This window comes from Natator depressus, chromosome 3, assembly GCF_965152275.1.
Source record: "Natator depressus isolate rNatDep1 chromosome 3, rNatDep2.hap1, whole genome shotgun sequence".
In the NCBI taxonomy this organism is placed as follows: domain Eukaryota; kingdom Metazoa; phylum Chordata; order Testudines; family Cheloniidae; genus Natator; species Natator depressus.
The window spans coordinates 88122924-88195012 of NC_134236.1; the positions used below are offsets into that span (position 1 = coordinate 88122924).

Below are 72089 nucleotides of genomic sequence, written 5' to 3' on the forward strand. Positions count from 1 at the left end.
CTTGGTTCGCTCTACTTCCCTGTAAGCTAACCACTCTCCCCTCCTCCCTTCCATCACCGCTTGCAGAGGCAATAAAGTCATTGTTGCTTCACATTCATGCATTCTTTATTAATTCCTCACACAAATAGGGGGATGACTACCAAGGTAGCCCAGGAGGGGTGGTGGAGGAGAGAAGCACCGGGAGGGGTGGTGGAGGAGGGAAGGACAAGGCCACACAGCACTTTAAAAGTTTAAAACTTTAAAACTTATTGAATGCCAACCTTCTGTTTCTTGGGCAATCCTCCGGGGTGGAGTGGCTGTGTGGCCGGAGGTCCCCCCACCGCATTCTTGGGCGTCTGGGTGAGGAGGCTATGGAACTTGTGGAGGAGGGCGGTTGGTTACACAGGGGCTGTAGTGGCAGTCTGTGCTCCTGCTGCCTTTCTTGCAGCTCAACCATATGCTGGAGCATATTAGTTTGATCCTCCAGCAGCCTCAGCATTGAATCCTGCCTCCTTTCATCACCCTGCCACCACCTTTCAGCTTCAGCCCTCTCTTCAGCCCACTACTTACTCTCCTCAGCCCGCCACCTCTCCTCCCAGTCATTTTGTGCTTTCCTGCACTCTGACATTGTCTGCCTCCATGCATTCGTCTGTGCTCTGTCAGTGTGGGAGGACAGCATGAGCTCAGAGAACATTTCATCACGAGTGCGTTTTTTTTGCCTTCTGATCTTTGCTAGCCTCTGGGAAGGAGAAGATCCTGTGATCCTTGAAACACATGCAGCTGGTGGAGAAAAAAAAAAGGACAGTGGTATTTTAAAAGACACATTTTATAGAACAATGGGTGCACTCCTTCACGGTAACCTTGCTGTTAACATTCCAGACATAGCACATGTGCTTTCGTTCGAAGGTCGCATTTTGCCTCCCCCAAACACGTAGCTAGCACCTCCACCCTCCCCGCTCCCCGTGGCTAACAGCGGGGAACATTTCTTTTCAGCCACAGGCAAACAGCCCATCTCTGAATGTCCCCTTAAGAAAAGCACCCTATTTCAACCAGGTGACCATGAATGATATCACTCCCCTGAGGATAACACAGAGAGATAAAGAATGGATGTTGTTTGAATGCCAGCAAACATACACTGCAATGCTTTGTTCTACAATGATTCCCGAGTACGTGCTACTGGCCTAGTGTGGTAAAGTGTCCTACCATGGTGGGTGGAATAAGGCTGCCCTCCCCAGAAACCTTTTGCAAAGGCTTTGGGAGTTCATCCAGGAGAACCACGAATGCCAGGGCAAATTAATCATTAAAACATGCTTGCTTTTAAACCATGTATAGTATTTTAAAAGGTACACTCACCAGAGGTCCCTTCTCTGCCTGGCGGGTCCGGGAGGCAGCCTTAGGTGGGCTCGGGGGATACTGGCTCCAGGTCCAGGGTGAGAAACAGTTCCTGGCTGTCGGGAAAACCGGTTTCTCCGCTTGCTTGCTGTGAGCTATCTACAACCTCCTCCTCATCATCATCATCTTCCTCGTCCCCAAAACCTGCTTCCGTGTTGCCTCCATCTCCATTGAAGGAGTCAAACAACATGGCTGGGGTAGTGGTGGCTGAACCCCCTAAAATGGCATGCAGCTCATCATAGAAGCGGCATGTTTGGGGCTCTGACCCGGAGCGGCTGTTCGCCTCTCTGGTTTTCTGGTAGGCTTGCCTCAGCTTCTTAAGTTTCACGCAGCACTGCTTTGGGTCCCTGTTATGGCCTCTGTCCTTCATGTCCTGGGAGATTTTGACAAATGTTTTGGCATTTCGAAAACTGGAACGGAGTTCTGATAGCACGGATTCCTCTCCCCATACAGTGATTAGATCCCGTACCTCCTGTTCGGTCCATGCTGGAGCTCTTTTGAGATTCTGGGACTCCATCATGGTCACCTCTGCTGATGAGCTCTGTATGGTCACCTGCAGCTCGCCACGCTGGCCAAACAGGAAATTGAAATTCAGAAGTTCGCAGGCCTTTTCCTGTCTACCTGGCCAGTGCATCTGAGTTGAGAGTGCTGTCCAGAGTGGTCACAATGGAGCACTCTGGGATAGCTCCCGGAGGCCAATACCGTCTAACTGTGTCCACAGTACCCCAAATTCGACCCAGCAAGGCTGATTTCAGCGCTAAACCACTTGTCGGGGGTGGAGTAAGGAAATCGATTTTAAGAGCCCTTTAAGTCAAAAAAAAGGGTTTAGTCGTGTGGACGGGTGCAGGGTTAAATCGATTTAACGCTGCTAAATTCGACCTCAACTCCTAGTGTAGACCAGGGCTAAGACTTTCAAGGGAAAACCATCAGATGCAACTGCAAAGAACTAAAACCAGTAAGAGGAAAAAAGCATGGGTGGCTGGGTCAGAGGCTAACCCCCGGCTCCTCCTCTTACGCCCAAGGCTCCGCTCCTCCCATTCTGCCTCCCTCCGACCCTTCTGACCCCGCTCCCCCGCAGGAGCCCAAAGCACCCCCACCATGGTCCCCGGCCCCAGCACCGGCCAGCCAGCGTGCGAGGCCCCAGCCCTGGTGCACCACAGCCTCAGCGCCCACAGCTCCAGGGAGTCGGGCAGTGAGGCTGCTGCGCCCCCAGCCCCGGGGCTCCGGGTGTCTGGGCAGAGCGGTTGCCGGGTCCCCAGCTCCCAGTGGCCTCCAGTCTCAGAGCACCAGGCAGGCAGCGCGGCCCAGCACCAGCTACCCCAATGTCCCCGAGTCCCTGTGGGAGGCATGCTGGCCTGGGGCGGGGCCACAGTAGGCTGTTTGGGGAGGCACACCCTCCCCCTGCCTACGATACCCACCGCCCACGGAAAAAAGGAACATTAGAAAAAGGCAGGGGTTTGCCCTGTCTACGAATAGGAGCAAAAGACTGTTTCAACTATAACACAGAAGACAGAGAGACCCCCCCTGGATTCATTCACTGATGAACCCCCTTATGAAGTTTTCTGATTAAATCCTTATGGTTCTTGTGAAAGCAGCCAGCTCTGCAACAGACTGAGGGGGACCCACTTTATTAGATAGGAAAGGAAACTATTAGTAAGTATAAACCCAGGTTTGTGCATTATGGTTTTGTTTTGTATTGTAATCATTTGCTTCCATCACTTTCTCTCGTTTCTAGTTACATCTTTATTTTTTCCTTAAATAACCCTACTTTTGTTTCATTAGAAGTGCTCACAAGTGCTGTGTGGTTTACAGAAGCGGTGGTTGAAGGTAACATTGGTAAACTGGGGTACACTGCCCCTTTGGGGGCAGAGGCTCTGGGATTTCTCTGAGTAGCCAGTGTCAAGTGCTGGGTACCACACAGGGGCACTTCAAAGAGACTCGGGGACTGAGTGCAAGGCAAAGACAGGCCTGGCATAGCTGAGGAGAGTGCTTGAGTGGCTCAAAGGTTGCTGGTGTTAGGGAGCTGACTCCCCATCAGGCACAGCCAAGACTCCTTCATGTAATAGGAAGGGGATGTAACAAGGTGACTCACGGTCCTGGGTGCCCCAAGAGCTATCACAAGCTCTGACATATATTATATAAAAAGCTGAATTTGATAGAATGTCAAAACTGTATGTTATTGAGCAAATACTGCCACAGACTAAGTGGCTTAACAATATGGTCACCATAATAAAACCAAGGATATGTATAGATCCAAGATTTTTGAATAAGGACATCAAATATGAGTGCTTCTCTATGAGAACAGATGGTGAGGCCATGTCTAGACTTCAAAACACAAGGGCATTTTCAGTTTTGGATGGAAGCCACAGTTCTTGGCAGGTCTGATTAAATGCAGAAAGTTTGAAACTCTGCACTTTCAGCTGCCCGTTGAGTAGATGTATGTTTAAGTACCTTCCCTTTGGGATTGTCTCAGCTTCTTAGTTTTGCCAAATTATTGCCTCCCAGATATTTGGGCAGTTGAATGAGTTGGAAGTCATTATTGCTGATCTCCTGATTGGGCCTGAGAGTGATCAACCACACAGGAAGAGCTTGTATAATATTCTGCAGAGGACCAAAGAAAAGAATTCTAAACTGAATATGAACAAATGAATGAGATTCAGTAGGTAGGACACTATACTAGTGCATGCTGTCCTTGAAATGGATCAGGCCTTAAGTGGATAATGTTGTATGTCTTAGACCAGTTCCAGCCCAGAGTTTACTGGGGACCAAGAAATTACATGGGTAGTCAATGTGCTGTGTGGTCAATATATGCCTTTCTTATAGGCTGCAGGTTTAGTGACTGCATCCACAAACCTCAATAAAAATTCTTTGGCTAGACATCACTGGAGTTGTCTAAGAGTGGTGTTTTTAAGATGGTCTTGTTTGTGTTACCTAAAAGGAGACTAGTGTCACAGTATTGCTCTAGAGGGTGAGGGTCCCAGGGTCATTTGCTTGTGGCATTCCCTCTTTGATTTCTAATTGGTTAGATTGTCAGATTGTCCTTTCTCAGACGGTCCTATTTTCCCTCCATCCACTTGGAACCTAATTTAACTACAGAGTACAGTAAAACACTTAGAAATTATAATATCCATAACTTTGCTAAACTTTGCTTCTCTTAAATCAATTATTTCTGCCATTTTCCTCAGCCACATTCTTTTTAATGCCACAGGAATGCTGACTTTAAATATATTTTTATATTGGTGCTGTTTCCGTAGTATGTTCATTCTCAGCATGACTCACAATGATACTTTTGATAATACTGAGCTGCAGAAATGGTTGGTGGTGGTTTTGTTAAATTAAGCTACATGCAAAATATAAGAATGTGTCTCTTATAGACAATTCACTGCACCAAATTGGGCCAAATTGATTCCTAATGTAATTTCATTAATGTGAATGAAGTTACACCATGATCGACTTTGGCTAACTGTGTTAAATTATTAAAGAAAGAAAAACTTTGGCAAGCCTTGTTTTCTACCACGTGGAGCTAAGTAATAACAAATTTTAACCAAAAACATACTGTTTTGCTTGAATCAAGATTATTACAATACTTTTTTTCCCATTCCCAAATGGAAACAGAAGTAACTGTACAGAAGAATGAATAAATACAAAACTAATAAAATGTTAGGTTCCTAAGCACTCCTTTACTTCTGAAAGGTGACTGATCAAAATAAGTGTAACAGATTTTAAAACGTCTCACACTCCTTGGAATCTAGGGATGCATAAATCAACTCCAATAAAATAAAAATTGAACCAAACCTTAATTAAAAAATCAATTCAAAGTGGGATTTCACTAGATCATTTTCAAAGAAACTGTGTAACTTTTCTTGTGCTTTGGTTTTTCAATGACTTTCATTGACATTTTGATTTTGGTGAGGACCAGAAACAGAAATACCATCATAACAAGTAAAAGAACATTTCTGAAATGCCTGAAAGTCAGAAATATTTAATATATTGGAAAACTATGACCTTATGAATTGTCCAGCACAATTTCCAAATCAGAGAAGTTCTAATAAATGAGGATAAGCATAAACTTTTGAATGTTTATGCTTATCCTAAAATCACTCCTTGAACAAAAACCATGCCATCAAAAATACCCATTAGTAATCTAATAACATGACAAACCATTTTTGACTTTGCAGAGATCATTGGACATTTGACTGTTCAGTGCAACACTGGATCAATTATCATTCCTCGCCATTCAGCAACCACTGTTCTAGAAGGAAGGAATATATCAAAAGAAAGCATGAGGGGCTAAGGAGATAAATGATTTGTAGCTCTTTGAGAATACCCATCCTGCCAGTGAAATGCATCTGTTTCAGGTGTAAAAGTGTAGCTACCCTAATGCAGGTTCATTAGTTTCATTATCATGCGGGTAGGTCACAGATGAGGAAGTATGAATGGAATGCAAAGCATAGTATCTGTATGTATAGCTAATGACATCAGCCTAAACCAAAAACTACAGATCAAAATACACCTAAACTTTGGGGCATTCACCTACTGATACAAGCTGGGCCATTCAGTTCCATCTCTAGGGCTAACTACAGATGATGGACTTGATTTTGTCTTGTGCCAAAGCTCCTCTCAGCACAGTAAAAAAGATTGGGGGTGTCAGGGAGCTGACTGCAATAACTTTCTGATTCTCAGGGCCAGCCCCAGCCCTGACTTAGAGCTGCTCCCCAGCCTAGAGCTTCACAGATGTCCACAAATTTCATCACATATGAGGAGCCAGGTGTGAATTTTCAGTTTGTAATCCAAACCAGGTGGATGTCTTGTCATTTGGGGTTTTAATATGCATGTTTTGGACAGCTCTAGCCATGATGTTTGCACTTCAACTTCTTGATTCTGTCATTGTATTGTGACATTACATCACGTCACAACAGAACTTTTCAAGCTGAGTATACTGCATCAGTCCTGAAGATGTCTCAGATCAGACTTGATCTAAAATCAAGATCCTGACCACTTGAGATACAAAAAGTATCATGAGATATTTTAACTAATAGCAAAGGTATTAACATTATCATAGAATATCAGGGTGGGAAGGGACCTCAGGAGGTCATCAAGTCCAACCCCCTGCTCAAAGCAGGGCCAATCCCCAACTAAATCATTCTAGCCAGGGCTTTGTCAAGCCTGATCTTAAAAACCTCAAAGGAAGGAGATTCCACCACCTGCCTACGTAACCTATTCCAGTGCTTCACCACCCTCCTAGTGAAAAAGTTTTTCCTAATATCCAACCTAAACCTGCCCCACTGCAACTTGAGAACATTACTCCTCGTTCTGTCATCTGCTACCACTGAGAACAGTCTAGATCTGTCCTCTTTGGAACCCCCTTTCAGGTAGTTGAAAGCAGCTATCAAATCCCCCCTCATTCTTCTCTTCTGCAGACTAAACAATCCCAGTTCCCTCAGCCTCTCCTCATAAGTCATGTGTTCCAGTCCCCTAATCATTTTTTTGCCCTCTGCTGGATGCTTTCCAATTTTATCACATCCTTCTTGTAGTATGGGGCCCAAAACTGGACACAGTACTCCAGATGAGGCCTCACCAATATTGAATAGAGGGGAACGATCATGTCCCTCAATCTGCTGGCAATGCCCCTACTTATACAACCCAAAATGCCACTGGCCTTCTTGGCAACAAGGGCACACTTTGGAATATGAACAAAAGGCTGCCAGTCAGCTCTCCAACACCACATTCTACAAGCCATGACCCTGTGATCCCACTGAGGGTTACCAAAAGAAACTACATCATCTGCTCAAGAAACTCCCTGAAAAAGCACAAGAACAAATCTGCACAGACACACCTCTAGAACCCCGACCAGAGGTATTCTATCTGCTACCCAAGGTCCATAAACCTGGAAATCCTGGAAGCCTCATCATCTCAGGCATTGGCACTCTGAAAGCAGGATTGTCTGGCTATGTAGACTCCCTCCTCAGGCCCTACGCTATCAGCACTCCCAGCTATCTTTGAGACACCAATGACTTCCTGAGGAAACTACAATCCATCGGTGATCTTCCTGAAAACACCATCCTAGCAACTATGGATGTAGAAGCCCTCTACACCAACATTCCACACAAAGATGGACTACAAGCCATCAGGAACAGTATCCCCGATAATGTCACGGTAAACCTGGTGGCTGAACTTTGTGACTTTGTCCTCACCCATAACTACTTCACATTTGGGGACAATGTATACCTTCAAATCAGCGGCACTGCTATGGGTACCCGCATGGCCCCACAGTATGCCAACATTTTTATGGCTGACTTTGAACAACACTTCCTCAGCTCTCATCCCCGAATGCTCCTACTCTACTTGCACTACATTGATGACATCTTCATCATCTGGACCCATGGAAAAGAAGCCCTTGAGGAATTCCACCATGATTTCAACAATTTCCATCCCACTATCAACCTCAGCCTGGACCAGTCCATACAAGAGATCCACTTCCTGGACACTACGGTGCTAATAAGCGATGGTCACATAAACACCACCCTATTCTGGAAACCTATTGACCGCTACACTTACTTACATGCCTCCAGCTTTCATCCAGACCACACCACATGATCCATTGTCTACAGCCAAGGTCTACGATACCACCGCATTTGCTCCAACCCCTCAGACAGAGACAAACACCTACAAGATCTCTATCAAGCATTCTTACAACTACAATACCCACCTGCTGAAGTGAAGAAACAGATTGACAGAGCCAGAAGAGTACCCAGAAGTTACCTACTATAGGACAGGCCCAACAAAGAAAATAACAGAACGCCACTAGCCATCACCTTCAGCCCCAACTAAAACCTCTCCAATGCATCATCAAGGAACTACAACCTATCCTGAATGACGACCCATCACTCTCACAGATCTTGGGAGACAGGCCAGTCCTTGCTTACAGACAGCCCCCCAACCTGAAGCAAATACTCACCAGCAACCACACACCACACAACAGAACCACTAACCAAGGAACCTATCCTTGCAACAAAGCCCGTTGCCAACTGTGCCCACATATCTATTCGGGGGACACCATCACAGGGCCTAATAACATCAGCCACACTATCAGAGGCTCGTTCACCTGCACATCCACCAATGTGATATATGCCATCATGTGCCAGCAATGCCCCTCTGCCATGTACATTGGTCAAACCGGACAGTCTCTACATAAAAGAATAAATGGACACAAATCAGATGTCAAGAATTATAACATTCAAAAACCAGTCGGAGAACACTTCAATCTCTCTGGTCACTTGATTACAGACCTAAAAGTTGCAGTTCTTCAACAAAAAAACTTCAAAAACAGACTCCAATGAGAGACTGCTGAATTAGAATTAATTTGCAAACTGGACACCATTAACTTAGGCTTAAATAAAGACTGGGAGTTGATGTGTCATTACACAAAGTAAAACTATTTCCCCATATTTATTTCCGCCCCCACCCACTGTTCCTCAGACGTTCTTGTCAACTGCTGGAAATGGCCCACCTTGATTATCACTACAAAAGGTTTTTGTCTCTCCTGCTGGTAATAGCTCACCTTACCTGATCACTCTCGTTACAGTGTGTATGGTGACATCCATTGTTTCATGTTCTCTGTGTATATTAAATCTCCCCCCTGTATTTTCCACTACATGCATTTGATGAAGTGAGCTGTAGCTCACGAAAGCTTATGCTCAAATAAATGTGTTAGTCTCTAAGGTGCCACAAGTACTCCTTTTCTTTTTAAGGGCACACTGTTGACTCATATCCAGGTTCTCGTCACTGTAACCCCTAGGTCCTTTTCTGTAGAACTGCTGCCTAGCCATTCGGTCCCTAATCTATAACGGTGCATGGGATTCTTCCACCCTAAATACAGGACTCTGCATTTGTCCTCATCAGATTTCTTTTGGCCCAATCCTCTAATTTGTCTAGGGCCCTCTGTGTCCTATCCCTACCCTCCAGCGTCTCTATCTCTCCTCCCAGTTTAGTGTCATCTGCAAACTTGGTGAGGGTGCAATCCACGCCATAATCCAGATCATTAATGAAGATATTGAACAAAACCGGCCCCAGGACCGACCCTTGGGGAACTCCGCTTGATACTGGCTGCCAACTAGACATGGAGCCATTGATCACTACCCATTGAACCTGACAATCTAGCCAGCTTTCTATCCACCTTATAGTCCATTCATCCAGCCCATACTTCTTTAACTTGCTGGCAAGAATACTGTGGGAGACGTGTCAAAAGCTTTGCTAAAGTCAAGGAATAACACGTCCACTGCTTTCCCTTCATCCACAGAGCCAGTTATCTACTCATAGAAAGCAATTAGATTAGTCAGGCATGACTTGCCCTTGGTGAATCCATACTGACTGTTCCTGATCACTTTGCTCTCCTCTAAGTGCTTCAGAATTGATTCCTTGAGGACCTGCTCCATGATTTTTCCAGGGACTGAGGTGAGGCTGACTGGCCTGTAGTTCCCAGGATCCTCCTTCTTCCCTTTTTTAAAGTTGGGCATTACATTAGCCTTTTTTCCAGTCGTCCAGGACTTCCCCCAATCTCCATGGGTTTTCAAAGATAATGGCCAATGGCTCTGCAATCACATCCGCCAACTCCTTTAGCACTCTCGGATGCAGCGCATGGACTTGTGCTCATCCAGCTTTTCTAAATAGTCCCGAACCACTTCTTTCTCTGCAGAGGGCTGGTCACCTCCTCCCCATGCTGTCCTGCCCAGTGCAGTAGTCTGGGAGCTGACCTTGTTTGTGAAGACAGAGGCAAAAAAAGCATTGAGTACATTAGCTTTTTCCACATCCTCTGTCACTAGGTTGCCTCCCTCATTTAGTAAGGGGCCCACACTTTCCTTGACTTTCTTCTTGTTGCTAACATACCTGAAGAAACCCTTCTTGTTACTCTTAACATCTGTTGCTAGCTGTAACTCCAAGTGTGATTTGGCCTTCCTGATTTCACTCCTGCATGCTGGAAAAATATTTTTATACTCCTCCCTGGTCATTCGTCCAATCTTCCACTTCTTGTAAGCTTCTTTTTTGTGTTTAAGATCAGCAAGGATTTCACTGTTAAGCCAAGCTGGTCGCCTACCATATTTACTATTCTTTCTACACATTGGGATAGTTTGTCCCTGTAACCTCAATAAGGATCCTTTAAAATTCAGCCAGCTCTCCTGGACGCCTTTCCCCCTCATGTTATTCTCCCAGGGGATCCTGCCCATCAGTTCCCTGAGGGAGTCAAAGTCTGCTTTTCTGAAGTCCAGAGTCTGTATTCTGCTGCTCTCCTTTCTTCCTTGTGTCAGGATCCTGAACTCGACCATCTCATGGTCACTGCTGCCCAGGTTGCCATCCACTTCTACTTCCCCTACCAGTTCTTCTCTGTTTGTGAGCAGCCGGTCAAGAGGAGCACGGTCCTTAGTTGGTTCCTCCAGCGCTTGCACCAGGAAGTTATCACCAAGACTCCAAAAACTTCCTGGATTGTCTGTGCACTGCTGTATTGCTCTCCCAGCAGATATCAGGGTGACTGAATTCTCCCATGAGAACCAGGGCCTGTGATCTAGTAACTTCCGTTAGTTGCCAGAAGAAAGCCTCATCCATCTCATCCCCCTGGTCCAGTGGTCTATAGCAGACTCCCACCATGACATCACCCTTGTTACTCACACTTCTAAACTTAATCCAGAGATTCTCAGGTTTTTCTGCAGTTTCATACCAGAGCTCTGAGCAGTCATATTGCTCTCGTACATTCAATGCAACCACCCTCCCCACACACCTTTTCTGCCCTGCCTGTCCTACCTGAACAGTTTATATCCATCCATGACAGTACTCCAGTCATGTGAGTTATCCCACCAAGTCTCTGTTATTCTAATCACATCATAATTCCTTGACTGTGCCAGGACTTCCAGTTCTCCCTGCTTGTTTCCCAGGCTTCTTGCACTTGTTTCCCAGGCTTGGCACTTGAGATAACTCGCTGATCGTCCCTCTTTCTCAGTATGAGGCAGGAGCCCTCGCCTCTCATGCTCTCCTGCTCGTGCTTCCTCCCGGTATCCCACATCCCCACTTACCTCAGGGCTTTGGTCTCCTTCCCCCAGTGAACCTAGTTTAAAGCCCTCCTCACTAGGTTAGCCAACCTGCTTGCGAAGATGCTCTTCCCTCTCTTCATTAGGTGGAGCCTGTCTCTGCCTAGCACACCTCCTTCTTGGAACGCCATCCCATGGTCAAAGAATCCAAAGCCTTCTCTCCGACACCACCTGCGTAGCCATTCGTTGACTTCCATGATTTGACGGTCTCTACCCGGGCCTTTTCCTTCCACGGGGAGGATGGACGAGAACACCACTCGTGCCTCAAACTCCTTTATCCTTCTTCCCGGAGCCACGTAGTCTGCAGTGATCTGCTCAAGGTCATTCTTAGCAGTATCACTGGTGCCCACGTGGAGAAGCAGGAAGGGGTAGCGATCTGAGGGCTTGATGAGTCTCGGCAGTCTCTCCGTCACATCGTGAATCCTAGCTCCTGGCAAGCAGCAGTCTTCTCGGTTTTCCCAGTCGGGAGGCAGATAGATGACTCAGTCCCCCTGAGGATAGAGTCCCCAACCACCACCACCACCCGCCTCCTTTTCTTGGGAGCGGTGGTCATGGAACCCCCATCTCTAGGACAGTGCATCTCATGCCTTCCAATCGGCAGAGTCTCCTTCTGTTCCCTTCCCTCAGATGTATCATCTAGTCCACTCTCCGCATTAGTACCTGTGGAGAGAACATGAAAACGGTTGCTTACCTGTATCTGTGTTGCTGATACATGGATGATCCCCTTTCTTCTTCTGGAGGTGACATGCTTCCAAATTTCTTCACCGTCCTTCTGTACCCACTACGCAGCTTGCTCTGAAATTTCAGAACGTTGTGTCCGTAGAATCATATCCTGATGTCTGTCCAGGAAATCTTCAGTTTCTCTTATGCAATGCAGGGTTGATACTTGTTTCTCCAGACCTTGGATCTTCTCTTCCAATATGGAGACCAGCTTGCACTTTGTACAGACAAAGTCACTTCTGTCCTGTGGAAGAAGGACAAACATGGCACATCCTGTGCAGGTCACAACAGCTGAACGCTCACCATCCAAACTACCTTCCTTCTACGAGCTTCCTCAGGAGTTTTAGTAACTACTCAGAGGAGTCTGCAAGATGTAAGCCTCAGTGAGCTCTCCCCAGGCAAACTCCCTCTGTTAGCCTTCCTTGTTAAGGGACTGATAACTCTTAGACATGGGAGTAACCCTTCCAATATTCCAATCTGAATAATTACATTCTGCCTGCACAAAAGCCCCTTGTTGTTTCAATTGAATATGGTGTTATTCACTTCCTGTGTTGAACAGTCCTATAGTGTTGCTGTGAACTGTAAACAGATGCAATGATTCCACACCAGAAATAGCTGCACTTCAGTGAGGATGAAGTGTATAGCATGTTTGGTAAGTAAAACACTTTGGGATCCTTTGGGAGAAAAGAACTATTTCTGTTATTACTTCAGGCTGGCTTTAAAATCCTGCAAATCCTTCTTACAGGAAACACTAAAACCAAATCAGGGCTGTCTCCTGAAATTGAGGCAGGTAGCAACCTCAATTAAAATGGATATTTTCCTGTTGTTTTTATTATTCTGTCAATGCAGATACATAATTTCCCTTAACCCAATCGACTACAGCTCCTTTTTTCTTTCCTTTTATATCTTAGTGCTCTGTATCCCAGAGAATGCTCATCTCCCACACCGCTGTCACAGGCCACTAATCTGTGACAGAGCTCAGTCTCCATCTCCAACAAAGTTCAGAAAGGGAAAGCCACAAAAAAGCCTTTTTTCCTCTTTGGCTTTGCCCTTTTCCTCACCCAGTATGCAGCAGGTATGTTCCACAGCTTGGTGACTAACTTGCAGCAAATGAGAGATGATGGAATGTTACAGGAAAGAGCCTGGAGCAAAGCCCAATCCCCTAATGTGTGGTTTCAGTGTGTGGACTGAAGAGATGCTACTGCTGCCATCTGTCTCTGCCTCTGCTATTTCTGCCTCATCTGCCTTTACCTGTATGGATGCTAATTCTGCACCTGTCTCTGCTATCATTTCTTTATCCCACATGCTCCTTTGATAATAAAAACCTTGCAGGGTTGGTTATTAGTAAATTAAATTTTATTGTTTTCTCTGTGTTTTCATTGGTACTTTCCAGTTATGTGAGGTTTTTAGTCTTTCATTCTCCCCTTTTCCCATCCATCACTGTCTGCACTTTTTGTTTCTCCCTCCCACACACAATTGTAATAAATACAATTATTAGTAGTAGTAGTTATTTTGTTTTGTATTAATTTGTATTATTGTAGCACCTAGGAGCCCCAGTCGTGGACCAATTATATACATACAAGTTTTCTGGAAAGAGAAAACAACAACAACAACATCTTTGAGCAGGTCCTTTGCTGCCTCTTTGGAATGCTTCTGACACCGCAGAAAATAATTCTTCTCCTGGGTGACCCCGAGAGCTCAGCCCACACATCCAACCCCTTTTTGTGACTATTCACTTGAATAACACTTTAAATGTGCATTGACTGTGTTTTCATCGTTCTTGGACTCAGTTTCCATGCATATTCTAGTGAATGTGTTTACAAGCAGGGATGTTGTTCCAGGAAGGAGGATTGCTAGGAAGAGATGGGAACCACCTAATGAAGAGAGGGAAGAGCATCTTCGCAGGCAGGCTTGCTAACGTAGTGAGGAGGGCTTTACACTAGGTTGGCCAGGGCATGGAGACTTAAGCCCTGAGGTAAGTGGGGAAGTGGGATACTGGGAAGAAACACAAGTAGGAGGGTGCAACAGGGGAGGCCTCCTGATTCATACTGAGAAAGCAGGGCAATTGGCTAGTTATCTTCGGTGCCTATACATGAATGCAAGAAGGCTGGGAAACAAAAAGGAAGAATTCGATGTCCTGGCACAGTCAAGGATTGGAACAACAGAGACTTGGTGGGGTAACTCACATGACTGGAGCACTGTCATGGATGGGTACAAACTCTTCAGGAAGGACAGGCCTGGGAGAAAAGGTGGAGAAGTTGCACTGTATGTAAGAGAGCAGTATGACTGCTCAGAGCTCCAGTATGTCGTGGTGGTTATCTGCTATAGACCACAAGACCAGGAGGATAAGGTAGACAAGGATTTCTTCGGACAACTAACAGAAGTTTCCAGATCACAGGCCCTGATTCTCATGGGGGACTTCAATCACCCTGACATCTGCTGGGAGAGCAATCCAGTAGTGCACAGACAATCCAGGAAGTTTTTGGAGTCTTGGGGATAACTTCCTGGTGCAAGTGCTGGAGGAACCAACTAGGGACCGTGCTCCTCTTGACCGGCTGCTCACAAACAGAGAAGAACTGGTAGGGGAAGTAGAAGTGGATGGCAACCTGGGCAGCAGTGATCATGAGATGGTCAAGTTCAGGATCCTGACAAAATGAAGAAAGAAGAGCAGCAGAATACGGACCCTGTACTTCAGAAAAGCAGACTTTGACTCCCTCAGGGAACTGATGGGCAGGATCCCCTGGGAGACTAATATGAGGGGGAAAGGAGTCCACAAGAACTAGCTGTATTTTAAAGAAGCCTTTTTGAGGGAGCAGGAACAAACCATCCCGATGTGCTGAAAGATTAGCAAATATGGCAGGCGACCAGCTTGGCTTAACAGAGAAATCTTTGGTGAGCTTAAACACAAAAAGGAAGCTTACAAGAAGTGGAAACTTTGATAGATGTCTAGGGACGAGTATAAAAATATTGCTCTAGCATGCAGGGGTGTAATCAGGAAGGCCAAAGCACAGTTGGAGTTGCAGCTAGCAAGGTATGCGAAGGGTAACAAGAAGGGTTTCTACAGGTATGTTAGCAACAAAAAGAAGGTCAGGGAAAGTGTAGGACCTTTACTGAATGAGGGAGGCAACCTAGTGACAGATCATGTGGAAAAAGCTGAAGTACTCAATGCTTTTTTTGCCTCAGTCTTCACAGACAAGGTCAGCTCCTAGACTGCTGCACTGGGCAGCCCAGTATGGGGAGGAGGTGAGCAGCCCTCAGTGGTGAAAGAATAGGTTAAGGACTATTTAGAAAAGCTGAACATGCACAAGTCCATGGGGCTGGATCGAATGCATCCAAGGGTGCTGAGGGAGTTGGCTGATGTGATTGCAGAGCCATTGGCCATTATCTTTGAAAATTCATGGAGATCGGTGGAGGTCCCAGATGATTGGAAAAAGGCAAATATAGTGCCCATCTTAAAAAGGGGGAAGAAGGAGAATCTGGGGGACTACAGACCGGTCAGCCACACCTCCGTTCCCAGAAAAATCATGGAGCAGGTCCTCAAGGAATCCATTTTGAAGCACTTGGAGGAGAGGAAGGTGATCAGGAACAGTCAACATGGATTCACCAAGGGCAAGTCATGCCTGACGAACCTGATTGCCTTCTATGATGAGATAACTGGCTCTGTGGATATGGGGAAAGCAGTGAACATGATATATATCTGGACTTCAGCAAAGCTTTTGATACGGTCTCCCATAGTATTCTTGCCAGCATATTAAAAAAGTATGGATTGGATGAATGGACTATAAGGTGGATAGAAAGCTGGCTAGATCGTTGGGCTCAACGGGTAGTGATCAACGGCTCGATGGCTTGTCAGCAGCCCGTATCAAGCAGAGTGTCCCAGGGGTCGGTCTTGGGGCTGGTTTTGTTCAACATCTTCATTAATGATCTGGATGATGGGATGGATTGCACCCTCAGAAAGTTCACAGAGAAGAATAAGCTGGGGGACCGGGGGTGGGGAAGGTAGATACGTTGGAGGGTAGGGATTGGGTCCAGAGTGACCTAGACAAATTGGAGGATTGGGCCAAAAGAAATCTGATGAGGTTCAACAAGGACAAGTGCAGAATCCTGCACTTAGGACAGAAGAATCCCATACACTGCTACAGGCTGGGAGTCGATTGGCTAAGCTGCAGTTCTGCAGAAAAGGACCTGGGGATGACAGTGGACGAGAAGCTGGATATGAGTCAACAGTGTGCCCTTGTTGCCAAGAAGAATAACTGCATATTGGGCTCCATTAGTAGGAGCATTGCTAGCAGATCTTTGGAAGTGATTATTCCCCTCTATTCGGCACTGGTGAGGCCACATCTGGAGTATTGCATCCAGTTTTGGGCCCCCACTACAGAAAGGATGTGGAGAAATTGGAGAGATTCCAGCGGAGGGCAATGAAAATGATTAGGGGGCTGGGGCACATGACTTATGAGGAGAGGCTGAGGGAATAGGGCTTATTTAGTCAGGAGAAAAGAAGAATGAGGGGGGATTTGATAGCAGCCTTCAACTACCTGAAGGGAGGTTCCAAAGACATTGGAGCTAGGCTGTTCTCAGTGGTGGCAGATGACAGAACAAGGAGCAAAGGTCTCAAGTTGCATTGGGGGAGGTCTAGGTTGGATATTAGTGTCAAAGTTTGACTCAGACTCACAATTTATCAGACCACTCTGTTTTATTAGCAAAGCTGCTCTGCTAATACATTTAGAAGTGAGCCCCCCGAGTGGGGCTTGTGTCTCTTAATTTATACAGTTTTTTGGAGAACAAGTTACAGAGAAGTTACAGACAAAAGAAGAAAAAGATTTTAGTCACCACCCTTCGAGATCCCTGAGACCAGCCACGTATCTTCAGTTACCTGCCACCCTTAACAATCTCCTTTAACAGCTTCCAGTTAACTTAACTAATTGCCCTTCACACCTTCCATTCTGATGCCTGCTTCTTAGACGTGCTGGCTCTATCTTAATTGCTTCTCCATTCAAAAGCTAACTGTCCCTACGTGTGCTCCCTCAGATACTTTGTAACATGTTTTGGCATGCCCTCTCATATACAATGTATCCAGCATGTCCCCTTATACAACGTTATACTTATACAATGTTATACTTCCACAATCCCCCCTTTTGCTCAAGGCTACGCCCATGACCAATGACTTACTGGATTCCATACATCAATCGTTCTTTTTCATTACTTTCACTGGTGACATTTAACAACATTAGATTAGCACTCTGGATAGGGGTAACCTGATGGATGGTGTGTCTTGTGCAGTTTTGGATACAAGAAGAAATCAATTGAAAACACACAAAGATTATTAGAATTCCAAATAGGATAGTCAGGATTCCTTGAAACAACCAGTTTCCCAGACTAGAGAAATTGAATAAGTTACTTATCCATTTCCACAAGGAACTTGGTTCTTCGTGGAGAAGGTATGCAATTTGCTCCAGATGGCTAGCACGATTTATTACCTCATTAGTATTATCAGGTATGTATACACAGCATTCTGTTCCAATTAGAGCACAGGTCCCTCCTTTGGCTGCCAGTATTATATCTAATGCCCGACGGTTTTGGAGGGCCACTTGTCAGACCACTCCTGCTTCTTTGGCTAGAGCTTTTAAGCTCTCTCCTGTTTCATTGGCCATGATCTCAACCACTGCTTGTAACCTTAAAAGCCTTTTTGCATGGTGGATTACCCCCCCTACTGGGACTAAAGAAATGCCAACAGCTTCTTCCCAAGTTAGGGGGCTTATGTTATCCACATACCATTTAGCATCTGGCAAGTCCCTCCTTTTTCGCCTGAAATTACGGAGGTGATTTCGTGGGAGGGATTGAAGCACCCGGAATTGTGGGAAAAGCTGAGCAGGATAACAGATACCTGACCAATTTGCTGGTAACACAGTGTAAGCATTTTCCCCACAAACCCAATGATGTCCCATTAAAGCTGGGAAGGGTTGACTGCAACCCTTTGACATGTAAGAATTTACGAAGGAGGAATAGTATCCCCCAAAGGGCACAGGATGATTTTCACTGGGAGAAGAGGTAGCATTCATATGACATTTGTAGATGGTGCTGTTTTTCTCAGGGAGGCTGTAGGGGGAGCAAGAGATTGAATCTTTGGTTTGATCCCAGGTTGAGAGGAAGTTTATCTTTCCATACCCGGTTCGCCATTCTCCAACCTTGTTTGAATAGTCCCATACACCATGGGACACGATGTATTGGAGACAGCTGCTCTTCCCTAGATTCAGCCCTGTCCCATTACACACCCAGCACCAGTGGCCCTTTCCTTTCACCACACTTATAAGTTTAGGAACATATGTTTTTCCCAGCCCCCAAGTGTCATTTTCCTTCCATGTCCTTTTAAGTGGATAGGGTTCTCCAGCAAGCTCTGAGGAATTCAAAGGGATTGCCATGGTGGGGATACTAGCTTGTGAGTGAGCTGGGATGTGGCTGCAGACCCAGCAATTAGAAATATTCAGGATCTGGGCTATCTGCACCTGTTGTTGGATGAAAGAATTGTCACTGTCACTCTGGATTCCCCAGACCCTCAGGACACAGTAGCTGAGGATTAAGCTTCTCAAAGGACACATGTTGGAAGCAGGACCCTTTCTGGTTCCGACAACCCCTTTCGAGGGAACCGCAGTCACGGTTTTACGTCCACCAGGCAGCAGGCGCTAGGCTCACTACTGCTTCTTGTTTGTTGGGTCCTGCTGTCTGCTTACCCTCTGCTTCTGGCAACCCTTACGAGAGCGCAGATTGTAAGGTATTGCAGGCTGTTCCTCTTTGTCTTCTGGGGTTGAAGCTGGTTCTGCGTGGTCTTGCAGAGATGCTTGGTCCCCTTGAGGTGGCGCTGGCTTACACTGTGAGGCGTGGATCCATGCAGCGATGCCGGATAATTTCACTGCTGTCTGGGTGGTGAGCAGTACCTGGTATGGACCCTTCCACCGGGGTTCCAAGGCGTGCTTCCGAAGGTGGTGCCGCAGGTAGACCCAATCACCAGGCTCAAGAGTGTGACAGGCAGCAGAGGTGGGTTCCGTCGGCCAAGCTGCTCGCACCTGCGAATGGAAGGAGCTCACAGCTTGCATTAACCCTTTGCAGTACTGGAGGAGCGTGCTGTGAGTTAGGTTTAGGTCTGGGGCTGGGGTAATAGTAGCCATTGTTCGCATAGGGCATCCCATGATGATTTCAAATGGACTCAATTTGTGTCTCTGGGATGGGGATGACCGAATTTCCATAAGGGCCAGTGGTAAAGCAGCTGGCCAGTTTAACCCTGTGGAACTACAGATTTTTGCCAGCTTATTTTTAAGCACACCATTTCGCCTTTCAACTGCCCCTGCACTCTGTGGATGGTAAGGGCAGTGCAACAGGTGGGTGACATGTAATACCTGGTTTAGATGTTGAACAATTTTTTCAGTAAAATGTGTTCCCCGGTCACTAGGCAAAGTGGCAGGAATTCCCTTGGTAGGGATAATGTGGTTTAACAGACATTTTGCAACGGACAATGAATCAGCTTTGCGACAGGGAAAGGCTTCAATCCAACCCGAAAACAGACATATTATAACTAAAATGAATTCATATTTCTGACACTTTGGCATTTGCACAAAATCAAGTTGCCAGTGTAGGAAAGGTGCTTGAGGCAAACCCCGGAACCCTTGTGTTACTTTTACAGATTTGCCTACATTGTGGCTTTGACAAGTAACACAAGCAGCACAGTGGCGGGTTGCAAAGGAGCTGAAATGGGGAGCCCACCACCCCGCCTTACTCATAGCAGAGACCATCCCCTCCTTGCTGACATGCGAAACACCATGTAGCAGGGCGGCTAGAGACGGGTAGAGTGAGAGGGGGGCTACAAAGGTACCGGTGGGCGATCACCAAAGGGAATCAGAATGCAAAGAGCAACCCAAAGTACTCCAGGAGTCTTTCTCTGTTTCTGGGGCAGAATCCTGGAGCTGAGCGAGATGAGACAGGGATGGTGGCATTACAGAGACAGAGAGGGGACCAAGAAACGCTTCTGGTGAAGGTTTTATAGTGGCGGCATGTTTTGCAGCAGCATCAGCAAGTGCATTACCTTTTGCCACCTCGGTGTCTGCCGCTGAGTGGCCAAGTACACTTAACAATTGCCAAGGCAGACGGTAGTAAAACTGCATACAGGAGGGCAGCAATGTAGGGGCCATTCTTGATAGGGGTACCAGTAGAGGTAAGAAAATAGACACCATCTGGGGAGCAGTAAATAGAACAATGTAGGGGCCATTCTTGATAGGGGTACCAGCAGAGGTAAGAAGATAGACACCATCTGGGGAGCAGTAAATAGAACAGCCAAGTTTGCATAGCAAGTCCTGTCCCAGAAGCTTTGCAGGGGTGGAATCAGAGAGGAGGAATGCATGCTCCTCAGAGAGGGGACCGACCTGAACAGACAAAGGTTTTGAGAAGGGAAAAGAGGTAGGGATCCCTGTAATGCCAACAGCAGACACAGATTTTCCAGATCGGGGAACCTCAGGCAAGTCAGTGGTGCGGATTGTAGAAAGAGAAGCTCCAGTATCAACAAGGAAAGGGAGAGAGAGATCATTTACAGTCAGGACACATTCTCCAGTAGGGGACAGAGGTAATAAGGGAGCTAAAACTTTGCGAGGTTCCCCAGCATCCCATCATTGTTGGGGTGAAAAATAGGGTTGGGGATCAGCTGGAGGAACCAGCGGGGGGTTCACTTGATTTCCCATACAATTATTAGGTCGTCTTGGACACTCTTTTTTCCAGTGTCCAGGCTGTTTACAGTAGTTACAAACCCCAGTTAATCCAGCCCCCCGCCCCCTTCCGCAACCCCGTCCCTGTCCCCGGTGTGGTCTGCTTAGTCCTGAATAATGCTGTATCTGCAGAGCCATTAACTTTTGGGAGGACTGTTCCTCCTTTCCTTTTAAAGTGCGGTGGCAATGCTCTGCTACTGCCAGCAATTTGTCCATGGTTTCAGTCTCCCATCCCACACTTATTCGTTTTAACATGCTGCCTGTGGCAAGGAGAAGACCATCAACAAATGCATGTGCCAAGGCCCCCTGCCCATTTACATCGGGCTCTTGTATTCCTGAATGTTGTAGGAAAATATCAGTTAGCCGGGACCTATAGTCACCTGGGCTTTCTCTTTGCCCTTGCTTACAGCAACGTATTGCTGTCCAGTTTGTTTTAGGAGACCACACTTTGGGAATGGCTTGATGCAGGCGCTTCCAAAGAGCCATACACCGGTCTCTGTATGCCGAATCTGGGCCAGTACTTTTTATGGTTGAGTGGCGTGCCTCAGCTGGCCAGTCTGCGGCAGCCAACCATTTTTCATAATAACTGGCAGGAGCTAACAATTTACACAGTTGGAGGAGATCTGTCTCAGAGGGTTCAGAGGTTTCACAGATTAACAGAAACTCCTCAGAAAATTTGACAGAGTTTTCCTGTGGTTTGGGAAAACTTTTAACTATAGATAAAAGTTCCGTACGAGTCCAGGGCTTATAATCCCATATGGACTCACTTTCTCCCATCTTAAGGACTCGTAAGGGTGCCACAACAGTTTGATCAGAGTCTCTCATTAACCTCCCATCAGGTTCTCTTTTCCAAGAAGAGATGTCAAGAGAATCTTTGCAGTCTGCTTTGGATTTCTTCTTCATAATATTTTGCAGAGCTGCGAGGCCAGTGAGGGTATCTTCTTCACTTTCATTATCTGTAGTCACTGAAGATTTTTCCTTTTCTGATTTCTTATTTGCGCAGGAGTATGGTGGGGGTCGGGTTTGATCCGGATCATTGCACAGGACTGGGCAAAGGGGAGCGCTCGGACTAGTGGTGGGAGAGACTGCATCCAATTGAACTGTTAGTTTTTTGATAGAATTTTTAAGAGAGGTGAGTTTTGACTCAGTCCATCTATGATTTGCCTCTTCCCACCACTGCATGAAGCAGTCTACTTCTCCTCTCTCCAATTTGGTTTTTGGGAGGACGAGTTTGCTTTTTAAAGCGTCCACTCGATCCTTGTCCCAAGAACCTAACAGTGGCCACTGTAATTTGGGGTTCTCTAGAGCTAATTTGAACCATTTTTCAAGAAACCTACAAGAATCCGGACCCCTCCTAAAATACATAAAATAAGCTGGAGTTCCCTTAGGGAACTGTTCTACCTTAGACTTCTGATTACCCATCCAGGAGGACTTCACACAGCACTCACACAAGAAGGAAATTCGGGCTCAGCAGAGCGGTACCCGGTGCAACACACAGAAAGGAGCCCACAGGCTACTGCCTCAACTGCCCTTGCTTTCACACCAGGGGTTATACCCAAGGCGTGGTGCGGCTGCAGCTGTGCAGATTCCACTTATTCAGACCGTGGGGACAGGGACCCCTTGGTCAGCCAGTCCCCGGACAGAGATGGCTCCCAGATTCACACACACACCACGGGGAAGACGGATAGACACAAAGACAAGACAGTCCTCAAACTGGTTAAAGCACAAAAATAATAATTACCTGAGACGTCTGATTCCAGAAGCTGGATCCAAAGACGCCTACCCGAACAGAGTGGGAACTAACAAGTTCAATGGCATAGACTGCGCTGCTGCTGTGTACCTTTCTGTCTTGTGGAGGATCGCTTGGACTAAGCGTCCAGGCGCCGGCTGCCACGATCGTCCTGCAAGGCAGTCAGGGATCACACAGCCTCAGTGAAGCCACTTGCCATCTCGGTGGGACCTCCAAATTGTCAAAGTTTGACTCAGACTCACAATTTATCAGACCACTCTGTTTTATTAGCAAAGCTGCTCTGCTAATACATTTAGAAGTGAGCCCCCCGAGTGGGGCTTGTGTCTCTTAATTTATACAGTTTTTTGGAGAACAAGTTACAGAGAAGTTACAGACAAAAGAAGAAAAAGATTTTAGTCACCACCCTTCGAGATCCCTGAGACCAGTCACGTATCTTCAGTTACCTGCCACCCTTAACAATCTCCTTTAACAGCTTCCAGTTAACTTAACTAATTGCCCTTCACACCTTCCATTCTGATGCCTGCTTCTTAGACGTGCTGGCTCTATCTTAATTGCTTCTCCATTCAAAAGCTAACTGTCCCTATGTGTGCTCCCTCAGATACTTTGTAACATGTTTTGGCATGCCCTCTCATATACAATGTATCCAGCATGTCCCCTTATACAACGTTATACTTATACAATGTTATACTTCCACATTAGGAAAAACTATTTCACTAGGAGGGTGGTCATGCAGTGGAATGGGTTACGTAGGGAGGTGGTGGAATCTCCATCCTTAGAGGTTTTTAAGGCCCATCTTGACAATGCCCTGGCTGGGGTGATTTAGTTCGGGTTGGTCCTGATTTGGGCAGGGGGTTAAACTAGATGACCTCCTGAGGTCTCTTCAAACCCTAATCTTCTATGATTCTATTATTACAGTATTTAAATCCCTTCCTTGTCCCCAGCATGATATACATGGTTTCTGCAGCATGTAACCCATGTATCTCATGCTGGAGGACAAGGAAGGGATTCGTATAATTCAGTGGTTCAGATAATGTTTTGAGTAAACGGGAGTATACTGCATATTTCTTTACATTATAACAAAAAATCTGTTATTAAACATAATTCCAAGAATCCAAAAGATTGTTTCAGAACAAGGTGCAGGAGTTTGAGGGGTTTTTTAATCCTCCTGCAACACACCTCAAGGCAGCTTAATTGTTTAAACTGAAAGGTTTCCAGGCCATTCTTGCATAATGTGGATTCCATGTGCCCTTCACTTCTGTTAATTCAACAGAATAGCTCTGCCAGATGGTGCATCTAGGACTGGGCAGATTCTCTGGTGCACAAGGTAAATTCCAGCAGGGGGGTCTAATGAGGCAGCAGCTTCATACTGTGTAGTTCTAAGGAGAACGTTCTAAAATGCTTTTGAATAATGAGCACATATTGAGCTAAAGGTATGGATTTTCAAAGTGACTTAAGGAAGGCCTGGTCGACACTAAAAAATTAGATTTGCATAATTCCATTGCTCAGGAGCATGATAAATTCACACCCGTGAGCTGCGTAGTTAAGCTGACCTAAGCCCTCATGTAGACTGTGCTGGGTTGATGGAAGAATTCTTCCATCGCTCTAGCCACAGCCTCTTGGGGAAGTGGATTACCTATACCGACAGGAGAACCTATCCTGTCACTGTAGATAATGTCTACACTAAAAGGCTACAGCACCATAGCTATGGCAGTGGCGCTGTAGCATTTTAAGTGGGAACATCCCCTAAGTTAGGCACCCAATCGACTTGGTGTCTAACTTCTTTAGCCCCACTTTGAAAATCCTAGTCAAGGCCAGTTATGGTCCTAAAATATTGATCCAACAATTCCATGGGGCTTGCCACCACACACATAAACAGACCATATTAGCTCCGTTCACAAAAATCATTCAGATGCTCATAACAACAAGAAATCTGGTTAAAGAATCTATATTTCTAAAACTCCCTTGTCAAGTAACATTAGGAGACTTTAATATATGCCTCGATCCTGCAACTTATGAACCAGAGACAGATCATTTTGACCATACACATTTACAAAGAATAAATAGTCTTCTTAATTTAGGTTAGCTAATCTGCCTTAGCTAATTCAGGCTAAAATAACATAAAGTCACAGCAACTTGGGTTAACAGCTTGAGTTAAAGCCAGTAGGCATTATGGGGTTGAACTCAATGTGCTAACCCAAATTAAAAGCCGAGTTACTGTGTCTGCACTGCTTTTTTAACTCAAGTTAGCTAATGCGAGTTAGCTAACCCTGATCAATGATTCACACGGTACAACTTAGAATGCAAAGCACAATTCATATTCTAAATATAATGTGCAAAAATGTATTTTCACAGACTTGGACAGCTGCTATTGAAAATGACTCTGTATTAGAACTTTCATATTTTAGACCAGGTACTTGTAGTGATTTTTTCCTTTCTATTATTAAACAGATGGATTATGCCATGAGCACAATACATTATTAAAATGAATATTGATAAAATATATGTTTATTAGGTGGCTGTCTCAGAGCATTAGACCTATTATATTAGATATGCTTTTTGGCTGTCTCTAATTATATTTTGGTCTGTTATTCTTTGAAGTTTAACTTAGATTAATTTACATTTTGTGATGACACTGAAGCCTAAAAGGTGTTGAGGTACTTAGTAATGGATAAGAAAAAAAGATATCTGTAAAATAGCCTTATTTGAGGATGCATGATTTTGTCATGACAAACAGCCCTCCTTAATGCTTTTTACACGTTAGGTGAAATCCTGGTTTAATTAAAGTCAGTGAGAGTTTTGTGATTTAATTCAATGGGACCAGGATTTCACTCTTTGTCTTGATGTTCTTGTTAGTGGTAAACTGACTTCGACACACGTTTTGCCTGAATAACGTGCAGGATTGTGCTGAGTGGATGGGGAGGACAAAGGTGAAATGAGAAATGAAACTAAGACTTTGTGCACACTTGCACTTTTGTCAGCAAGTTTTGTCGGTCGGGGTGTGAAAAAACCACACCCCTGACCGACATTAGTTTTACCAACAAAAGCACTGGTGTGGACAGTGCTATGTCAACAGGAGAGCATATCCGCCAACGTCATTACCGCCACTCTTTGGGGGTGGTTTAATTATGCCTCCGGAAGAGCGCTCTCCCACCAGCATAGAACGGCTACACAGGAGATCTTACAGTGCCGCAGCTGCAGCGGCACAGCTGTGCCGCTGTAAGGTCTGTAGTGTAGACACAGCCTAAGGGTGAGTCTACACTACAAAGTTAGGTCAGCTTAACTACATCACGCAGGGCTGTGAAAAATTTCCTACCCTGTGCAATTTAATTAATCCAACATAAGCCCTGGTGTAGACACATCTAGGTTGATGGAAGAACTCTACCACCTGTCAGGGCTTGTCTACACTTGAAATGCTACAGCAACACAGCTGCACTGCTGTACCTGCGCCATGGTAGTGCTTCAGTGTAGACACTTACCTGCACCAACGGGAGGGGTTCTCCTGTCAGTATAGGTAATCCACCTCCCCAAAAGGCAGTAGGTAGGTTGACAGAAGAATTCTTCCACTGACCTTGCGCTGTCTACAACGGGGGTTAGGTTGGCTTAACTATGCTGCTCAGGAGTGTGGATTTTTCATACCCCTGAGCAACTTAGTTAAGACAACTTAACTTTCTAGCATAGCACAGCTCTCAAAAAGGTGGATTTACTACAGCAGTGGAAGAACCCCTTCCATTGCTGTAGTAAGTGTCTACACTACAGCTGTGCCTCTGTTGCATTTCTAGCACAGACATACCCTAAATAATAGAAGGGTGCACATATATATTTACATGTTAGTGTAATGACTCACAAGGTACCATGAGCATCTGATTGAGTCAGCTCACCTAACTACACAAAGGATAAGAATAGCAACGAATGATGGTGATGCAATAATGCAACCTAGTCTTTGAGCTGTGACCATATCACGTGTACTAAGCAGCTGTACTCATTTAAGATCTAATCAAGTCAGATAAACTAAGCAGGGCCCGTTAAGTATTTGAATGGGAAAGTGCCGAAGGAAATGTAATGTTGTAACTGGAGGTGGTGGTGTTGAATTACTGTAGTAGGTATAGCTGATCTGTATTGATCCACTGCCTTAGCATAGTGCTTTTATCATGCATTGCTTATATAGTGCCAATTATTTCCATGGTGCTTTACTTAATTTCAAAACAAATAAAAAGAGAGTCACGGCTCCTAAGAGATTACCAGATAAGGGTCAGACTGTAACTCACCCTGGCAGCAGGGCAGGGTGCAAGGAACCTTCTCCTTCTTTACACCATCTGCTTAAGGGCTAACCACAGTTGCAGTCCCCGTGTTCAGGGGAGTGTAGGAATTGCTGCCTTCATGTGTCCCCAAGAAAAACAGCACCCCAAAAGTGGTGATAAATAGTAGGAAATAGGCAGTTCCTCATACACATTCCTACCCACCAGTTTGACATGCAGGCTTAGCTCACCATGGGAGAAAGCTGCACTGTCCTATAGGATATACAGGCTATACAATCACTCTGCTGCTTGGGGAAGGCCTGGGACAGTTCTAAGTACAGTATAACAAATTGGCCCTAAATTACAACAAGAAAACTGTAGATGACAACACAAGGCCCAGTCCTGCACATTTGATGCAGGCAACAGGCAAAACTCATCACTGACTTCACCAAGAGTTTTACCTGAATGACACGTGCAGGATTGTGCTGAGTGGGTTGAGGAAGATAAAAGTAAAGACAATGAGACAGTATGGCTACTTGGGTAGACAGTGCATGCATTGTGATGGTTACACAGGTTTATTGTTTTTGGTTTTGCTGTGGGAGGGTTGTTTTGTTAACACATCTTTTTATAAGTGCTGATCAACATTAACATAGACACACAGAAATTAGTATTTTCTTTAAGGGCCTAACCAACAGGGCCTGTTCAGCCTGTTCCCTTGGCTTTGTTGTTCCTCATGCATAAGAATCTTAATGCTGAGTGGGATTTTGGTGCATGTATGGATTTATATGTGTTTAGTTCAGCATGTCCTTTCTTTGTGCCTTTGCTTTCCATTCCCTTTCTGCTGATATCCTGCCAGATCTTTCTAACATGCATTTCTCTCCCTGACCCCATCTTGTTATTGCCTCAGGATATTTCTATTTGCTAGATTTAAGATGAATGATAAAAAGAGACAGAGAGAAAATGAACCCAGTCTTTGGCTAGGAAATTGTACTTTATTTTTGTACTTACTGTACAATATCTTGAAGTTCTGTTTTTCATATATTCTTGCTCATTTAATAAGATGAAGCACCATGTGTTATGACCTCTTGACTTTTATGACATCTGAGAATTGAAATGCAATGCTAGATACATTAAATATTCAAAAAAGGAGTCAAATAGGGTCATTGGAAGTGTCGTGTATTAATCACACGTATGTGGCATTCCCTTGTTAAATGGTACAGTGCAACTCTGAAGTTTCTGACAAAATGAGGTCAAGATGTTGTTTGCCATTTGAAATTAGAGGAAATTCTTCAAGTTTACTAAATGAAGAAATGAAGCCCCTAAAATTGGTAATGTGACCAAATGAAAAAGCAGATGAAGTTGGTCTTAGAAGATGAAACTAAATAGAACTTTTTAAAAAAAAACCTAAGCCTAACTTTTAGGTGCGAAGAAAAATCACAGGAACAATACTGCAATCCACAAAGGCAAGCTGGGCACCTACGCTCCCCATACAATGAATGGGGAGAGACAGGCACCTAAGAATGCAATCCACAAAAAGCTAGTACACAAGGCCCAGAGCCACCTAAGCTAGTCAATAGAAGATGCCAATGGACAGGGATGATTGCTAATCCCCTCCCCTCTCTTTGAGATAAGTGCTTACATCTAGGCTGGAAAGAAGAGTCTCTCTCTGCTTAGCCATGCACAGACATCAGGCAGCTTAGAAGCCTAAGACATATCTTACAAAAAATGAGTTACATACCTCCCTCACTCCACACGAAATGGCTAGAGGAAGAGGTGGGGATGCCCACCATATGAGTTTTAGCCTTGTGTTTAGAGCCCGCTCCTTACAGATGGGAGACCACCCCCTGTTCAAATCCTCTCTCTCCCTCTGACAGAAAGGAGAAGTGAACTTGAGTCTCCCACACCCCAGGTAAGTGATCTAAAAGGTGGGTACCCCCTCCAGCTGGATTGTGAATGGGAGCTGCACTCTAGTAAACCTGCTCAGAGGCCACCCTCCAGAGTGGGCCTTGTCTGCAATTTAGGCAGCTGAGTGCCTATCTTTTCCTGGTTCGTGGATTGCTTTGCGGCTTAGGCAGGAGATAAGCATCTGGGTGCCAAGAAGGAGGTAGCAGCCTATATGCTCAGAGGCAGAAACATAGGCACCAAGGGAACTTTTACCCCTGAAAATTTAGGCATCAAGTGAGTTTAGGACAATACCTACTGGGTTTAGCAGGAGTTTTGTGGATCGCAGTAAAGCCAAAACTGGGACTTAGGCACCTGGGCTCGAGACTTAGGCACTTTGTGGATCTGGGCCAAAGTTCATTTAGCTTAGCCTCTAATAACGTCACTAATCAATGAAGCTAAGGCAAGGATAAGAATCAATGTCTTTTAAAAACTATAGATAAGAGGAAAACAAAGGGCATGCCATTTCAATTTGTAAAGTCTACCATTGTTTGAGCCATTATTCTGTATTATGCTTAGTAGAATGATATTAAAGAGAGACTTGCAAGCACTGAGATCTGTTAGAAATTTAAACAAATTAGACTGAACAAAGCAATAGAAAATACCCTGTGAAGGACAGTCCTGTGCTAGAGGGGCAGAGGGGATAGGGCTAAACTAAGCTGACAGGTCTTTCCCATGTGTAAGAGACCAGTTTGAACAGAAGAGATTTTGCATACTTTACTGGAGTTTAAACATTTTTATTATGTGCTTCATTGTGAGAGAGAAGAGTAAACATCAAAATAATATCCTGCCCCTTTAAGGGCCAAACAAAAATATAACAGGGTTTCCTCTCAGCCAAAATCCAAATCAAAGGCAAGATCATTTCTCGCCTAGTCTGAGTATATTGGTATGGGGGAGCAGCAAGGTGAGGAAAACATACAAAGAGCTTTCCACCCCTCACACAAAGGCTAGGACCAAGAGCTAAAATGGAAAGATGAGGAAAGGTAATGCTTCCTGGATCTTGCCCTGGCTTGTTATGGCTCCTCTCTGAGCCTAAAGATATAAGGCATTACTTGCTTCAGTCAAGTCTAAAGTATAGCTTATTGCTGCCAAATTCCACAGAACATCCCAAGCAGAGCCACCACCCTCTATCGGTTCTTCCCTCTCCGGCTCAGCCAAAATTCTTCACAGCACTCCCCTCTTCTGTAGCATTCTGATGGGAATTAACTCTCCACAGCTGAGCTAGTGCTTTGAACCGGCTACATTGCAAATCCCAGCTACGTGAACAGGCAAGTGTGGTTCATCTTGTAGCCAGAGAGAGAGGAGAGAGAGAGAGAGAGTCTTTGTTGCCAACTTGTGGCATAAACTCTAGCTGCTGTGATTTTAAGAGGAGGCACTGTGAGTACTAATACTTTGCAAAGGGAGATTAAAAAAAAAAGTAAGTAAATACTTAGTCATACTTGTTAAGTGCCAGTGATAAAGCAGAATTTGTAAAGGTTGGTTGGTACCCTACCCAACAAAACTCTCCAAAAATTTCTGAGCTTAAATATGTCCCTCTTCCCTCTAGAAAACAAGCTTTGTCATCCCTTTACCCCACCACCCATTATTACTTTGGTGCCAAATGCAACAAACTTGCAACTGACCTCTGGGATATTCCAGGAGCAGCCACCATGCCCAGTTCCCACCCAGGGTGTTCCTGACGCAGGTAGCAGGCACTGCCCCTCACACTGGTTGTTTGATAGGCCTCTGGAACTGGAAATTTAGGAGAGCATACCTGCCAAAAGAAGAGAATGGCTATAGCCACTCCTATCATCTAAATGAGAACAGTCCTGCCATTTCCCTTAAGAGGAAACTTCTACCACTGGAAGACCCCAGTGGGGGATCTGGGCCTACAAAATATGCATACAAGTGGGAAGAAAGTTACCTGGCTGCCACCTGAGGGAGGCAGCAGGCTAATATGAGATGAAGAGGTTTCGGGCCTGCTCCAGGGGAGAGGTGATGGTGTGAGACCAAAAAATGGGTAGTGTGGTTTGGATGGCGGTGCCTCTGTACATTCAGATAAGCATTGCAGTAATAGTATATAATTATTTAATGTTTGTAAAGTGCTTTAAGATGATTAGATGAAAGACATTCTATCAGTGCAAAGGTTTATTATTTTTAATCCAGCGTCTTTGTTTTTGTATTATAGGAAAGTGTAAACAGAAAAGTCAAACTGGTCTTCTTTGTAATATTCATTTGATTTTATCCTTAGGGTTAGCATGTAACACTATAGTATCCTTCCTCTGAACAACAAATACCACCCAGCCAAATTCTGCAGTGCTTTCTCAGGACTAGATCCAACTTCCATTAGCTTCAGTGGAAATTGGCCCTCATTCTTCACTCAGACAAAACTGATGAAGTCAGTGGGAGTTGTCCGGTAAGAAGAACTGTAGGATTACACTCATTTGTATAAATAATTGCAGTGCTTGCCGTTTAATCCCTATTGAAGATATTGGTTTTAAACTTTCATGTATTTTTTAAGGTTTTTTCCTTGATATTTTATTGCTGATGTACTGTGTCTTGAATACTTTGAGATGGGGGGGCGTAAAATATATAGATGTATTTGTAATTATATTTATGTCTTACTAATTATATACTCTTTTATTATTATTATTGGTTCTGGCCTTATGACATTTCTTCTGCTCAAATGTCATGACTTACTCTAGTTCCTAGCAGTATGGCTGGGAATGAAACTGGGCCTTTTGGTTAAGAATTTCCGTAAAGATTCATCTCCTAAATTATTCTGTCTCACTTTAAATTTGAAAAATTCTTAAGTTTAAAATTCATATTACACTAAGGCCAGTTGTGTTGTTAGGCATCGTCCCTAATATAGTTCCCCAAATTATAGCAATCGAGACAGACAAGAAATTGAGTATTCTGTATATATTTAATGATTTATTTTAGTAATTCCTTACAAGACAGGGGAAAGACCCGAGAGACCACTAAACAAAATATATTAGGGGCCTGATCCAGCTTCTGTTTAGGTCAGTGGAAACCTTTCCATTGACTTCAATGGGAGTTGGATTAGACCCTACATCAGAAAGGACAGTTGGCAACCTTTAAAAAACTACAGTATTACATACTGTACACACATATGTTTATGTAATCTGTCTATATATTCAGACTCATTCATGTAGCCATTGGTATAGATATAATCCCTGGCCCGCCAATACTTATGGATATGCTTAACTTTACTCCAACGGGACTGTTCGTGTGATTAAAGTTAAGCATGTGCTTGAGTGTTTGAAGATAGGGGCTTACAGATATATTTATTTATTTGCATATAAATGTTTCTTTAAGTAAGTATAACCCCCTTTCCTCCCCTCCCCCCCAGTAAAAGGGAAAAAAATCTCAGTCACATATATTTGGCTAATCAGAGTGATACTGGGTTACACATTGTTTCACAACTTCTCCCATTTTGTGGGGGAAGGGGATACACACACACACACTTATTTCCTCACCCTCCCCCCCCCCCCCAGTATACGTGTTACCTGATCAAACAAAGGCAGAGAAAATCTATAAACACTGGACGAATTGAAGCACAGCACATCACTAAACTGATTTTACAAGAGTACATTAATGTTTGCAAAACTTTCAATAAATGCCACTATACATTATACTCAATGCTATAATGTTTATCTAAAGAGGGAAGTTCACTTCAAACAAGAGCTCTGCATTTAGGGCCTCACCTTTAATTGCAGATATAAACAGACTAAAATATGTTACACCACATTTCTGATACTAAGTATCAGCACAATATACTCGTTGCCAGTAGCTATCCCTCTGTCTTTCCCTGGCATGTACCTAGTTCCTTTGTAGAAGGAATATTGTCTGTCACCATTCACCTATCAAAAGCACAATCACTGAGTGAGACAGATAAAGTTGTTTGAATACTTCATTTAAAATCCCCAGTAATCACTCATGATTTGGATTAGACCAACATGCATTTGAAGTTATGGGCTGATGGGGGGGGGGGGGAAATCACTCTGGTTCTCCGTTCTTGTGCTATGTGTAAGCATCCTGCTTCCTCTTCATAGAGCCATGAATAACATGCTGTAAAAGACATGTCTAGGGGACTTAACTAATGCTACATAACACCTTCTGCTCTGTAGTTGCAGGCCCTACTGTAGTTAATGGGGATTTTGGTTGTGTGTCTGAGGGTTGAATTTGGCCCAGAATGCCTATGGACTGAGAATCTAAGAGAGCTCCTCCTTTCTTTCTTCAAATTAAATTGTATCTTCAAAGATTTGGGTTTTGGCGCTGTCATAAATATAAAGGGAAGGGTAACTACCTTTCTGTATACAGAACTATAAAATCCCTCCTGGCCAGAGGCAAAACCCTTTCACCTGTAAAGGGTTAAGAAGCTAAGATAACCTCACTGGCACCTGACCAAAATGACCAATGAGGAGACAAGACACTTTCAAAGTTGCAGGGGGGGAGGGGGGGAACAAAGGGTCTGTCCGTCTGTGTGATGCTTTTGCCGAGAACAGAACAAGTTAGAACTTGTTAGTAAGTAATCTAGCTAGAAATGCGTTAGATTTCCTTTTGTTTAATGGCTGATAAAATAAGCTGTGCTGAATGGAATGTATATTCCTGTTTTTGTGTCTTTTTGTAACTTAAGGTTTTGCCTAGAGGGATTCTCTATGTTTTGAATCTGATTACCCTGTAAGATATTTACCATCCTGATTTTACAGAGGTGATTCTTTTACTTTTTCTTTAATTAAAATTCTTCTTTTAAGATCCTGATCGCTTTTTCATTGTTCTTAAGATCCAAGGGTTTGGGTCTGTGTTCACCTATGCAAATTGGAGAGGATTTTTATCAAGCCTTCCCCAGGAAAGGGGGTGTAGGGCTTGGGGGGATATTTTGGGGAGAAGACGTCTCCAAGTGGGCTCTTTCCCTGGTCTTTGTTTAACACGCTTGGTGGTGGCAGCATAGGTTCAAGGACAAGGCAAAGTTTGTACCTTGAGGAAGTTTTTAACCTAAGCTGGTAAGAATAAGCTTAGGGGGTCTTTCATGCAGGTTCCCACATCTGTACCCTAGAGTTCAGAGTGGGGAAGGAACCTTGACAGACACTATGTTTTGTTTGTTTTAAAATTACTTATTTAATGGATTTACTTTAATTTGAGAACTACTCTGAGCAGGTTTAGACAGCAAAGTGGTAAAAAAATCCAAGTTTAATAGGAGGAGACATCTCTAAAATAGTCAGTGTAGACTCAGCCCAGATGTGGCTTTATTTAACATCTGTATTATAGCATGGCCAGGCCATATTACATAGCACAAACCTATTTTCTTCTTTTAAATGTGGAGCCTCTGTGTTAAAAGTGCTTTCTTCCCCTCATGGGCCTGCAATAATTAATTAAAGCTTTGTCCACTGCAAAGTATCCTGAAATCCTAAGATATTTATTTTTATTTGTTTGAATGGAAACAAAATGCCTATTGTAGGACTGACAGAGAATTCTTACAACTAACTTCAACTGATCTAACATCTTAAACATGAAAGCATTTCCGGGGGGCCCAACTGCAGAACTACAAATACCGTGGAGATTTCCAGGCCTAAATATTCTGAAATATGTACAGTATGCCAGAGATGAAAAATGAATAAGAAAATAAGTGCTTTATGGCATTATACGAAGATGCCAAAAAGTACTTTATCCCTTGTCTGGTTTCTTCCCCATCCCTCCAAACAAAATAAAAGATAAAAGGAAAAAATCCTGAATCCCTGACTGTATTATACACCATTCACTACAAGTCTGCAACTGCTAAAGAAAATACTATAAATAAAATATTAAATGAAAAAAAATCATACATTCAGTGTTGCCGTTGCACAAAAGGCTCAAAAGTTGTTCCTCTATGGGGTCTGCCTCGTCTTCAGTGAACTACTTCCTGACGTCAGGAATGCTGGTGTCCCCATCCAGAAGGAGGTTTCAGCATATCCAGTCCATCGAAGGATACTGTGGGGAGATCCCTCTTGCCAACTAGAGGATTCTTGGGAGTCAGGGACCTCTTGCCTACCTAGCAAAGGACCCTGTGGGTGGGTGCCCATTCTGCCAGGTCCCAACCATAATGGTGAGGGCTATGAGCCCTCCTGCTCCCCAGCAAAGTGTTTTGTGCTGGAGGGCTTCCTTCCAGAGTGGCGGCGATGGCAGCAAAAGACACCCCCCCCCCCGAAACAGTCATTTCCTGGGCAGCAGGGGGGCCACCCCTCAGCAGAGCTCTGTAGTGATACCTGAGACTGCAGAACCAGGGACTCTGTGCCTGGATCTGTTCTACTTGGTGAGTAATCTGGTCCTGCTGTCATCAGCAGTTCTGGCTCCACTTCAGAATGAAAGTCCAGAGCAGAGCCAAAGAAAGAGTGGAAAGGCAGCAGTCTGTAGGCTAGAGGGGTTCAAACATGTTTCCATTTACTGTGCACATTTTGAGCCAGCGTTACTAAACAGAGAGGGAAACAAAACCAGGAGGAGGGTGGCCAGAAAATTGTGGGCTCAAAGACAAAAAGTCCTGTAATTTCCCATACTCACATTTTCCAGCCCTTTGTTGACTTTAAATGCATCTACTAAGAGCTGCTAGGCCACTACCCTGCCACGGGACGGAAGTAGCACCATGGAAAATCTCACTGACTCATGCACTGGAAGAAGGTGGAGCATCTCAGCACTGTGGGTTCCTGACTCAGCAGCAGCTGGAAGAGTTATAAAAGGAACTTGAATCATATGTGAAACCAAGCTCTTGGCCACTTGTGATAATTAAAGATCCCAGGGCACTTTTCATGAGGGGAGAGGTATTACTCACAGCGTCTTGGTCAAATTCCAATGCAGACAGATACAAAGTGCCTACCTGAAGTTTCCACCATATTGTACAGTGCATACCCTAAATGATTATATTGTGTTGCTGTCTCCCACCCAAGAAGTGGCTGCAGTGATTGCTTTGCCTACTTCACAGGGAAGTTGTGAGGCTTAGTTAACTAATGTTTGCAAAGCACTTTGCCACCGTCAGACAAAAACCTGTAGTAAAAAAGTAAATGAAGACCAAAAAATGAACAGGAAAATGAGATCTGGGAGGAAGAGAAAAGTGAAGATGCAAGCAGAAAATTTCCTCACCTGTCTGCAGGTCTCTGAACATTCCCATGTTTGGAAAAAGTACCTGAAATATGCCAGAACAGTTGGCCTTGACACTAATTCCAAAATAAGGGGCCTGCTGCTGGTCTCATGTAGGCTACTTTTACATCTAGTTATCTCCATATACTTCAGTGGGGTTATTCCTAATTTAAGTGAGATCAGAACCAGGCTCAAAAGGCTCAGTGTAGGGATAAGTCCAATCAGGAACATAGATTCTGACCCCCCTGACCCTTTGGATTGTGATTAGGATTTGAACCAGACCACCATATCCCAAACTCTTCAAACCCTGGGGACTTTCAGATCCAAATCCAGACTTTGTCGCTTTATTCCATCTCAGGTGAAGAAGTATCTGAAGCCAAACATAGCTGCTTAACATCACGGTTTATAGTTTACATCCCAAACCCATAACTTTGTGAGAGCAACACCAGCTGGGCTTGATTCATCAAAATGTCTTCCTGCTAGGAATACACAATCCGAAACCTCAGAGGGGTTTTATATGGGAATTAGAGAGCACTGTATGCAGACTTAGAGCAAAATTGTCTTCTCAGATTTGCACAGCAGAGCTCAGCTCCCATATTCTGCTCTCCCTACTGGCACAGAACACACATACTGGGGTCTGGTCTACACTAAAACGTTAGGTCGACCCAGACACATCGCTCAGGAGTATGAAAAATCCACACCCCTGAGTGACGTAGTTAAACCAACCTAATTCCCAGCATAGACAATGCTACATTGACAGAAGAATTCTTCCCTTGACCTAGCTTCCACCTCTGGGGGAGATGGATTTCCCATGCCAACAGGAGAACCCTTTCTGTCAGCGTAGGTAGTGTCTACACAGATGCCGCACAGCAGCACAGCTGCAGCTGTGCCACTGTAGACAAGCCGTGGGAGAGAAGAACAACACAGTCAAGATCTGGCATGTCTCTCTAACAGGTGATTCCATAGCAGCAAGGTGGGGTCTAAACAAGCACATAGATGAAGGAGAGTCCTGGTTCTCCATAGAAGGGCCCATCAATTCACACAAGGCATTTTCTAACGAGTAACAGTGACCACTATTTTTCCTGCATCTGCACAACAATAATTAAAAAGCAGCAGCAGAAAGCTGTTTTTTTAAATAGCAGGCTCTTCAGCTACTGCTCCCACCTCTCCTTTCTTTCCCTAGCCCTTATCTTTCAGACACCTTTTCAAATTGTTTTATTATTCAAAAAAAGCTGACGTTTTATGACATATTGAAGGGATATGTAGGAAAGGATATGATCCAAGTAGAGCAGTTAACCAAGCATTAACAGTAACATTTGAGAAATGGCCCCTTATTGTAAAACCAAACACCTTAACCAGCATGATGGACAAGAATTTACAGCATGTATATGAAGATGGGTAGTTAAAGTGAGACCTTAGCATTAATGTCTTTACCTCTGAGACAACATACTTTATGTGCCACCAGTGATGCTCTGTTTGCTATAGTATCTCCTTGTTCTTCCTATTGAAGAGTACTGCAAATAGTCACAAACAATTCTGAATAATCAGTTCACGAGTTACTGTAGACTTGCTTTTAGAGAAGATGAGCCTGTTCCCCCCCGTAGGAGTCAGCACCTCTGTATTAATGCACACATCAGCTTGAATTTTCATAATTGCACATGCATAATTTGTGGTACCTGCACATAAATTATGAACACCTGGGCTATTATATATCATGCTTTCTCATGGCTGCTCCTTCCTTGCAGCATGGGGGCATAATAAATGATACATGTTATTTCCCACTTTAACCATTACGCATAGATGGATGCTACCATGGAGGGGAGGGCTATGTCTGAGAGTTTCCACTATGGCCTAGGGGATTCCTACACATGATATTATAAAGAACAGTGCAAACACATGAGCGCAATGTAGGAATGGGCTCCAGTTGCAAAATTCAAATCCAAATCTGGATTTCAAGCACCCCAAAGTTCGTGGCCAGTCAGAATTTGGATCAGCCAATTTGCCAGGTGCTGACTCTGGTAATCATGCCTACTGGTTGAAGCGTAGGTCACAGCAAGGTATGGGGTTGGGCCTGGGCCCAGGGTGGCACTGGAATTGAGACCCGGAAACAGGCTGGGGTCAAAACTGAGATCAGAGTCCACTGACAAACCAGAATCAGAACCATAGCCAGAGTCCAGGTGTAGGCCAGAGGTCAAAGCTGGGTAGTCAGAGTCTGAGGGTTTGGGGAGGGTTAGTAGGTGGAGGCAAGGCTGGAGAGTGTTGGTATTGGGCTGGAGCAGGGCAGGGATGATACTGGGACAGGGCTCAGGCAAGGCTGGGGAGTGCTGGTGATGGGGCTGGAGCAGGGCAGGGATGATACTGGGACAGGGCTCAGGCAAGACTGGGGCACACTGGTGATGGGCTGGAGCGAGGCCAGAGCAGGCCAGGGACAATACTGGGGCAGGGCTGAGGCAAGGCTGGGGAGGGAGGAGACTGGGAGTCTCAAGAGTCTGTTGCGTGATGAGGCAACAGGAGGGTTCCTGGTGCTGTTGCTCAGACTGATCTGCAGTTTGGTGGGGTTGTGAAAGTACCCCAGCGGCGGCAGGGGAGGGGTGTCATCTGACCCAAGCTCTACTTAGCGATAGGTTGCTGCTGGATGCCTGAGGGCGAAGCCACTGCAGGCTCTGGTGGAGTGGTAAGTCAGTACAGCTAGGTTGCTGCTACCTGACTGCTGACTTACCACAGCACCTATTGAATCACCAGGGAAGGGTGGGCATCCCCCAGCCAAAGGGGAGGAGCCACTGGACCCAGGCATCAAATGATCATGGGGGACAACTAATGGAAAAACAGGGATGGGATTGAGGGTCACAGGGTCAAAGTCAGGGATCCAGAGGACACCAAGCAGAGAACTACTGCTTCTCAAAGGCGGACTCACCATAGGAGCTGAGCCAGCCGTCTTGGTTTGGCTGTGAGTTTGCCTCCCATAATTAAAAAGACCAGGGCAAGTGGCAAAATTCCAGTATGGAACTGGATTTGAATTCTGAACCACCAGCAATGTTTAAGGATCAATGAAGCAAAGGTTTTGCTTCAAGACTCTCTGTAGCAGACGTATACTTTCCACATACAACCTTTCACCAGTAGTACCCACGCACCCTCAACATACTAATGGACTGGATTTGTGGGTGCTTGGATTAAAAGGAAATACTGGTCTTGAGATGAGGAGGAGAAGCAGCATCTCCATCCATTCTGTTTATGCTGATGATGCTCATGCAACCAGTTTCTAGGGGTTCCAAGCTCTCTGCTCTTGGACAAAACTCACTTTTCTATAACTTTGCAGCAAGAAAGAAAACAGAACTGTTGCTGAATATATATCAATATATGGCGTCTGCCAATTATCCTTTGGCATGGGAGCTTGGGAGGAGACTCTGAAAATAGACATGAACGCAGAATATGTTCCTGTCCTCCAGGGCAGGAACCATCTTTCACTTTGTGTTTTGTACAATGTCAAGCACTCTGTCAGTACTTAACAAGTAGTGAATAATAATTGTATTTCTGCAAAAACATCAGACATTGAGGATGCAAACAGTAACAAGCCCTGATTCAAAAAAGGATTTAAGTACATCCTTAAAATCCATAAACTACTCAGAACAGCACTTGGGTGCTTGGGATTTAAGCACATGCCTGAAGTTGATTTTGAGTCATTTCAACAGTGAGGGTATGTCTATGTGGGGACAAAAACCCTGTGGCTGGCCTGGGACTGAAAAATTGCTGTACAGACATTTGGGCTTGTGCTGGAACCTGAGCTGTGGGACCCTGCGAGTTTGAGAACCGCTGCACAGGACTGTGACCCAAAGGCTGAGCAATGATCGGCGTCAGCTTGTCACTTTGGGGCCACATCATCCCCTCCCCCAGCAATATTTGTGGAAGTTGGTCTGGGTAGCTGGAGGCTGAGAAATCCATGAGGATCCAGACTCTTGCAAAACTTTTCTAGGAAGCTGTAAATGGGGCAGGGGTTGCTCCCTGCACAATGCCAGCAGTTCCATGCAGAAAAATTGGTCACCACTTTCCATGTCCTCTGTCATTTGGAGACACAGCGTCAGTGAATCCCCAACAGCAGCTACACTTGAAGAGCCCTTTTCAGATGGTTTCCTCCAGTGTAAAGTGGGAGGAGCACAAAATAGTTAAATGCAACCTAAAAGGTAGTTGACACTTTTGAGAACATAGCCAATATATCTTGCCCACAGTCACAGCAAGTCAGCAAGCTGAGAATTCTAACTTGCAGTCCAAAGTGCAGTGCACAAGATCAAACAGTGTGCCTAATGAATCATAAAATCACTGTGCCAATCAGAAAAGTTTGCTTTTTGCACTGATACAGCCAGGAGATCACATTTAAAATGACTGGAGCTGGAGCTTATTGTTCAGCGATGATACACTTCTGTTAGGCCCTCTGAAAAATACCTACTTGGTGTTTGGGTGGACATCTGCTAGACAACTGGGACCAAACAGAGTAAAAGCCAGGATGTTTTCTAAGACTGTTTACGGCAAGAAATGGCTGATCATAATGCTGGAGATTGTGAGACATTTTGACTGGGGTAATTCAATAGCACCCAGTTTTACAATCTGTTTAGTTGCACCACTTAAACTCACGAGGCATTAGCTGTCAGGAAAGCAAGCAAGCCGGACTCTTCTGCAGGTTTGCTGGCCTTCTACTTCCAGCAGAGCCTTGGTCAGAGAAAGCTTGCCTCAGCTTTCCTTCTGAGTTGGAGTTATCTGGCCCTGTTACTCAGAGATGTTTGTGTTGTGTCTATGTGTAATATTTTAAAATACCCTGTTCATTCTGATGCTCTCATCTCAGCTCTATTCTCCTGGCAATAGCACCTCATGTGTAGTCCAAGCAGCAGATGCAAAGTCCCCAATCTTTAAAATAAAAATCAGAAACAGGAATTATTAGAGAAATGGTCTTGGTGTGTGACACAGGCATATTCAGGTTCACAGATTACAACTATTGAGCTGATAATAATTAGTTTAATTTTCACAGGGAGTCAGACTTGCCTGGCATTGTGTCCATGGCCAGAAATGCACACTCTGAGGTGCTGGGTGTGAGAGTTCAAAACAGTGGTGCAAGTACAGTGGTGCGGTACGCCGTACCAGTAAGATATTTATAGCCAGTATACCGTACCGGAAAGACACAAAAGGAGCAGAACATGGGGCCGCCGGGCGGCTCCATGTTGGCAGCTCCTCCAGAGTGGCTGTACCGCTCCCAGCCCTGCCCCCAGCCCTTCCATGCAGCTGCATCTCCTGTCTGTACAGCAGTCCCGCCAGAGGACAGGGCTGGGGGCGGGGCTGGGGCTGGCATAGCCATGCCAGAGGAGCTGCCGGTGTGGGACCGTGCTCCCTTCACCACTATGGTTCTGGAGAGCCCTGTGGTTCAGAAGTCTCCGAAGCAGTGGTGGAGGACAGAGCCTGCCCCCCAGGGAACGTGGGATGGATCATGGCAAGGGGACGGGGAGAGCGCGAGGCCCTAGGCTGGGGGCGAGGAGGAGTCACGTGGGGGTCCCCCCTTTATATCCCTGTCATGAGTGCAGCACACTGGTAAGAAATGAAATCTACTTGCACCACTTGGTTAAAACTCATACAAATTAGCCAGTCAGCTGCAGGAATAGGAGTATAAAACCCATTAACACTTGATCCTTTCACACGAAGAGGGACTTCGGTTAAATCAGTGTCAAGAAGTTGACTATTTTTTACTTTGATTTTGAAGGATTTTTTTTCTTACTACAGTTCCCTTTGAGGCTTCCCAAAATGTTAATCGGCCATTCTTTGGCTGATTAACAATAGATAACCTCAGTCCTTGCATTCACAGGAAATATGCTTATGAAAAAGAATTCCAGAATGATAGGAAAAAAAGAAAAGAAGCCAAAAAGAAAATAGAACCAATGCGCACCTTTATTTTGGCTCAGTCATTCTGGTCCTATTCTGTGCTGCTAGAATTCAGTCTAAAATGTCCTTAGTTTAACTTGCTTCTACTGGTGTTTGACAACAACTTCCACTGAAATTTTCTTTACTGACTCTACTGCAACACACTTAGGAATGGATCCAGAGGTGAATCAAAGGCTTTGTCTACACTAAGCAGGCTTGGCAGTGCATCTATGTCAGCAAAGCCCTATAATGTAGATAGATACAGTTCTATTGGTATAAAAGTGCTTCTGCCAGTATAGCTTTTTGCAGGTCAGGCTGACTTTCCAATGCATTTTAATGACACAGGGATTTGCCTGTTATTCAGTGTATAATAGGAATAAAGGTATTTATAGATTTATTAAGAGATAAATATGTTTGGATCTTAAATTTCTTGTGTGTAGAAAGTTGGTCCAAAGTGTGGATGAGGGAGTGTATCAGTCATAGAGAGCACTTTAGACCTAGAACTCTTCTATGGCCTTAAGTTGTATAATATGGTCTGTGGTCTCAGTTGTTGACTACACTTTGGCCATGAAGTATAAAGCATTTGGGGATTTTTTTTTGCTAGTGAGTAACTGATTAAACCTACTTAATATATTTTTTTTGTTTGCTGGCATCCGTTTGTCTGTGAGAGATGGTGGGAACTGCAGCCTATGATGTAGATGGTTTGCAATGTCTCATGTGACTGAATAGTCCAATGCGAGATCTTCATGATTTTTGGCAGTTATTGCAAATGCATGTATCTTGGCCGGGAGCTGCTTGCTCCCTACGGGCTCTATACTCTTCAAGCTGCAGGAGCCAGCTCCTGTTGTGGACTTTGATACCCTGATGGAGACAATAGCGCCACTTGTTACTATCACTTGCCAAGATTTCTCATTGGTCAGGATCAATTCCAAATTCCTTCACATCTCGCTTGCAGGGGTCTTTATAGTGAAGCTTGGGACATCCTGTTGTTCTTGTTCCCTCTGATAACTCCCCGTATAGCATGTCCTTGGGTATGCATCCATCTTCCAATCTACTCAGATTCCCCAGCCAGAGCAGTCGTCTTTATTTGAGCAGGGCTGTCACAGTTGGTAAATTTATATAGCTTTAAGTTAAAGCGTGTGCTGGAGGCAATGTTAATCTAATTGCTAATATACTTTGTTTTCAGCAATCTGATTTCAGGTTACTAGAACTCCAAGGTAATGGATGGATGTGTCCAAACCCAGATACATCTGTTTTACTGTTTATCAAAAGAGGGAAGTTTGCTTTGGGGGCAGCTGCTTAGTGCACCTGGAGGGCTTATTCAAAGAACTGGTCTAATTTTATCTCTTTACATAGATATAATAGTCGGACAATAGCCCTTAAGTTTCAAAGCATTGCCCAAGGCTCAGGCACATACAATGTCCAGCAATAATCAATGGGATTTATGTAGCTGAAACATCGTGCAGCACTGAGAAGTCTCCCAGCCAAGAGGCCTATTTTAATAGAAGATGTAATGCTGTTGGGAGTATCACAATGGGGGAAAAGTTGCAGAAGCAAACAGCAACAGCCGCACGCATTGGCTGCCTAGAGTTCTGCTGACAGAGGTGGTGGGAGCAACGTAGTTGAGTTGGTCATCAACTCAATCTGGCAGAGTTTGTAATTGTCAAATTATCGAGGCTCTGCAACCAATCAAGGCAATTCTAAGAACGTTCAGGATGCTCACATTTCTGTTAAGAGGAGGACAGAGTTTCCCATAAGGGGTGAGAGACTTTACTCAGGTGACTTTTTCCAACCCGACATGGAAATTTCTAATTCCCTCAGAATATATATACACAAACGATGACTTTGGATAGTTCTCTTTTGGGGGGGGAAAAAATCAGTTAAATACGCTATTAAAACAGGTTTATTGAGAGTCGTACAATGGAGCTGAAATTTGAACTTGTGTATTATTTAGCAAGTTGCACTTTAGTATTTATCACAGCCACCTCTTTTTAGGATTTGGTACACCCACAGATGGATTTCTCTGCAGTCTCAGACAGATTAGGAGGTGAAGGTTCAGGAATCGGGGCACAAAGTTAAGCGGTGACAAGATGTCACATCATTAACATCTGCACTCCCAGAGAGCAGATACCAGAAAAGGTATGCATTTGTGGACACATATATTAGGCAGATAAAGGCTGCTCTGCAAGCGGTACTGCCTGCACTTTATTGGGAATTTAGGAGGAAGACATCTCACTTGAAGTTAATGTGAAGAAGGCATGTGAGGTAAAATCAACTTTTTACTGAACATGTGCTCTACCACCTGCCCTGTAGAGGGAGAAAGCCCATAAAGTATTGAGATTATGGGGAAAAAAAAAAAAACAGGAAATTCAAGCCTTAGACTAGTAACATCACCAATGTTCATGGGGGAATGGCAGCTCAAAAGGTAGTTATTATTAGGAATAATACCATGGTAAAAGCACCTCAGGTTATTCCAACCACAACTGGTATGGGGCTGACATGGAGCTCTAGGTCTGGAGCTAATATTTTGAAGTGCAACTAACAAAATACTCTGTAGATTTTTAATTTAACAAAAGCAATGCTACAGGCACCAAGTGAGCAACTAACACTTGTGTCTTTGGGCACTGGAAGCGTGGCCAGGTAAAGCCATTTTTGAAGCTCATAACTTGTTATGGGCACTTGGGACACTCCTTACACAGAGCACCACCCGTGTTTGAGGGGCAGGGACATGCTGCTTTGCATATAGGTGAGGTATTCAAATCTTTGGTATCAAGCATTCCTGTTTGGAAATGGTTTCTGGTTTGCTTCATTGGCACAGTCTGGCCTGCCTGCTGGCACAGTCTGTTTGTTTTGTAGAACTGTGTGATACAATAAAAGCAGTATCATGAGTACTTCCTGTTTCCCTCCTTCCTACCCCCATTTAATGTTATGTAAATCAAATTACTACCTTACAGTAATGGCACAATGCTGCTGAGTTCTTTGGGGGGGGTAAGGTAGGAGGACGTGTGGACATGCCTGCATTAATGTACTCATTAAGTCAGTAGTTGGCAGACAGGAAAATGGTTGTCATGAGAGCTGATAACAAACTTAAACCTGACAGGCTTGTTTTCAAAAATCATCCAGTCACTCTGTTTACTTAGGCTACCGCATGTAGCTCCAAGCTACTGTCATCTCTGTTTATATTGATCTAGCTGCATCACCAGTTTTTTGCTTTGATAATCGCCTCATATGTTTTACATTTCAATGGATCAAGAGGTGTCTGTAACAGAAGTATATTTACCAACACATGGCTTCGCACAGATAGCAACGGCAAAGGGTCTGACAAGATGAGATACGTTATGCATGGATTTTAACTTCACAAGTGATTTAAAGAAAAAAAGTCAGTGCTTAGCTCGAAAGTTATTGATAGTTGAATTAACAGGTATTACATAAATAAATGCATATTATATTTTTTTAATGCATTTTCAATGCAGTTGGAGGAGGAGGGCTTGTATGCAAGGTCACAGTTTCAGTATCTCCATTGCTAGCACAGTATCTCTCAAAACAAGGGTTGCTGCATTACCTATGCATCCGATGAAGTGAGCTGTAGCTCATGAAAGCTTATGCTCAAATAAATTTGTTAGTCTCTAAGGTGCCACAAGTACTGCTTTTCTTTTTGTGAATACAGACTAACATGGCTGCTACTCTGAAACCTGCATTACCTATGCTTCACTACAGCAGTAACCAATAAGCTTGGACCAATAGATGGAACATCTTATTCTTGGACATGAAAAAAAAAAACCACCACAAAAAACCCCCCAAAAAAACAGTTCCAGCAGTTAAGGAGAAGGATTTCATTATAGACCATCTAATCTAAAAGAAATCCTTTGTGAGGAACAGAGGATTGTAATGATCCCCATAATGGCTCACCAGCGGTTAAACCCCAGACCATCAGCATATAGGTCTCTATCACTTGAACTAAGAGTAACTCTGTTATCGGGTAGCAGTTCTAGGTTCTTATCCTCTATGTGCATCAGTCACTAGAGTGGGTAGAACACATTTACCCAGTGTGTTACATATTCCCCTGTCAGGGGAAGTTTGTCCCATGCATATGTGAGCCACAATAGATCAACTCCTCCTATGGCCACCACTTTCTGTGTTAGATCGATCGCATCTCCTCTATCCACTTCTCTCCCTTATCATAGCATCTGAGTGCCTCAGAATCTTTATTGGATTTATCCTCACAATACCCCCTTGAGTTAGGAAATTATTATCCCCATTTTACAGAAGGGGGATACTGAGCCACAGGTGAAGTGATTGGTCTAAGGTCACACAGGAGGTCTTTAGTGGAACTGGGATTTGAACTCAGGTCTCAGGTTAAACCCATAATCACTGGATCATTCTTCCTCCCCACTTTTATAATGATTCCTCCCAACAGCAACATGGCTGAGGGCAGCAAGTGGGGGCGTGGCCTCAGCCAGAAGAGGCAGGGCAGGAGGCTAGCCTCCAAAGGGAAATTTCACCCACTGCCCATGACCAGCAAGGGTTAAACCTGGGACCTTCAGAACCAAAAGCACAGGCCTCTACCACTTGAGTTAAAGGAGTAACTTTGTTAGCTAACAATTCTTGTCCACTGGTGATCAGCCACAAAAGACATGTAACACTTAACCATTATATACAGATTGTAGGAGAGCTCAAGTCCATCAACCTTCCAACACCAGCACAACAAAATATGAGGCATGCTTTTGTATGCTGGTCACATGGTATTTGATATTTCTGCGAGGAATTCTAAAAACCCCATGTCATCTTCACTGCACCACTCCCCATTCCTATTTCATCAATAAACTTCTATTTTCTTCCATCCTCAGCCACACTCCAGCCATGATTAAAATGCCTCCACCAGAAGGAAGAAACCAAATTAAGGTCTTGTCTCTATTAGTGTGGTAATAAAGCTGCGGGGTAGGTTACGCCTTCCTCTGCAGTGTGAGGCATAGGCCACTTGCTGGTTTGAACTATAGAATATGCTGGATTCTATATACCTTGAAATCTTTAAATCAAGATCTGAGGACTTCAGTAACTCAGCCAGAGGTTATGGGCCTACTGCAGGAGTGGGAGGGTGAGGTTCTGGGGTCTGCAATGTGAAGGAGGTTCAGACTAGATGATCATGATGGTCCTTTCTGGCCTTAAACTCTGTGAGTCTACTCCATACCTCGTGCAATCAGTATCAGAAGCTATATTCATCTATAGCTGTAGCTACAGCAACAATTTCTAGATTACAATGACAGGAAATAAATGGTGATCACTAAGCTTTTCACAACAGTCAAGTGTTGTTAACGCCAGTGTCCTGGCCAGACTCCAGACTGGTAATTACATTCTGGCTGACCTAAATTCGTTCCCCCTGTAGTTTCAATTAGATAAGTTATTCTCAGGAGGGTAAGTGAAAAAAAAAAACACATTATGAGCAGTAGCTAGAGATGCTGGCATGAAATGGCTTTCATCCAGAAGGTTCCCAATGTATTTTGCATACTGCAGGCTCAGTTTAGTCCTAAGTAATGCCAGATTTCACAAGCATAACTGAAGATGCAGGATTGACAGAGAGGTTAATGGTGGAAGAAGTGGCCATAGAATCCCCACTCCACCAGAAAGCTTGGAGGTGCTCGGACCCTCGTCAAAGTGGATGGTGCTGGTGAAGGAGGGAAACATGCCCAGGCAAAGTTGTAGTGTATCCCCTGGATAGTCTCTGCCAGCAGGGCTCCTCTACAGCCCTGACAAAATTAAAGCTGTCTTCCCTTGGTGAAAACACCATAGTAGTGGCTGAATAATTCCCATCTATACAAAGCTTTATTTGCCATTGCTAGCACTCGGGTAGGGAGTGACAACCTATACCAGCAGGAGAAACTGTGCATCGAGAGATTCTAAAAAGGATTCACCATAGTTGAAGGTAGGTGGTATTTGCATTCCCCCAGGGGTTCTGCCATTAGTCGGCAGCTTTGACATGCAGCTGAACGACAGAAACTGGGAGATGTACTGAAATGGGGATACAGTCCCACCCACCTTCCTCTCCAAGAGTCGCCATTTTCAGGGCTATATTGGCCCACTCAGAGCTGCTTGACAGACCAGGACCTATAGGGGTTACCTATAATGTTACAACCCCCACTAGGTAGATTTCTACCAGTTGGGAGCTGTATCTTAGGTTATATAAGTGGCAGTTGGCATAAACAGAGGCTGAATGGATCTTACAGCTTGTAAAATATAATGAGATCCAGCTGTATGAAAGATACTGCCCAATTTTTTTTCAAAATGGCTGCCAAATATTAGGCTCCTAAAACTGTATTTAGGTAGCTAAATAAGTGATCTGATTTTTAAATGAAAGTTATTACAAGTAATAGGGCTGTCGATTAATTGTAGTTAACTCACGTGATTAACTCAAAAAAAATTAATGATTAAAAAAATTAACCACAATTAATTGCAGTTTTAATCGCACGGTTAAAATATAGAACACGAATTTAAATGTATTACATATTTTTGGATGTTTTTCTACATTTTCAAATATATTGATTTCAGTTACAACACAGAACACAAAGGGTACAGTGCTCACTTTATATTATTTTTATTACAAATATTTGCACTGTAAAAATAATAAAATAGTATTTTTCAATTCACCTCATACAAGTACTGTAGTGCAATCTCTTTTTCATGAAAGTAAAACTTACAAATGTAGATTTTTTTTGTTACATGTCTGCACTAAAAAACAAAACAATGTAAAACTTTAGAGCCTAAAAGTTTACTCAGTCCTACTTCTTGTTCAGCCAATTGCTAAGACAACCAAGTTGGTTTACATTTACAGAGATAATGCTCCTTGCTTCTTATTTACAGCGTCATCTGAAAGTGAGAACAGGCATTCGCATGGCACTTTTGTAGATGACATTGCAAGATATTTACTTGTCAGATATGCTAAACGTTCATATGCCCCTTCATGCTTCAGCCACCATTCCAGAGAACATCCTTCCATGCTGATGACACTCGTAAAAAAAAAAAAAAAAAAAAAAAAAAAAAGTGTTAATTAAATGTGTAATGCAACTCCTCAGGGGAGAATTGTAGGTCTCCTGTTCTGTTTTACCCACATTCTGCCATATATTTCATATTATACCAGTCTCGGATGATGACCCAGCAGATGTTGTTAGTTTTAAGAACACTTTCACTGCAGATTTGACAAAACACAGAGAAGGTACCAATGTGAGATTCCTAAAGATAGCTACAGCACTCGACCCAAGGTTTAAGAATCTGAAGTGCCTTCCAAAATCTGAGAGGGATGAAGTATGTGGAGCATGCTTTCAGAAGTCTTAAAAGAGTAACACTCTGATGCGGAAACTACAGAACCTGAACAATCAAAGAAGAAAATCAACCTTCTGCTGGTGCCATATAACCCAGGTGATAAAAATGAACATGTGTCGGTCCACACTGCTTTGGATCATTACTGAGCAGAACCCGTCATCAGGATGGACGCATGTCCTCTGGAATGGTGGATGAAGCTTGAAGGGACATATGAATCTTTAGCACATCTGGCACATAAATATCTTGCGATGCCAACTACAACAGTGCCACATGAACGTCTGTTCTCACTTTCAGGTGACGTTGTAAACAAGAAGTGGGTAGCATTATCTCCTGCAAATGTAAACAAACTTTATTGTCTGAGTGATTGGCTGAACAAGAAGTAGGACTGAGTGGACTTGTAGGCTCTAAGTTTTACATTGTTTTAGTTTTGCATGCAGTTATTTTATGTACATAATTCTACATTTGTAAGTTCAACTTTTATGATAAAGAGATTGTACTACAATTCTTGTATTAGGTGAATTGAAAAATACTATTTATTTAGTTTTTTTACAATGCAAATATTTGTAACCAAAAAGAAATATAAAGTGAGCACTGTACACTTTGTATTCTGTGTTGTAACTGAAATCAATGTATTTGAAAATGTAGAAAATATCCAAAATATTTAAATAAATGGTATTCTGTTATTGTTTAACAGCGCAATTAATCATGATTAATTTTTTTAATTGCTTGAAAAGCCTAACTAGTAATAATAGTAGTGTAATATTACACTTACATGTACAGGCCCCAGCCAAGACCAGGGCCCCATCATTCTGGTTGCTGAATATACACAGTTGCTGGTACATACTAAATAATTGTAATCTCTGTGGCAGACATTACAATCTAAATAGGCAATACAGGCAAAGAGTGGGGGGAAAACAAAGCCAAAGGGAGGTGAAGTGATTTGCCCAAGGTCACAAAGCTGGTCCATGTCATAAGGAAAGGACTCCACAAGATGGGTGGAGACAGGCCATTTGGAGGAGATGTTTTAAATTAACTTTGATTGGCTTCAATGGGACCAGGACATCACCTTTGGTCTCTTTGTAGTGCCTTCAGTGAACAACAATATAGAAGAAAGGACTCTGAACCTTTTATTTTTCTTGTTTTCCTTACTACTCAAAAAGACAAAGCATCCAGATTGCACTTGCACTTCTGTTCTTCAAAAAGAGCCTAATCCACAGCCCACTGAAGTCAATGGAAAGACTCCCATAGACTTCAATAGGCTTTGAATGTGCTCTTCTTCTAGACAGTTCCACAGTGCTTCTAGAAGCAGGTAATAAAGGTAGCAGCTTGCCTCAAACTCAGGCTTGCTTAATGTTACAGAACTCACAGAGCCAATGCCAACTGGGATTCAGAGTAGCAAGCCTTTTCTCCTCTATTATGTCTGAGAGCTACTCAGTTGCGGTCAAGAGTCATAGAATTTCCAGAGCAATGCACATGGATTTAACTGTACAACTTACATCAGTGGAAGTCATGTGGCTAAATTCCCACAGACCACTTGATGAGTTAGCCAGGAATGAAAAGGCTCTCTTTTCTGTTATCTAACTGGTCTCCAATGATTCATGTAAAAATAAATCTCAAAGACTCTGAGGCATTTTCTGAAATTCACTTAAAACTTAATAGAGTGGTTCTTACTAGTACATCTCCACAAATGGAGTCACAGACTCCACCTCAGGGAAGAGGGCAGCTGCATAATGCCTAATCAAGTATTGCACTGCTGCTAGCAGGGGAATTGCTCTTTTCTGAATAGTCTTCACAAACAACCACAGCACTTGGGGTGGTCTGCAAAGCTTCCGTGGGCCAGTACAGAAGCTACTCTCTCCAGGATCAAGCTCTGTATTATTCAAAGGTTCTCTTACCCCTTCTGCAAATCAACACTTCAGGTCTCAGTGCACGTGTAGTCCATTATTCCATAATTTTCATTTATATAGCACCATTCAGCTATCTATGCAAAGCACTTTATTACACACACACACCAAAGAAGACACCAAAAGTTATGTGGTTTACCCAAGTTCACGCAGTGAATCAGTGGCAGACCCAAAAAGAGAATCCAGAATCCCTGTTGCCAAACTGATACTGCAACCAGTACACCATACTCCTGCCTCTTTATGGTGAGGGAATAATTCGAATTGGATTTGTTCCTGCCTACAACATAGAAAATAATCTAGTCTAAGGAAACATTTAAATTGCAAATGGAACGATGTACACAACATAGGACACAGCAGAATATAAAGTCCTCTATCAGATTTATTTTCCCAACATAAACATTTATATCATAAGTGTAGTGAGTTTGGCAGGCTCAGCAAAACCCTTGGAGACTGGTCTGCTAGAGCCCATATTTCGTGACCCTCAACACATACACCACAAGACCCACCTGTTTTTCCAGTTTTCCTCGGAAAAGGAAGATATATCGATGGGCAAGGTAATGGAGGGCATTGAGTGGTGCTGCCTGGCACTGGAAATAGTTAGAAGTTCTTTCCTCCTTCATTAAGATGGATGGGTATCTTAGTACAGTCTTGTTTTTTAGCAAAATACACAGCATTTTGGACAACTATTTTGTAAGGCACGCCTGGTTAGGATAGGCACTGTGAATTTGTACATTTATATAAATTAATACCCCTTCACATCACACCATTATATAATCAGTACAATTTGACATCTGTTTGGAATTCAATATTCTTCTGTTTACTGTCCTTTGGAATTCATTATCCAGAGTGGCTGAGTCTGAATAGCAATCCCCATTACCAGTGATAAGATTCAGAAAGGCTTCTTAAAGAAACAAAAACAAGAGGAAATGTGTAAACACATATTTGCCATCGGAAAACATATAATGATGGATATTATTGCTCATTATCTCATTATATTGTCGTGAATTTAATGCTGGTGAAAGATGTTGGCTAGACTGATCTGGAGAATAAAGTCTTCTGTTTCTCCACAAAAACAGACATTTTCCACAGAACCCAGCCAATGGATGTCAACGTTTGTATGGTGGATGCACCTCATCTAGGGGATACAGGGTGGCTAATCTCTATGGCTATTATTTATCTCACCCCATTTTTGTCCTGTACTCTTACTCTTTTCTTTACAGTGTTGCCAATTTTTGAGTTTTTCAATCATAAGTTTTGAAATATTTGATGGGGATTGTTAAAGCTCCAAGTGCTAAAGTCCTGTGAATATGGGGAATCTCAGCTTTCCTTAATTTAAGTACGCCTCTAGCCCTTGTGGATTTGGAGAAAATCATGAACATGTGATCTCACTGCAGCCTACAGTCTCAAAAACCAGAAAGGAAATAAAAAGAGCACCCAATTGTTTTTTTTTTAAATCTCATGATTTTTAAACAAACCTCATGGCTTTGGGGGATTCTTGGACATTTGGATTGGCAGCACTGTAATACCCTCCTCTTTTTCCTCTTGCCTCTCCCATAAATGAATATCTTTGGGGCTTAGTCCTGCACTGCACAAAAAGTAAGAAGTAATAAGCTGAACAGCCAGTGCAAAGCAACCCAATCCCGCATTAATGAGAGAGATGCTGTGACGCCAAGAAGTTTTGCACCTCATTTGCATGTTGAGAGGAACTGTGATAAAGTTCTTTTTTGTAACCTTGACCTACATCAAGTAACTGGGACCAGGAAATAAAGAGCTGTTTCTTATCTGCACTCCTGTGTGTCATACCTTTATTCCATGAAGGATTGCACATAAACCCTTCTCTCTTTAGACATACCCATTTCTTAGCTACACCCCATCCCATTTTAACTTTTGCTCTTGATTACGGATGGCTGGGAACATTCTGACATAACTTTTTTTTTTTTAAATGGAAAATGCTGACTCACCTCAACCCAAACTTTTTGTTGAAAGGTATCAGGTTTGACAAAACGTTCAATGGGAAGATGTCTCGGTGTGTGTGTGTGTGTGTGTGAGAATAGCAAGGTAGTTAGGGCGCTCATGGGGGATGTGGGACACCCAGGATTCAAGTCCATGCTCTGAAAGAGGGAGAGTATGGACTTCTCTCTCTCTATCAGAATTCAGAACATTCTTGTGGGGTGGGGGTTCCACAAAAAAATGTGAAAGGTCTTTGTTTCATTCTGCAGAACAGAAAGAAATGTCAAAACTTCAGAAAGTTTTGTGAAATGGAATTCTTGTTTTCCAGCCACCCCTACACTAAGAATGAGGGAACAGGCATGTACAGGTCCTTACCACTTATTTCTGCTCAAGGCAGAGGTATACAACTCTGTGCCGAGCGCTCAACTTTACTTGTGTACATGCAGAGCCTGTGCTCAAACTTATCAGTGTGCTGACAACTTTCAGGATCAAGAACTTAATGCATAAAGCTATATTTGAGAATGGATGATAACAGCAAAGACAATTTAAAACATGTCTGCTTTTGAATTTTTTCCTTTAGCAGTCTTTTGACTCCCTAGTGTAGAAAGATTGGTGTTTTCTAGTATTATATTGAACAAGCTCCTGTATAAATTTCATATGTAATCATATGATTATTCTTGTTCCTACCTAATGAAGAAAAATCAGTTGTGCGTATATCTATCTCACCCAATGAAATCAAATTGTGGCTATATTAGGGCCTGCTCCTACAAGCTACTGAGCATTCTGAGAGACAATGAACGTGCTCAACCATAACTTAAGTCAAAAATTTAAGTGCAGTTTCCTCTGACCCCAGACTTCCCCTTTGTGAAATTCCCCACTGTGCCCCTGCGCTTGTGACAGTGTAATATATTGCAGAAAACCTTGCTAATTCTCTCTTCCCTAATCCATAAAGCCTGATCGTTCACACAAAAACTAGAGCAAAGTTTGGGAAGCAGAGTGCTGTAGTGAGGTCTAATTTCTCAGTCTTTGTCATGATTGCAAAAGATGTAAAAGGAAATTTGGAGGCCAAATTTTCATAGGGGCTTCAAGAGCCTTTAACTGTGCACATATAGATTTGCAGATAATAGCATTTGGGCATGAAAATTAGTCTTTTGTGCATTTTTATATAAACAAAGGCTTTTTGCATGTATAAATGTTATCATTTTTGCACACAAAAATGATACTTTATATGCATATAATTATCTGAAAAGAGAAAGTGGCCATATTTAGAGAGTGTGGCCATTGCTACTATACTATATTATGAAATACAGTGTAAATAATTAAAATTACATTACAGTTGCCTAAAAGTATATCGTGGGATCCAGTGTACTTCTCTTTTTAAAATTATTGGATTTTAACAATAAGGAAAAAAAAGACTTCAATAACCATGAAGCACCTGAGAAATCTAAGCTTGATGCTGGCTCCAAACCACAGGCTTTCAATGGCCTTGGAGAAGTCAATTAGGTATACATTTTCAAGGCATCCACTATTTTGGGTTGCCTCCATTTTCAGATGCCCAACTTGTGCCGGATTTTTCAGTCTGTTAGTAAGAGCCACAGATGGTCTGAATCACTGAAAAATCAAGACCAAATTGTGTCAGTTTGGGAAGCCAAAAGTTGAAGCACTCAAAGTCAAGGGGAAATGCAGGCCTTAACCTCTCTCGCTCTCTGTTTTCACCATGCAGTGTTGAATTCATGGGACAATGATATGGAATGCCAGAGTATCTTATTTACTGAGGATATATTGTAAAGATGAATTCGTGTTTATAAAGCACATTGACAATGAAATATTATATAGAATATTCTGTACAGTATTTCAGTAATAATATAGAATGTTCATTGCACTATTCTTTCTCTCCTCTGAGGATATTATTTCTAGAGCTAGATAGGAATTTCCTATTGAAATTTTATTTTCCCATGGGAAAATTGTAATTTTGCTGATTTTTTAAATTTTCCATCCAGAAAATCTAAACAAAATATTTCATTTTGGTTCAGGTTGATCTGAATTGAAACATTTATTTGTAGGTCACTTCAATGTTAATCTGTGTCCACCTGAATTGGCATCATGGAAGCTGTAGTTTAGAGGTCTCCTGCCCCCATTATTCTGTAAGGGCTGAGCTCCCTGGCTGCACTGCATCTCCTATGGTGTACCCCCCAATCTCCGCTCTGGTTGAACTGCTAATGTGCATTGTGGCATACATGACCATAATGCACCATGGGAGATATAATCCTGCTTGGGAGCCTGTCCCATAGAAGAGATTGGGGCACGGAGTACCTAAAATACAAGTAACATGAGGTACTGTGGCACTTAAAGGGGATACTGGTTAATGTCAAACCAAACTGAAATGAAGTTTTCAGAATTTTCTGTTCTGAAAAATTACGATATACGATATTTTAATGTTTTATCCCAGTTTGGGATGCAAACAAATTTTGCACTATCAGAGCGTCATACGGGATGGAAAATTTTATTATTTCTTCTTTCCTATTCTAAGAATTATGGAGTCCCCTACTGGATTGATGTTGCTTTGGGTAACACATCAACCTCTATGGTCATATCTTTCCCTCCAGTTTATTCAGGGTGAGGAAGATACCCAGTAGTGAGCCAGCAGATTAAGTGAATGATTAATTACTATTTATGAGTGTTCTCACAGATAGAAAGTATGTTTTTAGCTGTGATAGCACTACGTGCTAGCACATTCAGAATGCCAGACATCAGGGATGACAGGAACTTTAGGGACCTGGTAAAAAAATAGGGGAGAAAAGAGAAAGGATTATGATGAGCATGAAATGGTTAATCATATTTATATAGCACTTCTGCTGCTTATAAAAAAATATTTATATTAAAGACCTGATAGATCACCTTTAAATTGTCCAGTGCACAATGCTGAAATTGCTTACAAAACTACTGATGAAGCTAATTAAGGATGGTGCACTTCATTTAAAGTTACAGATTTAGTTTTGTCACCAGCTTTCCAGGCTCTCTCAAATATCTTCTTTTTCCACAAAGAGAGGGATAAAAACTGAGTGAAAATGGTAAAGAATATTGGATATAAAAAAGTAGAAATTTCAGGGAGACTGAAGAGACTGGAAAGTGAATATATGCAATCTCAATTAAATGGTTGTGCAGCTGGACTTTGAGTGCCAAGTAATTTTAGCAAAATGTTTGCAAAACTGCTCCTGGAGATAGCTTAAAAGATAAGGCTGAAAATGGCTAGTGCTTACTGAACAGATGGAGAGCATACCACTGGATAGATAAGAGAAATAAAAGGTATTCAGAGTGACCAAATCTAAAGCCAACAACTAATCCACCGACTGCCAGCAAAGCAACCAAAAAAAGAAGAAAAAAAACAAACAGTAAAATAATGTCAAAATGAAAATCAAATCTTTGTGCTGAAGAAATTTTGAACCTCTGTCTGCAAAAGTCAGTCCGTACTTGCTCTTTCCACAATGTATTTTAAACATTCCAATTCTGACTAAATATTATCCAAGCACAAATAGCCAATTCACTGAGTCTGAAAACCATACAAGTGCAGATCTTTGATCCATTTGAGACCAATTTGAGGCCTGCAGGGCCTAAAACTTGGAGGACCTGAACTTTATACCATCTCACTGAAAAAAACCCCATCAAGGTCCGGTGTGTTTAATCGAAGATTGAATACACACACGCACACACACACGTGTGTGTGTGTGAAAGGTGGAAAAGCTGCAAGCCAAGATGGTTGCATTTGCTGAAGTGGTGGAATACAGCAAGATTATATTTTGCAATGTAACTCTGGCAAGAAAAATTCATGGCCTTCCCCCAGGTCATTTCATACAAGCATTTCTATCAGAGGTGATGGTCTGGACCAGGGTGGTTCATTTCATAGGGCAAAATGGTATCCACTGTATATTTGGGGTCATGCTACATAGGAGACCACCATTTTATAGAGCACATATTTCTGTATGTGTCAGCAGCTGAGTAGTGAGCAGTCTGGCCTAATGGTTGGAGCAAGAGTTCAGCCTACCAGTTAGAGCTGAATCCAGACCAGGGGGATGCAGGAGTGAAGCCAAGGGTCATGGATGGGAGTCAGAGACCAAAGCCTACGCCGAAGGGTAGCAGAGTCACAGTCAGAAGGTGGAACCTGGTAGTCAGAGGTCAGGAAGGAGCTGGGAGCAGGTTAGGAATGGGTTGAGCAGCCACTGGACAGCTCCTGAGCTTACCTATCAGCCTGCTTCTGTGAGGGCCAGCTGCACTCATTGAATTGCCAGGAGATTGGCTGTGCTAGAGGCTAGACCCCTGACAATATGTGGCCTGCAGAGGTGTCCCCATACAATTAACGTTCAACCCATGGCTCTGAAAAGGTTTCACCTCCTAACGTTCCTACAGTGAGTGAATCCAACTGCTTTACTCTTTTTAACCTGCACTCTGCAAATTGCTCAGCCACTGCAGAGATATTCAGGTTGGGCCAAATCCAAAAGCCATTACTTGGATACAGATTCTTATGCAAAGTAGGGGAAAGGTCTAAGGAGTATTACCCCTCCAACCCCTGTACACACTGTGCGAAGGGCAAGGCAAAACTGGTTCAGTAAGATGCACCACAAAGGGATGTTGTAGCAGCAGTCACTCAGCCTCTGTGTGCCTGGGAGCTCAGGAAGGGGCACTGTATGATATTTGTTCCTTTTAACATGTACAGCACAAACAATACATGCTCTTGAAACTGTTAGCACTAAAACAGCTAATATTATTCAACAAACTACAGCAGCAGTGCTATCCTAAATATGTTACAACATAAAACTTGCTTGTGCTCACATTAGCACTGACTTTTAACAGCACAATAAGCAAAGTTCCATGGAGAACAGTGCTCCCTTACCTCCCTGAAGAGTCAATAGCGTGTGCAACTTGTACCCAAGAAGCCACTTTGGTGGAAAGTTTTTCATATAATCAAAAAAAATTTTTTTTGAGGGTAGGGAGACAAAAATGGCATTTAAATGTAATTGAAATTTTCTCAGAAACATGTTTTTATTTAAGTTGTCTAGGTTTTCACTGAAAACTTAAATGGCTACCCCCAAATTTTGGAGTTTTGCCACCAGTTTTTGGAGAGGGGTGCAGGGGATGGTGGGGAGGGGGCAAAGTTTCACCCCCAAAGTCCTCAAACCAAAACCCTACAATTTTCAAAAACTGAAATTGTTTCTTTTTTTCCCCCCCACTTGAAACCCAAATAGTTTCCAAATGGAAAATATATGTGTGTGTTTTCTTCAAATATTTTCATGCAAAGTAAAATACATTTTTGGCAAGCTCTACACTTTTGCTGGCTATCCAGCAGAGAATACCTATATCCTATCCCTGAGTTTACATAATCCTTTTCATTTCCTCTTTAATTTTTCTGTCTTACCTGCTTTGATTCTTGGCAGCTTTGTGAGCAAAATTCCTCCAGCTGGATGAATTTAGTGCCATGTAGCTTCAAAATGAGACAGTGCTTTTCAGAAATCAGTGAAAGAGAGACAAAAAGAAAGAACTGAAAGCATGATGAAGTCATCTTTGTACTGTATTTTAACCAAACCAGTCAGGAGCACTTTTCCTTAACAGATCCTTTAAGTCAATATTTACATACTTCCCTTTTTGTTTTTATTCTGGAAATAGAACAATAGGGAAGTTGCTTACACAATGGATGGGTTTTTTGTTAAAGAAACTGTGTTACAACAATGCACTTTTGGAATACAACTTAAACTCGTAAAGTATTTTATTGGATTTAAATAAACTCATCACATTCACAATGGAACAGAGACAGGTCCAAGCTGTGAAGAATCAGAATCACATTCAAACTTGTTCAAAGATTCAAAGGGACTCAAATCAGGAGTTTAGGTTTGGAACCAAATCTAGATTATAGTTTCAGTGGGCAAAACTTCCTTTATGTAAAGCAGGATATGGACACGGTGTCGTTTTAATACAGTTAATATGTATTAGTAGTTTTCATATGTCCCAGAAGTACTTTTCCATTTGGTCATCTCTCTCTGCTCCAGATAGGATGGCAATGGTAGGCTGATATTTGATCACAGTAACATTATTGCAAATATTGAATCATATTCTGATCTCAGTTACTCTGGATTTTCATGTCTGTAATTGAGAACAACATCTGGCCTGTTATCTTCACACATTTCCCCATTACCTCTGAAAACCAATGTCAGACTATTTGAGAACTGATTTAGATGTGTTTGAGGGGCTTCAGGCATTTCTGACTATTTCATCTGCCAGAATTAGTCATTCACTGAACATACCCTGCACCACGGAGAAAAGTGTGGACTCTCCTGATAGAATAATGATAAAATACTTAGCTACTACATAATACTTTCTCTCCATAGATCTCAAAGCACTTTAGAAAGTTCCATTATCCCCACTTTGCAGATGGGAAAACTGAAGCACTGAGAGGCAATGTGACTTGATCAAGATCCTACAGATGACAGACCTGGGAATAGAATCCACGTGTCCTGGTCTACTGACACTCTGGGTCATGCTGTTCTCCCACTGCTGTAATATTGTTACACTGTACTGTATATATTGGGGGTGGGAGGGGGTCAGTAACAATGAGGCCCTATATCAGAACTAGAATTAAGTAACAAGGAGAGAGTCAAAGCAAAGCAATCATGACAATTTTATACATTTTTTAAAGACTTTTAAAAGGATTTTAACATTAAATATGCAAGAACTATTTTAAAAAAATAAGAATGATTGCTTCTGAAAGGAGCCAGCTTGACAGCCCCTGGAGACTAGAGTCCTTGATTATCAACAGGAAAAGGACAGCAAAGGCAGCAGAAGCTTCTTCATATTCTCTCAGTCCTGGTCCACAGTCCTGTTCTGGGGCATCTCTATGGGTATGAAAGGGCAATTCAGCTCCTTTGCTCATTCAGTCCCTGGCTTTTCTGCTAGCACTGACAAAACTGATACCAATTATATTGGTGGCTTTATGTATTTGGACACTTATCCACCAGGAGCTGGATTCGGAGCCGCAATTCATTATGCATAGGTCACCAATGGAAATAGCTTTTAGCTGCTAATGACCTAGGTCAGCACTGAACCAGTGACATAAACCAAGAGGTTCAATTTCCTATTGCCAATCCATGGTGTCATCCTGAGGATCTTTTAAATCATGGAAAGATAAGAACAGATTATTTTTATAGAACATCATTTGATAAATGTGGTACATTGAACTCTTTTGACCGAACAGCATGCAACATAAGAAATATCTAAGCAGACAGCTGTATGGCTACCAAGTTACTGAAGATGATAGGCCTAAGCACAGTCAACCTGTGGAACACCTTGCCAGAGGATATTGTGAAGGCCATGACTAAACAGGGTTCAAAGAGGAACTAGATAAATTCACGGAGGATAGGTCCATCAATGGCTATTAGCCAGGAAGGGCAGGGATGGTGTCCCTAGCCTCTGTTTGCCAGAAGCTGGGAATGGATGACATGGGATGGATCACTTGATGATTGCCTGTTCTGTGTATTCCCTCTGAAGCATCTGGCATTGGCCACTGGCAGAAGACAGGATACTGGGCTAGATGGACCTTTGGTCTGACCCAGTATGGCTGCTCTTATGTTCTTAATGTAGACCAGGACAGTAGGCACCTTAGAAGTATGATTCATTTGCATAGTACTATGGCTGCTTAAACACGAGGCCTTTGCCATGATCCCTGTGCAGAGACCATGATTTCAAATGGAGATTCCAGTCTCTTCTTCCATGGAGAACTACTGCACAGCAATTCCTATACCCAGCCTCACTGAGTAGATAGACTTGATTAGACAGAGAATGAGGGGATATGATCCTGTTTGATGGAAATAGCAAGTGGCCTGGACACAGCATTCTGGATCCTAGTGGGGCAGCTGCATCTGAAGGGAGATTCATCGCTGGGAGAAGGTAGGCAGCAGAACCTCTACGAGGTGAACTTTAATTTAGGCTTGGAGCTCCAGAGGAGCTTTGTGACTGGAAGCTGCCTTGGAGAAGTGCTGAATCAATGTATCTCCCAGATGCCGTGAGTCCCTCTGATAGCTCCACCCCTCTTTCTGATGGTGAAAGAGTCCTGAACAGACCAGAGCATGCAGACAGTTTGCACCTCTGCATCCCAAAATAAACTTGCCACAACAGGAATTTGCAGCATGTATTCCACTGCAACATTGAATCAAGCCTGGAGAATTTAAGGAGACCATCAAAGAGGGAATTTAAGAGAGGGATTGGAATAGCTGAGATGAGAAGTGAGTAAGACAACAAACAGATATTTCATGAGAGGAAGGGTCAAGGTGAGGGCAAATTCTGGCTAAGTTCCAGTCATGGCGATAGACAAACAAGGGAGAGATGTCTGAGGAAAAAGAAAGTTCAGGGTCAACACTGACAATGATATTTCTAGCCTGAGGATACAAGTTAAGGTTTAAAAGCAAGATAAAATTTTCATCTCTTTATCATACAGTAGCCAAATTAATGACTCTTCATGAGGAAAATTTAGTACCAAAATAACACAACTAAGTTGTTAGCAACATCATTACAGAACTTGTATATCTTTATTTTTCTGTCTATGTAGCAATACGGCCCCATCACAGTAGTATCTGAGTGCCTCCATCACCAGATTGACAAAGAAAAATATATCACAGTGAGCAAATAAAACAATGCAAGAGACTTCGGACAGTTACTCAAAACCATACCGCATGACTCCATGCTCTCAAATCACACTCTTAGCTATGTAGTGAGATCCTGGTGTGAACAAGTGGACCCAAAGTCTATTCTTTGAACAGTCATGGATGTTAAATTAAATCATTCTTAGATTGCTTCCCATTCCCCACCTGTGACAGGCACATATTGTGTCCTTCTGGACTGTCAGACAATGGCATCTCCCTGAATGTCTTGTGCATAAAGAATAGTGCATAGGAGAGTATTTCTTTATGTCCTTAGGGCCAGATTTTGCCACCTTTACTTGTGCTGAGTAGCAATTTACTCCTCAGATGCTCTGTTGATTTCAGTTAGGCTACTCACAGGGTTAGGTATTATTCCACCTGAGTAAGGATATAAGTATCTGGCCCTAAGTATTCTTTAGGGGAGGTGGGGGTACAAAAGAGGGATAATATAAAAGGGAGAGAGAAGCAATATAAAAGGAAAACAAATATCATATTCAAAATGTGTGCCCTTCTCTCTGCATATTTTGTTGAATTCATGGGGCAATGATATGGATTGCCAGAGTAACTTTGATTTCCATGTTCTAGGGACCAGAAACAATAAAGAAGAGAGGGCCTCATGATCTCACTCAGCTATATGCTATTAATAGTTAATTTGGCTCTCCACTGGTGTAAGTGAGATCAGAATCTAGCCAAATACAGCAGCTCAATGATGCCTGGTACAGGCAGTTTAAACCCTGATATATTCTATAAATTACAGCTGTCAAAATGGAACCAAATCCTTTTAATGTCTTTTCCTCATGAACATATATCTGGATGTTTGCCTAAACCCACATGTCATTACTTACCCTCTGAATCTATCAGGTATATGGATAATAAAAGCAACAAATGTTAGAGCATAATTTACTGTAGGTTGTCTGGTTTCACTGAATTTCCTGTACTCCCTAAAGCAAGCATCATCTTTGTTCCTTAGAGCTTCTACAACTGATTAATATTACTAAATAATGTATAGTGTATGAAGTATATAGTGTCACTGAATTTGATTATAAAATGTATTTCAGCAGAAGACATTTTTAATAACTTGTTTAGTTTCTGCCTCAGACAATAAAATTTGTACTTAATTTATGACAGCCAGATAGATATGCAATATGGTAACTTGCTAAATAGTAACTTCCCCAAGTAATCCTATTGTAGGGGTTGCAGAATCAGGTCCTGAGCAGAGTTAGCATAAATGCTACTGTATACATACATAAATATGGAAATAATATTAACCAAAATGAACTCTCGCCTCAACACAAGTGAAAAAAGTAATATTGTGCCAAACCTCATTAATAGAATGTTCCATTGTTATTCCCCCCCACCCACCCCCAGCTGGAGTAATAATGAACTTTAAAGTTCAGATGTTTTATCTTTTAAAGCCTTCAGGAGCATGGCAAGTGCTTGCAGAAATAAGTGTTGTGGGGAGAAGGATGGAAGGGAATTGAAGGGGAACAAACTAAAGATTATATAAGGTTTTCAGTTTTAACCAAGAAAACTAAATCAAACCCAGTTTTTCCACAGTTCAGAACATTGTGGGGTTCTGTTTTGTTTTTCTGTTCATTACAAAATAAGTACTAAAAAGAACCCATTTTAGCTATTTTGAAATTTTTTTCTTTTGTTGTCTGGTTTTGTTTTCAATTTTGTTGTTGCTTTTTCTGGCTTCCAATTTTGTTCCGAAGCTAAGTAACAGACCAAATTCTGAAGTGCTGCATAAAGGGGTGAGGCTTTAAGTAGATCCCTTACACTACACAGAGCCTTTATTCAACTTTCACTGAAGTCAGTAGGGGTTAGATGGGTCCTTAGACTTCCTGCATGTAGTTAGACTCCCTTACACCTGCTTACATCCACTCTAAAGGTTCATAAAGATGTTTAAATTGGGGTAATTTGCACTCCAAGAAGCCAGAAGAAAGTGGTGTAAGAAGTTGCTCTAGTTTTACTGACAACTTCTTCTAACCAGAAGTGAAGACTCCCTTGTGTCTTGATAGAGTAGGCATGTATTAGGAAATATAACTGTGTCTAATTAGTGTACAAATGTCTAACTTTTACCTTCTTACATATCATTTCAATAGGGTTCCACTAGTGTATCCTGGCCCCCTGCAGGTTTTGTAAGCAAATATTAGTGCCTGGCTTTAACTTTAATCCAGACAAACTACTGGGAAATAAGTATGTAAAGAATAATTTATGACAGGGTGTAGCATTACACGCTATCCTAGGAGTTATTTGATCATGTGTATAATGAATGATGGATGTTACCATAACCACATACCCACAAAACGGTTTATTTCATTGTTATATGGTGTTTATCTACACAAGAAAGTGCCTTACACCAAGGACTCATTGGAGACTACTGTAGCCCCTAATAACCATTTGATTTTTAAATTACATTCATTTCCTCTCTAACTCTCATCCCCATTTTCATTCCCTCTCCTGACTTTGCTTCCAATATGCACTTTTTCTAACTTTTTATTGATGGATTTGTTCGTGCCTTTTCAGTCACTTTATTTTATTTTATTTTTTTGCACTCTTCTGATGCCAAAGAAAATTGTGGGAGCCCCATTATTGTTGCAATGATTTAAAATTAGACTGTAAAAGCACCCAAGAGTATGCTCTGTGGAATATCCCACAGTGGATGTGGAATGGATTTAGGCAACGATCCCACAAGTGACTCTATATGGGCGAGATCAGGACCTAAGAGACCCTGTGAGGTTTTTCTTATTCTTATGTCAGTGTCTCTGATCTCCATGCTCTGGATTGACAGAGGTTGTCAATAAGAACACCTAGTTCTTATATAGCACTTTTCTTTCATAGAGCTCAAAAGCACTTTACTAAGGAGACCAATTTAAAGGAGATGAAACAAACGCACAAAGACTGGGAAACTGACTTGCCCATATTCATCCAGCAGATCTGTGCCAGAGCTAGGAATAGAACCCAGATTCCCTGTGTCCCAGTTTAATGCTCTCATCAATATGCCACACATTTTTAATATAGTAAAATGTATTGGACTGAAAGTCCTCCTCTTAAAGAATGGTCTAATACTAATTCGCACTGTCGAATAAGTAATATCAGAGCTGGTCAGAAAACTTTTCCCCCCTCCCCTTGAAGAATTCTGACAAGCATACACTTTTCTGGTTTTCATCAGAACGTTAGAAAATGTTGGCTTTTCAGTGAAATATCGAAACCCAACTTCAAAAACTTTCCTCTTTTTGGACTTTTATTTTTTCTACAAAATATGGGGAAAAAACCAATATGCAGAAAGTAGACACTTTTCCCCACAAGAAAAATTATTTGGTTGAAAACTCAATTTTCTGTCAACAAAATTGACAGAAAATTTCCAACCAGCCCTAATAAATACTCTTTGCACAACTGGTCAAAAACGATGAACATTTGGAAGAAGAAAAAAGTCAAAATTTTGACAAGCTCTAATTACATATTTTTAAAATAATCCGAAAACATACTTACTCACTGAGGGTCTAATCCAAAACTCACTGAAGTCAATGAGAAGTTTTCTACTGAATTCAGTGGGCTTTGGATCAGACCTTTATAGCTAAACCTTTTAGTGGGGTAGAGCAGATCTATGTTGCCCCAGCACTTACCACTGGGGAATTTTACCCTTCAGCTTCTACCTTTTCTGTTTTCAGTTGTGGTTAACTGCTTTCTGCATAGTGAATGGATAATTCAGTCACTTCCTGTTATCATCTGACTTTTCATCAATCACAACGAGAAAATTCTGAATCAGATCAAAGTCAAAGATGTTCTGGTGAGTGACAATAAAAGATGATGAAAACCTCAAATGTTTTGTTAATGTGCAATGTTACTTACAATCTCGGAGACATTTAAAACTAGACTGCATGAACTGCAATAAAGTATACATTGTATGGAACAATCCTATACTGCTAAGAGGATGGATGAGATGGCTTAATAAGTCTCTCTTTTCTAATTGCCATGAGTCTACAATGGCAAATACTATTATATATTCAAGCTTCAATATGCTCCTTAGTAATCTGCGTAACAAGATGACATGCTCATTCAAAAATGATCTCAATGGACTTGCATCAAAGTAAGCAGAAGACCATGTTATTACACTTTTCAATGCAGTAATACGGTCAAATTCATCCTTAGTATAAATGGGTGCAGTCATACTGAAACCAATGGAGAGTTTAAACCATATTGAAACAATGAAGCCATCTATCTTGGATAGTTCAGACACAACAAATCCTGCACCTTGGCAGGAGGGTTAGTCTAGATGACCCTTGCAATCCCTTCTAACCCTGTGGTTCTATGATAATGTGAGGGTATGTCTACACTGCAATAAAAGACCCACAGCACAGCTGTGGCTGACTTGGGTCAGATGACTCAGGCTTGCAAGGCTCAAATGGGTATGTCTACATTGCTATATGAACCTAGAGTTCGAACTCATGCTCAAGCCTAACCCCCCTTCCACCTACATACAAATCGCACTGACCCAGGGTCCTAGGACCCCATGAAGGTGGATGGACTGAGTCTGAGTCAAGTCAGGATCCAAGGTTCAAGCCCTATTGCTTTGCAGTGTAGAAGACGCAGCTCCAGTGGACTCTGTAAAGGCCTGCAGTCATTTGCATTTGTTTTGTAACCACATATCTATGCACATGTACAACATTCAGCTAAATACGAACAGATCTGATGCCCAGTAAATAGAAATACTTTTCTTTTAGTTTGGCAGAGGGAGAGGATTAAGTTTCCTTAAGGTTTTCTGAAAAGCTGGTTTAGTGTAGCTATTCTGGAGAAGTTTGACCAGTTAAAAAGTTATCACTTCTTATCAAGAAATGTCTTTAAAATAAATTGATAAGAAATATTTCCTCTCATAAGGAAGTTAATTATGTTTTGTATTCTGCAAGCAGTTGAACTACTAGAATTTTGTCCTCATTTTTGGTTCATGCTTCAGAGATATTCACTTTTTTACAGAAGACCCTGTCATTAATCTATGTAGATCTATACCCCACTCATCAGCACTCTTTTCAAACTGTTCTTCTCCAACAGTATGATTCTTTGTTCACTATTCCTCTGTATCCATTTTATAAGGTTCAGCTCAGATTTGGCCAGGTCACCGACCTGCAATGATTTGGTTGGCTGAGGGACTAGACATGGCTCCTTGCTGATGCTTCCAGAGCACAAAGCTTTGAACTTAATCCTGACTTGGTGATGAAGTGCTGGAGACCTTGTTTGCACAGATCCTCCTTACACTGGAGCACCTCTGGTGTCTGATGTTCTTCCAACTCCAGGCCAGCCTCCTCCTCTACAATGGCTAAATTGCTGCAGGACTTTGTCTGAAGCGGTATGAAGAGTAGTTTAAGAATAAGGCAGCAGAATTCCCTCTGATGTTGTAATGCTCCTATACATGCTCATGCTGCCAGCATCTCCATTGTCCCCTTTGCAGGAGCTCTGGGCAACCTCTTTATTTGGCTCCCTCTCTGGTACAGGGCACTGGCTATTAATATGGTGTCTAGGATTCAGGTCTATCTGACTTTTGACCACATGCACTACAACACTTTGCAAGTGGCTGGACAAGCCTCACCAGCTGCCATAGCTTCCTCCTCTTCATGGCCGGAGTGTAGGATTCATAAAGGTTTATGCGCTTGGCAACATTCAGGGCACACCCGGAGTGTTGTGTAGGAGTAGTGCACACACTGCTCCATCCAAGGGCATCAACCTTGGAATCTCGCCAAGATGATATGTATCGTGGGAAGCCTCTCAGGACTGGGCTCAAGGCCCGAGAGCAAGGAATGCGGTAGATAGAAATTGGTAAATAAGAATGTTAAACAAAGCCAGTGTATTCCTTTTATCTGTTGGAGAATGTAATGCGCGGGGGGAGAGAGAGAATAAAGGGGAAGGTGGAAAGCTGACAGGCAGAAGTCGGTTAGCAGACCAGCCTGCTTGCTTGCTAAAAGCTGTGTTCTGTCTTGTCATTGAACCGCCACACCGGAGTGTGAAGGGAATGTTCCATCCTTTCCCACTTTCTCTCTGCCAAGCACTGACCACCTTCAGGGGTTCAGGAAGATGAGATCCAGCACAGTCCAAACCAGCAGCCAATGAGCATGCCAGTCAGGCATTCCAATACAATGGAGATGGGTGCGATGTATGGACCAAAACAAAGTAGATGGACTGGTTCCTAAATCCAAGTGTAGTGGTATTTTGGAGAATCTTGCCACTCCTGCAACAGGAGCATTATTAGAGGATTCAGAATAATAGGAGAATCATCTCTATTAATGCTGTTTGGTGAACAGCAACCAAGATCAAAACCAGGAATCGTACACAAGGTTGTGAACAATGGTACTGCTACCTCCGGTTTAAAGATACTTTCGTAATTACTTACCAAGAGGGTTATACAGCTACAGGCCCAGACAGTAGGGGTACCTGAGGCACATTGATATGACCTGTGGCTGAACTATGATCAACTGGAATTGTGTCAATGAGGGGTAGACTTGTCATATGGCTTTGGCAGTGTCACACTGAGTTACAGTGCACATTTCATGCAGTGTGGGCCTAGCTTACATTGTTCCTAGGTGGGAGGGGTTGCTGAACTTGCATGGGATGGCAATCTTTTGAACAATTCACATGCAGGATCCACAAAGGTGTTAACATTCCTGTTTCAGAGTAGCAGCCCCGTTAGTCTGTATTCACAAAAAGAAAAGGAGTACTTGTGGCACCTTAGAGACTAACCAATTTATTTGAGCATAAGCTTTCGTGAGCTACAGCTCACTTCATCGGATGCATAAAGTGGAAGCAGATTTTATATATACACACACAGACCATGAAAAAAATATATATATACATTGTAAGGAGAGTGATCACTTAAGATGAGCTATTACCAGCAGGAGAGTGGGGTGGGGGGAGAGAAAACCTTTTGAAGTGATAATCAAGGTGGGCCATTTCCAGCACATTTCCAGGAGTTAACAAGAACGTCTGAGGAACAGTGTGGGGGGGTGGGGGGGGAAGGAATAAACAAGGGGAAATAGTTTCACTTAGTATAATGACTCAGCCACTCCCAGTCTCTATTCAAGCCTAAGTTAATTGTATCCAATTTGCAAATTAATTCCAATTCAGCAGTCTCTCGTTGGAGTCTGTTTTCGAAGGTTTTTTGTTGAAGGATACTCACTCTGAGATCAGAAATCGAGTGACCAGAGAGATTGAAGTGTTCTCCGACTGGTTTATGAATGTTATAATCTGATTTTTAGACATCTGATTTGTGTCCATTTATTCTTTTATGTAGAGACTGTGTATCTCTCAAAAAAATTGTGGGTTTGGGGTTTGGTTTGGTTTTGTTTTTTCACATCAAAGACAACCTCTACAATTCAAGTGCACAACATTGGTGTCCCGAATGTTTCTTGTCATAGATTAGTCCATGTCAGGACACAAGATGTCGGGCCCTGGTTCTCAGTGAGCATGCTGCCACCTCATTTTGTCATGTTTATCCTTCTTTTAGGCTGGGCATTGTTAGAACTCAGGAATCCAAGCTGGACTTTAGTTTGGATATTTTTATGTCTCTGCTGGCACATGGCACAGACCTGCTCCTCCCTCATCTCTGGTTTCAGACTGGAAAATACATTTTGGCTCCCCAGGACACAGTCCTTGTGCTCTTTAGTGAAAAATGATTGGAAGAATAAGGGTCGAAGGACTTCTAATCAGAATCAAAAAGGATTGAATAGAGTTACTGCCTGTTATTGTTTCATCCTCCTGTCACTTCCTCCCAGTCCTGTTGTGGATCAGGCCAGGAAAAATACTACCCAGGAATTGAGAATATTTATATGAGCCCTTAGGAGCAGAGCACACCTGCAAATACTAATCCTGGATTCTACCAACCTGATGGTTTGCATCTCAGTTGTGTAGAATATGTTCAACCTAGGCATTCATTCTTGTCTTAGAGAATTTTTGGCGACTAAACTGTTACCTTCATCTGTGATGGGTATTGGATAATCACCGCAGAGGAATTAGATTAAATGCCCATCTGGGAAACGAGAGAGAGCAGAGATTTATTTAAACTCTAATCCAGTTAGTGGGGTTTGAAAGGAAAAAACATTTAACTCCCAGGTGTAACAATCAAAAGGTACAACAGGAATCCAACCTGACAGGCATTGTGGGTGATTTCTCCTTACAGGTGCCCAATTCCTGAGCATGAGGAACATCCAGCCAGTACAACATAGGAGGAGAGACATCTCATATATAGAGATCCAGTTATAAGATGAAGGTCCATGGGGTCCTACAGTATGCTTCTATTGCAAGAATTATCTCCTAGCTTGTAAGGTGATCTATCTTAATGACTGTAGTGAATAATGTCACTTGTTTAATTCAATTATATTGCCACCTTCCCACAATCTTGCAGTACATTACACAGGATAAATGTATATTCAGAGGGATTCTCTAGCATTCATTCTAGCCCCACGGACAGGGTATGTTTTGAGAACCCAGATGGTTGGATGAAGTTTTTGCAGGAATCTTGTCAGTAGAGTCCTTTGGCACCAAGGCACTTACTGTGTCACCAGCTTGCAAAGGAACTTTGAAGGGTCAGCTTTTCTATACTGCTGCAAGGGATGGTGTACCACTTCTTGCCCACACGACTTTCACCCATCCATATGCAGCCCAGTTTCTCTCCTGGGCTGAATTTAAAGTATGTAAATCATTCCTTTTCCTTTTGACCACTGTATACATGCTGCTATTTACTGTGGCTTAACTGTGTTCTCCCTATGCTTTGAGGTTTGATGAGTCATTCTGATATCTGTAACAAGCTCACTACTTTTGTACTTCATTATGAACAAGATTTATGTGATACTTTAGATGCGATTTTTTTGTTTCTGCAATGGATAATCTTTGCAGGGGGGCTTAGTTTAAGTACTCTTGCAGGACATGGTGAAAGAGGAACGGAAATTTATTTATGCTCTCCAATTCCTGGAGAGGAGGAAAATTTTTAACTCCTGGGGAGAGGGTGCCCAGCGGTGGTTCCCCTCCTTGGAATACCAAATTCCTCAGCACAAGACATAAGTGGTTGGTATAGCAGAGATAACATGTCTGGCATCTAGGCTGATGCAGATCCAATTACAGAATGATGAAGGGTTGACTTATAGGAGACTATGGCTAGCTCTTTGTGAGGGCAAAAGTCAAGAAAGAGCCCCATCCACATCTTCATGCCAGCCAGCAAATCTGTAGGTAAGCATTTTAAAGGGAGATGGAGCTCCAAGAAGTGCTTCATCAGAGCTTCTGATTTTCCAGGACAATCCCTCTATATTGTGATTCCTACTAACTGTACCCTCCACCAGAAATCAGGTCATGAGTTAAAAGCACAGCCTGGGCCTTAATCTGAAAGGCTACTGGTTTCTGAAGGCCTCTCTGTTTTAAACTGCTTCTCACCATGTTGTCTGATCGCCTATAACAATTGTGAAAATTTTGACCTCTTTAATTCAATAAAGCTGCAGCCTTCCTACCACTTTTCATTAAACTACATGTGTTGTGTGCTCATTCAGGTGTGTCTGCTTCAGAAAATGTTTAGCTATGATTACCAAATAAATCATTTACAGAGCTATCCAAGGTAAGCTATGAAGAAAAAAAAAAAAAGTTCCTTGTCTCTCAAAGGTCACCTCAGAAAAAACTATGGGCCTGAGCCTAAGCGCAGAGGTTTTTAACATCCCGTTCTGGAGCTTCTAAAATATAAAGCTACAAAGCAGTGGCTACAACATTTTTACAATACACAGGTATTAGGAGATTTTCAACTAACATTGTCTAATTGGCCAGGCAAGTAGTTAGAACTGTAATCAGAGAAGGTGGCCAGATCTTTGTAATAAAGTGATGAGCTGAATTCTAAACCAACCTTGTCAGATAGAATTTGTAAGCCAAATCTGTCAGCTAGTCAGAATGCCAGACAGTCCACTATCCATTTTCATCATACCACTACAAATTGATAGTCAGTGATTTCTGGGTTGTAGGGAAAGGAGCAATGTATCCTGCAGGTATGTAGTGAGGCAAGAGGGTTAAATCCAAGTGATTTAAACTGCCAGGCAAATGCAGTAATCTCCTAGAAATGCACTGCCTGGAATTTATTATTGCTATTATTCAGAAATGGAAATTTTAAAATATTACGCAAAAAGGCCATACCCAGCCATTTACGGAACAGAATCGTCTACACCTGTCTGATGTCATAGGCTTAATCAGAAAGCTTGGACCAAAAGGAAAAAAAGCTGCTTCTAATGCCAGCATAAAATGAACAGGAACAGTAGTCCTACTCTCAAATGACAGCTTTATACCACAGCCCCTCACCTGTGAAATCATCCAATCAGTGACCAGCATTGTCTAGACCTGCCAGTCACAATGAACCTGGCAAACGCTTAC

General features: G+C 42.8%; 1 protein-coding gene across 1 annotated transcript; it reads right to left on the reverse strand.

The window, feature by feature from the left end:
- Positions 1–490: 490 nt before the first annotated feature.
- On the reverse strand, positions 491–58499 carry LOC141983950 (myb/SANT-like DNA-binding domain-containing protein 7). The gene is made up of 3 exons (XM_074946901.1): positions 58430–58499; positions 1333–1939; positions 491–759 (listed from the first exon to the last, which is right to left on the reverse strand). The coding sequence occupies exon 2, from the start codon at positions 1889–1891 to the stop codon at positions 1373–1375; it is 519 nt and encodes a 172-aa protein (XP_074803002.1). The 5' UTR covers positions 1892–1939; positions 58430–58499; the 3' UTR covers positions 491–759; positions 1333–1372.
- Positions 58500–72089: the final 13590 nt, after the last annotated feature.

Coding starts and splice junctions, on each gene's coding strand:
- LOC141983950 (XM_074946901.1), bottom strand. CDS start 1,891: ATGATGGAGTCCCAGAATCTCAAAAGAGCTCCAGCATGGACCGAACAG.